The sequence below is a fragment of the Vicia villosa genome, linkage group LG3 (genome assembly GCF_029867415.1).
Source record: "Vicia villosa cultivar HV-30 ecotype Madison, WI linkage group LG3, Vvil1.0, whole genome shotgun sequence".
NCBI lineage: Eukaryota > Viridiplantae > Streptophyta > Magnoliopsida > Fabales > Fabaceae > Vicia > Vicia villosa.
The window spans coordinates 217738301-217810389 of NC_081182.1; the positions used below are offsets into that span (position 1 = coordinate 217738301).

General features: G+C 35.8%; 8 protein-coding genes and 1 pseudogene across 10 annotated transcripts in view; 5 read left to right on the forward strand and 4 right to left on the reverse strand.

Annotated features, from left to right (window-relative positions):
• Positions 1-396, forward strand: part of LOC131659958 (uncharacterized) — a 690-nt gene extending 294 nt beyond the window's left edge. The window contains exon 1 of the mRNA XM_058929067.1: positions 1-396. This exon is cut by the window's left edge and continues 294 nt beyond it. Within this exon, the coding sequence (XP_058785050.1) occupies positions 1-396 (396 nt within the window).
• Positions 397-4504: 4108 nt separating this feature from the next.
• Positions 4505-6579, forward strand: LOC131657409 (uncharacterized). 2 transcript variants are annotated; one of them, XM_058926821.1, is made up of 5 exons: positions 4505-4800; positions 4907-4958; positions 5688-5813; positions 5903-6086; positions 6189-6579. In XM_058926821.1, the coding sequence occupies exons 3-5, from the start codon at positions 5712-5714 to the stop codon at positions 6425-6427; spliced, it is 525 nt and encodes a 174-aa protein (XP_058782804.1). In that variant the 5' UTR covers positions 4505-4800; positions 4907-4958; positions 5688-5711; the 3' UTR covers positions 6428-6579. The 2 variants fall into 2 exon arrangements, with proteins under 2 accessions (XP_058782804.1, XP_058782806.1); XM_058926823.1 differs by having other exon boundaries at positions 4505-4958.
• Positions 6580-31385: 24806 nt separating this feature from the next.
• Positions 31386-32835, forward strand: LOC131659959 (uncharacterized). Its single transcript, XM_058929068.1, has 4 exons — positions 31386-31478; positions 31661-31966; positions 32080-32367; positions 32481-32835. Exons 1-4 carry the CDS (start codon positions 31462-31464, stop codon positions 32833-32835), a joined length of 966 nt encoding a protein of 321 aa, XP_058785051.1. The 5' UTR covers positions 31386-31461.
• A 62-nt stretch (positions 32836-32897) lies between these two features.
• LOC131657410 (uncharacterized) lies at positions 32898-33599 on the forward strand. Its single transcript, XM_058926824.1, has 2 exons — positions 32898-33020; positions 33109-33599. The coding sequence occupies exons 1-2, from the start codon at positions 32910-32912 to the stop codon at positions 33367-33369; spliced, it is 372 nt and encodes a 123-aa protein (XP_058782807.1). The 5' UTR covers positions 32898-32909; the 3' UTR covers positions 33370-33599.
• A 447-nt stretch (positions 33600-34046) lies between these two features.
• Positions 34047-34674, reverse strand: LOC131657411 (uncharacterized). The gene is made up of 2 exons (XM_058926825.1): positions 34549-34674; positions 34047-34449 (listed from the first exon to the last, which is right to left on the reverse strand). The coding sequence occupies exons 1-2, from the start codon at positions 34642-34644 to the stop codon at positions 34207-34209; spliced, it is 339 nt and encodes a 112-aa protein (XP_058782808.1). The 5' UTR covers positions 34645-34674; the 3' UTR covers positions 34047-34206.
• A 24-nt stretch (positions 34675-34698) lies between these two features.
• On the reverse strand, positions 34699-35752 carry LOC131657412 (uncharacterized). 2 transcript variants are annotated; one of them, XR_009300645.1, is made up of 3 exons: positions 35677-35752; positions 35230-35581; positions 34699-34747 (listed from the first exon to the last, which is right to left on the reverse strand). XR_009300645.1 is itself a non-coding variant. In XM_058926826.1 (2 exons), the coding sequence occupies exons 1-2, from the start codon at positions 35719-35721 to the stop codon at positions 35288-35290; spliced, it is 339 nt and encodes a 112-aa protein (XP_058782809.1). In that variant the 5' UTR covers positions 35722-35746; the 3' UTR covers positions 34941-35287. The 2 variants fall into 2 exon arrangements, 1 of the variants encoding a protein (XP_058782809.1); XM_058926826.1 differs by lacking the exon at positions 34699-34747 and having other exon boundaries at positions 34941-35581; positions 35677-35746.
• A 565-nt stretch (positions 35753-36317) lies between these two features.
• Positions 36318-38619, reverse strand: LOC131659961 (protein FAR1-RELATED SEQUENCE 5-like). The gene is made up of 2 exons (XM_058929069.1): positions 38473-38619; positions 36318-38088 (listed from the first exon to the last, which is right to left on the reverse strand). The coding sequence occupies exon 2, from the start codon at positions 38079-38081 to the stop codon at positions 36318-36320; it is 1764 nt and encodes a 587-aa protein (XP_058785052.1). The 5' UTR covers positions 38082-38088; positions 38473-38619.
• Positions 38620-38931: 312 nt separating this feature from the next.
• Positions 38932-40287, forward strand: LOC131659962 (F-box protein At1g60400-like). The gene is made up of 2 exons (XM_058929070.1): positions 38932-39900; positions 40000-40287. The coding sequence occupies exons 1-2, from the start codon at positions 38932-38934 to the stop codon at positions 40285-40287; spliced, it is 1257 nt and encodes a 418-aa protein (XP_058785053.1).
• A 27768-nt stretch (positions 40288-68055) lies between these two features.
• On the reverse strand, positions 68056-70407 carry LOC131659963 (protein argonaute MEL1-like; annotated as a pseudogene).
• Between the last annotated feature and the right edge of the window lie 1682 nt (positions 70408-72089).

Sequence of the window (72089 nt, forward strand, 5' to 3'; positions counted from 1 at the left end):
TATTCATCTTCTCATCGTCCCAACCGCAACTACAGCAACAACAATGGAGGTCGCGGTGGTCGTGGAGGTTCTAGACATAATCGTGGTAGTCGAGGTCGCGGACGAGGAGGAGGTCGAGGTGGACGATTTCATAACTATCAACAAGGATCATGGCAGCAAACACAGATATCACAGCATCAATGGGCCACTCCTTGGAATGCACAGTGGCAGTCGTGGGCTATTCCCCCTTGCCCTTATCCTACAACCGGCAATTGGCAAAGACCATTAGCTCCAACTCGTCAGTCTAGTATATTGGGAGCAATACCACAACAAGCACATGTTGCTGCAACTCAGTCATCATATGCACACACGTGGTATAAGGCGCCTTGGGCCGAAGGTTTGGATTGGCCCAATTAGAATGATTGGGTCGGTCTAGAACACTAATATTGTGCAAATACAAGTTACGGAACGTCAAGTCAAAGAAAGAAGCTGTCAGGATTCAAAAAGCTTTTGATTTAGGATTGGAGCCGTCTCCGCTTGTACCTAATGGAATTGTGGATTTCTTGCTTCAAAATTCACCATTGGCTGAAGTTGACTTAGTTGATTGCAGAAAAAAAAAAAGACCTCTTGGAAAGAGACATTTATAATTGGTTTGTTTTATTTTTTCTTTCGTTCTAAGGTTTTATTTAACACTATCTCCTTGGTTATAACCAGTAACTACAATTTATCAACTAGTTACTAGTTATAACCAAGGAGATAGTTACTAGTTATAACCAAGGAGATAGTGTTAACTAGTTGATAAAGAGAGAAATTTATAAGATTAAAGGTTATTGTTATTGTGAGTAAAATACAATCTGTCAAACCACCCCGTCACACTAGAACTTGTCCAATGTGTTGATTATTGTTGTTGATAGAACATTCTCACAGGATATTTGGTAGTGTCTGGATTGGACTCGTGATAGAGCTTATATGTTGCAAATTTTCCCTCTAATTTGTAATCAATAAAAATATCATATCCCAAATGTATTGTTCCTGTGTTTGAATTGTTTTGAGTGAAGATGGATTTAAGGCTCTTTTAATCTATTTAAGTCCTATCTAATTCATAAATATTGTATAAACATAAAATTTGCAATGACAAACACATTACAATTTTTTATATAATATAAAGTTTGTATGACCGGCATGTTTTAGGAAAAAAATTTATCTTTCATTAGTACAATCAATTAATCGTTCTAAAATATTACCTACATCATTTCTCATACAATATATTTTTATAAAGTAGTATGCATGACCTGCATGTTTTAGTAAAAGAAATTTTTTTTATAGACCTCCCAACCTTCTAGCTCACCTCTGGTGAAAAACTCAAACTACCTCTGACTTTGGAAATGCATCTTCGAAATGTAAGAAAAAGGTGTTTTCGGAGATGCATCTCCGAAAGCATCTTTTTTTTTTAAAAAAACATTGTCTTATTTCGAAAGTTCATTTCCGAAAACAGCATTTCGGAAGTTCATTTCCGAAATACTGCACGTTTTGCAGATTAAGCAAAACAGCCTCCTCCCCCAATTCATTTACCCTAAATAAACTTCAAACTCAACCCCAAAGAGTTTTTTCTGCAAACCACTTCCAAGGCTACATTATATTCCACATCTAGTTGCTCTACTACATTCAAAAGTCCTCCAATCTATTCAATCGGTAAGCATTTTGATTTTAAGATCTATGATTAAAATTTATATTAGGGTGTTTACAAATAGCAAAAAATGTATTAGGTTAGGTTTGTAGTGATATTTAGGATGTTTAGAATGTGTAAACATAGGTTTGAAGTTTGATTTTAGGGTTTGCCATGGAAGTTGCAGAAAACTTCTGCGTAGGGGTGTTTCGGAAGTTCATTTCCGAAAACACCTCCATTCCCAGTTTCGGAAATGAACTTGCGAATTGTATCAGAAGTGCAATTTTTTTTAGTTCTTTATGTTGTCTCGCATATTAATCGATTTCAATTGTTTTCAGGAACATGTCAGACAACCTAGCACGCATCAGACAGGGTAGAGAGACTCAGACTGCGTCGGCTAGACGCGAGCGGGCGGCGCAGCTGGCGTCGACACGGTGACGGGGACAGGGTCGGGGACGACGTATGCGAGTTCCCATGGAGATGGACGAGGGTACCTCTACATCTGGATCGAGGAGTCGTCTGGCTCGGGTATCTTCCTCCCGCCAGTAAGAGGAGGAGGAGAAGGAGGTACCGGAGGTGGCAGTATCATACCACGAGGCGGAGGATGTACCAGATGTTGACCCTCCACTCGGGGAGGAGGATGAGCAGGAGGAGGGCTTCTCGGGAGGGCCTAGTGACACTTCAGTGCTGATATCCTACCGCGATCACGTCGCTCGGCGTATCTGGGAGGGAGAGGTATTTTTTATAATTTACCCGACTACATTATTTAACCGTTTATAATTTAGACGTTTATTCAATATTTTATTAACTGTCTATTTAACATACTTTTTATTTGTTTTTTTGTAACAGGAGAGAGAGACGTTGAAAATGGTGAACCATGCCCGAAAGATTTTCAGTCTGTTTAAACCGACTACCGAGTGGTTTAACGACGCTGTGAGAGGTTCAGGGCTCAGTGGGCTTTGCATGCGGGTCACCCAGGACTGGCACAATGTGGAGGGGTACGTCACATGGTTCTATCGGTGTCACATCCTCTGCTGACACCCGACGCTCCCGGCGCTCCTAGGCCAGCACACGAGGAGATCCTAGAGAACCAGCAGGGCAAGGATGACCACGCCATTGATCTCCTGCCGATCTGCCAGCGGATAGAGATGCTTGGGCGGGACGCGTTGGATCGAGGTGTCGTTCATCAGGGCGGTCCAGAGGCAGTCGCTGTGATGGAGATGATCGTCACTGATGTGGGCCGTGCGGCGGCATACAGGCGGCAGAGGAGGGCCCAGGGGTAGAGGGTTAGGCATACCCAGTAGTGGTTGGGTTTTTTTTTTTTTGTTTTCGGATTGTATCTTTCGTACACTATTATTATTTGGATCGGATCGGTTTGTATATATTACTATTCTTATCATATTAGTATATTAGTATTTTCTGTTTATATATCGCTTATTTTATTTGTCGTCCTCCTTTAATTAAAAATACGAGGCTGTTTCCGAAACCCCCCAAAATCTGAAAAAAGGTGTTTTCGGAAGTGCATCTCCGAAAACACCCCCCATTTGGTGTTTTCGGAGATGAACTTTCGAAGTCTGAGAAAATTAAAAAAAAAAACTTTGAAAGTTCATTTCCGAAGCAGGAGTAAACTGGGGTTTTCGCTGGGGGTGACCCCCATGGGGAGATGGATAAAGAAAAAACCTAGTAAAAATACTTTATCTCTTTCATTATAAATATTTTTTTAACAAAGGTGTATTCTTTGTACTTAATTGCAAAGACTAATTTTTCGAACAGAAGAAAATATAATAAATAATAAAGCTCTCTCTTAAAAAATTAATATTATTATGTGCCAAATGAATTTAAACTTAAAATTTATAGTTAAACCGAAAGAAATTCCTAATCATCTCATTCAAATGTTATTTAATTATTGTTTATATATTTGAGATTAAAGAGTGCATTCCTCCTTTTAAAATTTCATCTGATGTTCTCTATTAAATTTCCTTGAAGACTTTATAGGAAAATTGTATTTTTTTTATAAGATAGGAAATGGTAATGTTCCTACCATAATACTACGTTTTCAAATCACTTAATTAAAATAAAGTTTCTTCAGAGTTAAGTGTCTTGTTTAATTTTGAGATGAATATTATAATATTAATTGTCATATTTTATTTTAAGATAAATATTTTGAAATTAGTTGTCTCATTTAATTTTGAAATGAATAAGAGAAAACTGTGGATATTATAAATTCAGTGGGGGTATAACGTGCCAATAAATTAAGTGAAAAATGGTATAATATATTATAATAAACTTTTTTAATTTTATTTAATCACTTAATAATTAAAATTCTTAATTTTATAAATAACTAATATAATTAATATAAATATCTGTGCATGCATAATTAACAATTATTGAAATATAATAACTAACCCATCAAAAAGGTTTATAAACCCTAGAGAGCTTATTTTCTGGTTTGAGTTCAGCATTCCAAATTCATCGTGCAGCTTCTGCAACTCAAATCAACAAATTCCGTTGGTATCCACTTTTCTAGTTTCCATTGCAGTTTTTCAAGAGATATTGATTCACGATTTTTCATCTTCTGCTTAGGTAATGTCTAATGGGAGATTCTACGGTGCATTCGCCCGTTTGACTTCAGTGGTGAAGTCACTGCAATTGACCAATAGAATTAAAGCTCTAATCAACCCTAATTAATTCTAAGTTAATTTAAGCCACATCAGCTCTATGGTAAAAATAACTTTACTGTGGGACCCATTTTTAAAAAAAACTTTTGATTATTGCATATAAGTCCCCATTCATTTAATAATATCTTACAAATTAAAATTAACTTTTATTAGATTACAATTTTTTTTAAACTCATATTATCGTTCTTCTTCTTCATCCTTCACCCTTCTCCCAACTTTCCTTCAAAACCCTAAATCCCTAAATTCCATCCATATGTTCTTCTTCTGCAACCTTCTCCCAAATTGGACATACTCCGTAATTCTTCAAATCATATGTTCTTCTATCTTCTTCCACTTTCGATTTTTGTTTACTCTCTCTGCGAACCTGCGAACAGATGAACATGACTTCGACCTCTTCGGCGCCAACGAAATCATATTCTCAAGGTTGGTGAAGACAATGAGATCGATAAATATGGACGAAAGATGAAGCTGCTCAAGGTGAAGGATGGGACACTCCCACCCATTTTTTAACCGTGTTCATGTTTGATGTTGAGCTTTCAGAGTAAATTTGCGTGTAATTCAGATCTGGTTCTTTTTTCAGCAGATCATCTATGGTACAAAGCACAATGATTCCATGTTGTAGCCTCCTTTGACAGGTTCATATCGATCCAATATGTATATTTTCCAATTCTATGTGATTGTGGATTAGATTTGTATTTATGTAATTAATGAATTCTGAAATGGAATTGAATTATCCAGAAATTGTGTAGTTGTGGATTAGGGATTGTATTTTATCATATGCATGAATTCTGAATTTGCATTTGAATTGAATTTTGAGGTAGTTAAATAAGATTTCACATATCTGATACATATGTTTATCTTATGGTTTGAGGACACATTTAAATGGATATGCTCCTCCATTGGGCTGTTGATTTTTTTGTTATTTGTTACCCTGTTTGATGCAGGTTTTATTAGCCTTATTGGTTTTGTGGTGAGCTTCTGTCTATGATGGTTAAGCATGTTGTGTGTGTCTTGGATGGTTAAGCATGCTGCTTCTGTCATAGATGGTTAAGAATTACGTGGATTCTGACCTATGGTGGTTAAGCATTATGCCCTTTGTTGGCTTTATTGATCTTTGCTTCTGTTAAATAGTTAAGCCTCGAATTATTGCCTTATGGCTTTAATTAGGCGGCAAAGTAATTTTCAACTTCCTGTAATGGAATCGTACAAGACATATTTGTCAATCTGAATGTAAAGAAGAATAAATTATCCATAATATAAAACATTATTACAGCATGAGTTAACCATTCAAAACATATATTGATAACCAAAAATATAATTGCCTAAAACTTGCTCTGAAATATTAACTCTTTTCTTGCTTTCAGGGGTTTGTTTCGACTGTAAGACATATGCGCTCATTCGTTCCTGCCATTTATGACATAACAGTGGCTGACCCTAAAAGTACTCCTGCTCCTACAATGCTAAGACTCTTAAATAGGAAACCTTCTGTGGTAAGCTCATTTAATTAAAGTTTCAGTAATACATTTATTTTCATAATCCTAATCATCTAATTGAAATCCTCTGTATGCCATGACATTAGAAAATGATAAAACAGAAAATGATAAAAAACATTGGAGAAGGCAAAGTATCCGAATCAAACAATGGTGATACAGTTATTGATATTCCACCAGACCTGTTGATTACAGAATTTGAGGACCCAATCGTAGCAATAGTTAATTCTACATATCCGGAATTTACGAGCAATTCTTGCTTCTACATTGGAGGTTGTTGACAAAATATCTAAATCATATTCTTGATTTAATGGCAGGTATACATGATTCAATTTTTATATTCATTTGAACTAACTATTTAAATTCCCAATACAGGAGACGTGCGTGATTATTTCAGTGCAAATTCTATTGATAAGTCGGAATTCCACGATGTAACATTGGTTGACATCCTCACCCCAGAATTTCTCAGTTCACTGCAAACATCAGGATTACCTAACCATCATATAAAACTAAAGGTTGGGACACCAATTATGGTCATGAGAAACATCAACCAGTATGAAGGCTTATGTAATGGAACAAGGTTGATAATAACAAAGTTGGGTGGTGTGATTTAAACTATGTGATTTTTATTCTGGTGGTAAAATTACTCTTGGTTGGGTGGAGATAGAAGTTGAGTGTTGAGCCTTTGTTGCCTTTTATATGTACCAGTATGTAAACTTGTAACAGGATCATGGCATGTCTTATGCTGTGTTATTATTAATATATTTCTTTAGCCTTTACAATAAAAAAAAAGTTCATGATGAACATGCAAAGTTCAAATCAATAACTACAAATGTAGTTGACAAGGAAATCTTCACCAATATAAATGTAGTCTGATATTAATGAAAATAATTTCAGCCACAAACACTTTATTTGAAAAATATTATGTTGATTTCTTTTATACTTTTAAACCAATCCTTAAATGTTTACTTATAACTGACCATTCAAAACATAACACCCAACTACAATGACTATTGTGAATCAAACCTCAAAATAACAACACTGACATACTTAATACCATAATTTAAAACAAAAGCATCATATAACATAAAAACATTTATATTACACAAAATAACATAAAAACAAAAACACTCATTGTCAAGAGAAACTGTTTTCAACATGTTCACACACACAAATACAACTGATATTTTGATATACATTCATGTCTTTGACTTAAATAAAAACACAATCATCAAGCTCTTGATCTGTTGACGACTGACACAGCAACCAATTGTGTTCCAGATGTAATAGCCGGGCTTGGTTTGTCACACATTACAAATCTAAGACGATCACCATCCTGAATGCGGCATTCCTTCACAAAATCAGACCACCCATCGTAAATGAACCTCTCAACAAAATTCTTTCTCTTAGCATAATGGAGTTCACATTTGAAGACCTTTTTCAAATCTGAATCCCTGAACAAAACACGCGTATAATGCTTGTCCAAGCAACCGCGGATAACTTTTTGCGGGAATTGCTGCACATAAACATAAAACACCACAAACTATAATTACAACTGTCAAAATAAAAACAACAAAAATATCCAACATTCAATGCGTATATTTTTATAATTAAGCTAAATAACTTAATATACTTACAAGAACATTTCTCCCAGCTACCTTAGCACATTCTATAACCTTACACCACGAAAAGTACCTGTGTCCATCAACATCCTTCGTTTGAACGGGTTCTACAATCCCGCAACTCTTTCTCTTTTTATTCACGCGTTCTGACGACCTCATTTCAAATCCAGCTCTTGCACCCAAACTGACACCAACTCCCCCATCAATCGTTGTTTCTCCCGCTGCACCTTTGCCCTTCGTTTTACTATATATTCGATCACTTCTTCTACGCCCTACTTGAACCACACCCTTCACATAACCTTCCTTCAACACTGCTTTACCTTTCCGATCACTCTTAGTTTCATCACCGATCATCATTTCAGACCGACATCCACTACTTTCCCCGGTGACAACGACCTCCCGCACAGCATTCTTCCCTGCACGACTTTTCTGCCATAGATCCTTAACCTTCCGGTTTTCTGACAAGCTGTTGACCAACATCTCCCTATTCAACCTATCCCATGTTGATTCAACCTCCATCTTAGAAGTGTTCCTGCCAAAAGAAAACCCTTTTACTGGAAAATACCACATTTTATCAAAATTCTACAAACTATAAAAGCAACATACAAAAACAAACTACACACACATTCGCCTCAAATAATGATTCAATGAACATAAAACAAAAACTTTTTAAAAAAAAAACAAATCACAAACATATAACATGTTGGTGCAACCTCCATCTTCGATAAGTTGATGATAACATAAACCAATTTTAATCACCAATACATGATTTGATCAAAATATTACAAACTATAAAAAATAACATGCAAAAACTATAACACACACAATCGACTCTAAAACTAATTCAGTAAACTAAAGACTCATCTGAACCTGAGTCAGCCTTTCAAACAGCCCATCATAAGACTCATCTGAGCTATAATCACTGCAAAGTACTATTCAACATTACATACTGTGTTTAGAAAACATATTACTACATGAACTTAAAAATCATACTTACGCATTTTCCAATTTGTTTGCAGTTCCATCAATACCATCTACCCCGACACCAGCAATACTTGACTCCCCAACTAAAGACTTTGAACAACTGCAAACACAAGAACAATATATATATCAGAAAAACATCCCAAAATACAAAACTAACAATATTAAAATACCATTTCTGTAAAACATCTGTCACACAACAATGTCTTTTATACTCAAACACAATAAATTAAATGTTTACCCTTTTACACATTCTGATACCAAGTCTTCACACTGATCAGGAATGACAGATGTATCAACCCTAACTATTTCAGGGACAGTAACAGATACTTCTTGCTTCACAATCACTTCATCATCCCAACCATCCTTCAAACTCTCCAAACACAAAGGATCAACATCATGACAAAAATCTTCAAATGATGTCAATTTAAGCTTCTTGCCGGTACTTTCCTCATATTCCTCCGCAGCTTCAAGATACTCAAAGTAAAGTTCTTTGATCTTTGCATCAAACGGGAAGACAGGATTCTTCGATCGGCACCTACACGTATTCAGAACACTTAGATGACTGTCGATTAATAACATTATCCTACAAACAACAAAAACAAGCATGCATCTAACCCAGACAATAAAACCCAGAAATCGGTACCCACATAATAACATGCAAGACGAAATATAATGCCCATACACAAAATATGAACCTACAAAACTGAACATGAACAAAAACGTCGGTGTTTACCTGTCATCTTCAACTTTCCGGTTGAGGCTTGACATTTTCGACTAAGATGGCGAAAGGTTCGTTTCGTACTAAAGAAAAAAGGAAAAAAATAGAAACCTTGCTTTTCCCAAGGGATCCGAATGGTACTACCTCTTTGTAAAAACTCTTTCCAAACTGTTAGGATTTCTTAAATTTATTATTCCAACAATAACTAATACACACGTGAATTAATCTATTGATTTTTTTTATGTATCTGTTAAATAATATAATAATAATAATAATAATAATAATAATAATAATAATAATAATAATAATAACAATAATAATAATAATAATAATAATAATAATAATAATAATAATAATAATAATAATAATAATAATAATAGTTCAACCATAAATACACACAATACACAAAATTATAATAACCAGTATTCATTATTAATATTTAAAAAATAGCCCTATTACAATTTTATAATAAATTTTTTTAATTCATAAATATTAATGTTTATTATAAAAAATTGATTATAATATCAAATTATTTAATTAATCAACTATTTGGATTTTTATTTTGAAAGCAAAATAATAATAATTCATAATATATTTCATAGACACTAAAATACCGATATTCGTCAAACTTCGTGCAAAGTTATAATTAAGAGATTACAATCTATAATTAAGAGAATAAATGATATGCTTCCTTGATTCTTAGTTATGGTCTTTCTTGGTTGGTGTCATCATTCTTTCTTCAACGCCAACTAAATTCTCTGAGTAAATTCTTCAAAGGAGCTGTCATTTGCATTTTCAATTTCATTGTTGTCCCCACGTACATCCCTAAAACTGTACTTGATTCAAATCAAGTTCATGTAATATCATAATTCAGACCAACATGTATATCCAGAGAATAATTTAAAGGAAACAATATTGTTTCAAAATGTGTTTGCAAACATATATTATAATATTAACCGGCAATGTTTCCAAAGTATCATTGTTTTCAACCCATAATTTAAAGCATCACCGCAAACAAAAAAGGAAAAAACAGCCAATTTAGTTTCTTCTACGCTTTTCCACGGTCAAATACACATAAGGCGAAAAGCGCAGCATGCTCCAAATTAAAGTATCGCCATTACAAAGTTTGATACTCTTGGCTAATTCGTACCAGCCCTGAGCCATGTACCTTTCATACGTGTTTGGGACTCCCTTCCTTGACGCCTTATGAAGGCTGCAATTGAACACCTCTCGAGTCTCCACGTCTACAACTTTAATTTCATCCTGATATACCCGAAGACATTTCTTAGCTATTTCCCTTGGAAAATGCTGCATAAATACACAAGTATTTCAGTATACCATTTCATAAGGTTTTTCTATGAAAAGAATACGAATCACATACAAAATTATGATCTTACCATAACATTTTTTGAACTCTTTTTTCCGTTTGTAATGCGATTCTTCCAGGTGAATTTCTTTGCCCCATTCGACATCTCCCATGTAATTTCAGCCGACTGCTTTCCTTTCCCTTTCTTTGGCTGCTTTCCTTTTCTCAAGACAGGATTCTTAACTGGTCCACGTGAAGAACCTGCTCCTCCAAACTCTTTTCGCTTTTCTTTAATTCCTACACCTGTTTCCTTAACACTCTTTTTCTTTGAAACCCGCCTTGGCTCCACATCGACACTCTCAATAGGTTGGTCCTCAGCCATCGCTTCAATCGGTTCCTCCTTTACATCATGAATCACAACATTGACATTGTTTGACGGTCGAGGAACTGGCGTGCCGGATGTCGTAGCAATTTGACCAACCCGATCTTTCTTCCCATGTTCTTTTCCTCTTCTGTTTGCTGTAGCAGTCCTCTCATCGAAACGTACTTTCTTTGCAGCTTTCTTTGCCTCATCTGCATTGTACCCTGTTTCAGCAACCAATCCATCTATCACCCTCTTTGCTCCGTCGTCGCTAACAACCAAAAAATCAGAACACATATTAAATATTTGTGTTATAGATAAAAAAATTCATTAGCCACAGCGACAGATACCCTAACAATTTAAAAATGGAAGAATCGATAATCCCAATTGTCGTACTCTGTTTGTGTGAATCCTTGAAATTCATCAACCTAAACCCTAATCGCTCTTAGTTCGTTTTTATTAAACCTATATACATATATTCATATTCTCTACATATTCTTTCAAAGGAAAAACACAACACATTGTCAATATTTTCATTACCCATAAATACCTAATAGCCATAAGAGCGCCAATCAAAGTTAAAGTTTAGAAAGCTGATATAGAAAAATATTTACTTCAAGAAAAATACTCGCCTTTATCGAATACATGCATCTCTACCCTTCTAAAAACAACACTTCGACTAAGAATTTTGAAAGTTTAACAAACCGATATGTAATCATAAGCAAACGGGGAAAGAAAGTACCTGATTTCCATGTCGTCGTCGGATATCCATCCGTTGCAGGGTTTTCTACCTCCGGTCATCTTCTTTGGCATGCAGCAAAACTCAAGTGATTGTGCTGTTCAACCCACTCGTGCGTTTTGTTTGACAAATGTGCTTTTCGTTTCAAGAAAGCATAACTCAAAGTGTAGTCGTTTTACTTCCCCGTACTGATTGGAGGTTACACCTGTTAATTACCACTTGGGCCAAACCTAATTGTTGGGTTCCTACAATAATAATAATAATAATAATAATAATAATAATAATAATAATAATAATAATAATAATAATAATAATAATAATAATAATAATAATAATAATAATAATAATAATAATAATAATAATAATAATAAGAGAAAAAGGGTGATGCACTGACAGTGTAAAAAAGGTTTACACTGTCAACCAATCACGACCATGTATCATACCAAGTCATACTGTTATTTTTAAATTAATGAGATGACATAATAATAATAATAATAATAATAATAATAATAATAATAATAATAATAATAAACATTAATAAAACTATTATATATAAAAAAATAAGTGAGAGAAAATATTAGAGAGATAGTGATAGGATCATGAAATTATTAAAGTTAGTAGAATAATTTATCTTAGTTGGGCTTTTGTTATTAGTTGGGCTTTTTACTCATTAGACCTTTATTCTACTATCCATTAGTAATGTTATATATGTACTCTCACTAAGAGATGAAAAGATTATCAAATCAATGAAAACAAGTTTATCTTTATCTTTTATTTTAAGTCCTTTAATTTTAGTGTTCTTCCCCTTTTCTACTACAAACCCTAGATTATAGTTTTGATAGGATTAACTTCCTATCAGATAGAGACAAATTTATGAAGGAGAAAATTGGAGAAAAATAATAGGAGAGGATCCAATCCCTCCCTCATTACTGTCCAAAACTTTCAGGCAACCAAATCCCATGCAATCCTCATGGTCTTCCATTACAGCCTACTGTAAAATAAGAAAGGTTGCGGATTCGATCCATGTCGACATAACATAACAAAACACATTCAAAACCAAACAGATTAATGCCATAATATTCAAACCAAACAGATTAATGCCATCATATGATGAACCAAGCAGATTACTGCCATAATATCCAAAACAACCAAATTAATGCCATAATATCCAAAAAAAACATTCAAAATATCCTAAATATTACATCAAAACCAGCATAGTTCATATATCGGCCCGATACTTCAATAATGGCTAAACAATTCCTTCATCAATAAACTCCTTTTCTTCACCTGATCATCCCAATAAGCTGAAGCTTTTCCCAGGACTTCGTTCAACAAAACATTATTTGATGATTGAAGTAGGTAGAGTGCAAGTTTCATCCTGGTTGCACTGATAACCTGCACATAATTTTAAACATTTAGGTTAATACGAAAGCTAATTAGAGTGACAAGGTTTGAGAAATAATATTCACATTAAGGCAACTTACAGATACGGTATCATAAGAACAGCTGAATGTACATTCAATCATCCACTTACATACCCACACTCCAGAGTCATTCCTATGGTCATTCATTTAAATGCATTAGTCTCACATTATCAGGAAGTTTTGATTAAATAGGCAAACATGGTAAGGGTTGAGAATGCTTACGAATGCGGGCGCTGCCTTGGGAGGCGCATCACTTGAACAATGTTGAAGGCTGTGACTATATTTTCATCCGAAAATGGAAAGAGTCGACCAAGAGAATCATGAAGAAACATTTCTTCAAGAAATAGTGCCTACCACAATAGTAAATACTATATTTGAATCGATCAAAAACAAAAGATAGTTCGGAAAAGTAAATCAAACTATATAACATGCATACCAATTTAAGAATTGCTTGTCGTCTCCAATGATACCTATCCTCCGAAGGCGAAGAGTCCAACCAAACCAGTTTCCTTTCTAAAAAATCAACTACCAGTAGATACCAGTGATTCCCTTCGTCGTTAATAGGAATAAAAATCTATAAAAAATAAAACTAAATTAAGTGGTAGGTATGAACAGAATTAACAAATTCGAATGTAACAACTATTTTTGTAAAGTAGCCGGAAATGACCTTTGACATATGTCGAGCGGTTGAAGTCATGTATTTGTCTTTATAAATACTCCTCACATACTCAGCCGAATGAGTGTTGTCCAAAGCATATTGCTAAAAGAAAATGTAGTTTACGTCAATAATTAATTCTTAATGAATGTAAATGTAATAGTTGGATTAGTAGTGGTAAAGGTAATCACCGCAAAGTCTGTAGGCAAATACCAAACCGATTGTGTTTTTCCCAACGTCCTTATCAAAAAGTTCTGGGTGTCAACAACCAGATTAATAATCTGTAAAGTTGAATGAAAATGGTATTAGTTCAACATTTTACATCAACAGGAATTTTTTGTATTTCAAATCATGTAGATATAACCTCTTGGTAAACAGGAGACATAGGAATCAGAGACTTCAGTGCCTTCCTATCCCCATATACATCTGATTTGGTTTTAACCAGAACCTCATGACTACAAAGAATATATTTATGCAGTGTCATTACTCAGCTGCTATCAAAATAAATGTGATCAAGAAAATTTACAATTAGGTTTTAGCATGGGAATTATAAAGACATACTCAACTGTGTTCCCATCATCAGGCGTAAAGAGGTACACGGTTAGATACGCACACATGGAATCCAACATCATTTCTGAGTTGGGTCTGAAACTCATCGGCATCCACTGTCATCAAATAAAAATGAGACTGTTGTTACTAATAAATGGATATAATGTTATATTAAGTTTGATTTAAAAAAAATGGTCAATACTTACCGAAGGAATCTCGAGAGGACTATGGGTTCCATCATAACCAAGCAAACATCCGGGTTGATTGTTAAGGTAGTAATCAAGGTCATCCAAATCATCAGGCGTACAGAACAGATTCCTATTAATCCTTGAATATTGTTCTGCATGCAGCATTCCAGTCACCTCTTTTTTACTCTTGAACTTCGGAGGGGCTGATGTTGTGCCCAAACACAGTGTACGTTTCGACTGGCAACATTTCCTCTCCGTGGCTGATTTTTTTTTAGGCAGCTTGTTACGATCCACCTTGGGTGTTGAAGCGGTGGAATCGTAATCTGTTGTGTTGGGGTCGTCATGAAACTCGGAGTTAGTAGTACGGTGACTACAAAAACCGTTTAAGAAACCAGATTAGTAATGGTAAGAAAAAGATTAATAAAGTAATGGGAAGGTTTTATAACCAGTTTGTGATCTTTGAAGAAAGATTTAGAAATAGTTTTAAAAAATTAACTGCTTCCTTATGTAACAGTAACTGATTCAGGTTTATCTACTTATTAACAGTTTCTTTAAAGCAAGTTTACAGGATAATGATGGACTTAGTAGAAAATTAAAAACAAAACAAGAGTTACTATTTACCTTGATGAAATCACGATAATCTCAGATTTGTAGTTTTTTCTTCTGGTCTCAGAGAACTCCTCTGTCATTTGAATGGAATGAGTAGAAGTTGTTGTTGTATTCCTTCTACTCCTTCTACGTGGGGTGCCCATTGTTAATGGAGAACTTTGAGTCATCTTGTCAGATTGCTTTTGATTGTTTTGTATAATAGTTCAAGAGGCACACAGTAGTTGTGAAGTTGTAAGTTTTTAATAGAGTGCATGCTTAACTTATAGGGATATTAGTACTAAGCAGCCTGTACATGTAGGTAATCATGATTGTGCCTAAAATACCATGCCTAACCAATAGCATTTATTTCAACTTTTCTGTTTTTGCATGCACTTGAAAAACCAACCTTTCGGTTCACAAGAAAAGTTGTAAAAAAGTTTAAATTTGTCTTTTCTACGCTTTCAGTTTTAAAAACGCAGTTGAAAATATAAAATGAACAAAAGGTCTGGGAGGGATCGAACCCCAGACCTTGGAGAAGAGAGGAGACTAAGTGCAGGTGCTGGACCACTAGGGCAAACGATGTATTCATTTGTTCACACGCATTCCACTTATAATATATAAACAATGCATTGTTTTTTATATGCAGCAAAGAGTAACACCTCTCAATTAAAAAATCACTAACCCACTAGCAATAGAAACTAACTCAAAAGCCAAAGCCACTATCCCACTAACAAATAATAAAACTACCTCATACAATGTTTTAAAATGTTGTTCTATTGCACATTTTGCTACACCTAAACTCACATGTGTGCTCATGTTATTTAAGAACTTTTACTTCGCCTTTCATTTATAACAATATTGCTATTTCTATATTTTTTCATTCTACATCTATTTTGTTTTTTTTTCCCACTTTTAGAAGTTTGTTTTTTCCTTCATCCTTCTTATGGTTTTTCTTTTCTTTCACAATCTTTGCAATATTATATCATACTAAATTATACTCTTATAAAGTTATTTTTCAATTCTTATTTTCTTATTTTTTTAATTTATTATCGTTTGCTAATTTTGTACTATATTGATTTTTGTAGGTTTAAACTTTGAATCATCACAAAATGTATTTTATTGACAAACAAATTATTGAAAAGGATGTATTGTAATAAAGGTTTGATCTTATATTATACTAAATTATACTTTTATAAAGTTGTTTTTCGATTCTTATTTTCTTAATTTTTTAATGTATTATTGTTTGCTAATTTTTTTTTATATTGATTTTTGAAGGTTTAAACTTTAAATAATCCCAACATGTATTTTGTTGACAAACAAATGGTTGAAAAGGATGGGTCATAATAGAGATTTGGTTAAAAGATTTATTGAATGATTTATTATCATATGCGATGATTCTTAACTTTATTTTTTAATTATGTTTATTATTCATACATCTAAATTTTAACAATTTCCAATAATTCCCTTAAAAATGTGTCCATGTTTTCAAATAATTTTTTGATAGTTTGTTTAAATTTTATTTTAAAAGATGGTAATTATTAATTGGTGAGTTAAAGAATAGAAATTATTTTAAAATTGAAAAATATGTACTTGAACGAATGATTCTATATGAAAAATTAATTATTGGTAATAAGGTGTATATAAGTTTGTCATTGACACCTTCTCATTCATTATTTTCTTTTAAATTTTAAGGGAGACAATTTCTTTTACTCATTTTATTTGCAATGATTATTAACAAAAGTTAAAGATAAATTTTGAAGTAGGTTGGAGTTTATATTACACATTATATTTTCTCACATCAACAATCATATGTTGTCATTTCAAGAGTCGTATCATAGAATAGTATGAAGTTAATGATATCTATCTATAAAAGTAAAGATACTATTACCTTTAAATATCGTTTACAAAGAAGTGTTTCAAAGTTTAAAATAAATTTTCTTAATCTTAATTTATTGATCTTTAACCTTACATCAAATGTGGTTGACCTATTATTTTTATTCTATTTTATATATTTATTTACTTCTCTTTTATTTTATTTATTTTTAAATTGAAATAATGTTAAATATTTTATGTAACAAATCTATTAAATTTATAAATAAATTATTTTTATAATATTTTTATCATTAATAATTATTTAATAAAACATTTCTTTGCATCGAACCCCAGACCTTGGAAAGAGAGGAGACTAAGTGCAAGAGCTGAACCACTAGGGCAAACGATGTATTCATTTATTCACACGCATTCCACTTATAATATATAAATAAGGCTTCGTTTTTAATAGAGTGAAGAACAAATTTCTTTATCTGATCTTTTTTAGGATTTAATTCATTCAGTAGAGTGCATGCTTAACTTATAGGGATATTACTGAGCAGCCTGTACATGTAGGTAATCATGATTGTATCTAAAAAACCATGCCTAACTAATAGCATTTATTTTACCTTTTCTGTTTTTGCATGCACTTGAAAAAACAATTTTTTGTATGCAACCAAAAATAACACCAACACCCCCATGATTCCTTATAAATAGAACTTCTTGTTGACCCACCAATAATATTAAGACAAGTATGATTTTTTTGCAATTCTTTAAATAAATTTTTCGTATCATTTACCATTGATGTATTTAACAACATATTTTTAATTGAAATGCTTTATAAAGTATTCTGATAAATTGATTTCCAGAACATTATGAGTCCATAAACTCCATTGTTATAACAAAACAAAATACAAACTATGAAAACAATATTTTCCTAATGCCCTAAACCCTAATCACCAAAACGAAGCCGCCTGGCTGAAATGAAATTGCTCCAATCGTATGGTGCCTCGTCTTCATCCGAAGAACCGAAGATTTCCATCTTGATTACTCTCCTTGTTCGTCTTCTTCTCCTCCTCTTCCTCTTGTTTCTTCTTCTTCTTTGAGCAGACACCTCGACTGCATGTAACTGAGTCACTACTGCTCCGTGACCACCTTGTGGAACACCTGCATCTCCTGTTTGAACCAAATGAACTTCAGTTTGAACAACTTCATCGGTCTGTTTTTCTCCAGCTTGTTGGGTTTGATCCATATTGCTTCTTATTCCGCTACTTTCAAATGTACGCAACTTGCTGCTTCTTCTTCTTCTGTGTGAAGATTGTGGAAAATATAAGATGGTGAAAAACTATTTATAATAGTTCTTACACTTAATGATTGTACATTGGAATGAATGAGAATTTGGAAAGTTGAAAGCTCTTTAATGACACACGTTCTCTTGGAAGCTGAAACATCCTTAGCAGCTATTGGCATAACATAATCACGTTGGAGAAGTAAATGTGTTATGGGAAACGTTTCATCAAGGAAGCATGTGCTAATATTGGTTGTTTTGCATCTGTTACTGTTTTCCATCATAAATTTAATTAAACTTAAATTCTATAACAATAATTAAAGTAAACTTTTATTAATTATCAAAGTAAAATTAACATTTTTAAAATTTAAATTATTTATAAAAATTATGTATAAGTAAATAAATTGTTAAAAGAAAAAGTTGCAAAAAAAAAGCATCATAATATTGTTGACCAGAATACAAAACAACTAAAACTAAAAATAAAATGAACAAAAGGTCTGGGAGGGGATCGAACCCCAAACCTTGTAGTAGAGAGGAGACTAAGTGCAAGAGCTGAGCCACTAGGGCAAACGATGTATTCATTTATTGACACGCATTCCACTTATAATATATAAACAATGCTTCGTTTTTTATATGCAGCCAAGAGTAACACCAACACCCCGTTGATGTATTTGAAAAATAAAATGAACAAAAGGTCTGGGAGGGAATCGAACCCCAGACCTTGGAGAAGAGAGGAGACTAAGTGCAAGAGGTGAACCACTAGGGCAAACGATGTATTCATTTATTCACACGCATTCCACTTATAATATATAAATAAGGCTTCGTTTTTTATATGCAACCAAGAGTAACACCAACACCCCCAATGATTCCTAATAAATAGAACTTGACTTGTTGACCCACCAATAATATTGAGACAAGTATCATTAGTTTTGGTCATAAGTATCATTAGTTTTGGTCATATAATTCATCTAAAACTTTAAAATGGACCCCACAAAAAATAAGTGTTTTTCAAAAATAGATAGATTTAGTCATTTGGTATATACTTGTTGAATTAGATGGTAGATGTTGGTCTAAAGTTCAACCTTCAATATTAGAGTTTTTTTTGTATTTTTAAAAAATACAAATTGTAAGCAAGGAGATGATATTTATAGATTAAAACTTGTATTAAAATAAAAAATATACATATATTTTCAAATTAATAGATATATTTATTTTTTATTTATTTTTTAAATAAATCCAAATTAATATCATGAAATTTTTTGAAATATGAAAAATTAAAATTAACTATACACATAAAACAAATTTTAGATATATTAATAGATAAAATAGACAAATAAACTACATTACAAGTATTCTTTTAAAACCTGAAATATTCAATATGAGTGCTTATGTTTTACAAGTATTTCAGCACCCAACATAACATTCAGTTTACAAAAAAAAACTGAGTATTCTGCAGCAATTCATTCACGACGGATCCTTTCAATGTCCTCCTGCGGTATCACCCCTACGCTCAACATAAACCATGATTTGTTCAACAGGTGGGTAACGGATGGCAAAGCGAAGTTTGTCACCAACCTGCACTTCAGCATGCCTTATATAGTCAAACCAAGCCCCACACAAATAACACTCCTTCTTCTTCGAACTCTTCTTAATCTCACAGTCATAGGGTTCATTATTGTCACAGTCATAGAGCTCAATATTTGAAAAGTTTCGCAGCTGGCAGCTGTCGATGACGTTTGCTGGAAGTTGCTGCAAATTAAGTAGAAATCATTATCAGCTTCAATACAATTCAAACACAATTGAAATAATACAACAGATCAAATTTTTTCATTTCCTACCATAACATTACTCCGCGTCCTCTTCACATCAACTACTTCTCGCGTCCACATCTCTTCGTCCTGATCCACAATTATAGGGCTATACACCCTGACACTGAAACAAAATCACAATTAACATGAATCCCGGACTCCGACACGGGACATATCATCGGACACGAGGACTCCGCTAATACAGAAAACATAGGACACAGACACGGCAAGAACATATTTTATATATTAATATAACAATGCAATGTACGTGTCATACGCGTGTCGTGCGAGTATCCATGTCCGACGCGGCGACACGCCTTCTGAATGGCGTGTCGGCGCTTCATACGAACACAATGTATAAAAAGGTCAAACAATTGCTTATGCAGTTACTTCAACACAATTCCAGTACACATATGATTTACCTCTCGCTATCCGATGATATAGTTGTGTATTCATGCTCATCTCTTTGAATGTCGTGGAGGTCCGGAGACTCCATGTTCTTACCCTTATGTTTGTGGCTGCAACCAACACCACCTTCAGCGCATCCTTCTCTTTTAAGATTCCCTTTCTCTACCTCACCACTTACCTCACATTTCCTTTTTCCTTTCTCCATGGTGCCTTTTTCCTTCCTAATGTTGGAAGTATCCTCATGCAGACTATGTTTCCTGGTAGTGAGTTCATCATATCAGGGTCCAATAAAACACTTAATGGTTACAATCATACCAGCATCCTACTCAACAAGTAATGGCAAGGAGAAATTGGTTTTCATGTTATTAAAAATCATAAGTTAAGTACCTTTGGGATGCAGATGATGGCATCTCTCCTTGACCGTCTTTACCTTTAACTTTGCTTTCTTTCTTGTTCCTGGCGACCTCCTCCAACATTTGCTTCAAAACAAAGCTCCTTGTGCGTTTCCCAGGTATTTTCCTTTCCTGGGAATCATCCTCATCGCAGCTTCCTTCTTTCACCCTGCATTTTAACAAACAACCACTTCAATATCCGGTATCACATTATAGAAACACATTACATGAAAACCCGATATTGGAGAAGAGGAAGAACAGTTTAAGATCAAGGAATTAAACAAATTTTTGGAACAAACCTTCCCCATCCAACCATGGTCGTGTGTGTCCGTGAATCTCGCGCAATGCCGTTGGCAGTAGCAGTATCGATTGAAGATGCAAATAAACCCTAATTTCACCCTTACTTTTTATGCAAACTGACTTTCCTCTGTTTTTATTTTTTTAATTTTCATTGTTTTGATGTTCCAAAACACACAAACAGGAAAAATAGTTTTTCATTAATGGCAAAGTGGATTTATTTTCTAAATTATTATCTTATTAATTTTTAATTAATTTTATTCACAAAGTTATTTTCTTATTAATTATTAATTTTCTAAATTATTAATTATTAATTATTGATTATTTTCAAAAAGTTATTTTCTTATTAATTTTTTTCACACAAATAACCATCATCAGTTGATTCCCTGACATGGTTAACACCCAGTTGACCATCACCTGCTCATCCGTAACATGGTTAACACACAGTTGACCATCATATGTTGAATCCCTGACATGGTTAACACACAGTCGACCATCATTTATTCATCTGTAACATGGTTAACACACAGTCGACCATCATCAGTTCATCTGTAACATGGTTAACACCCAGTCGACCATCATCAGTTCATATGTAACATGGTTAACACAAAGTCGACCATCATATGTTGAATCCCTGACATGGTTAACACACAGTGAACCATCATCAGTTCATCTGTAACATGGTTAACACACAGTGAACCATCATCAGTTCATCTGTAACATGCTTAACACACAGTCGACCATCATCTGTTCATTTATAACATGGTTAACACACAGTCGACCATCATCTGTTCATTTATAAAATGGTTAACACACAGTCGACCATCATCGGTTCATCTGTAACATGGTTAACATACAGTCGACCATCATTTATTCATCTTTTACATGGTTAACACACAGTCGACCATCATCTGTTCATTTATAACATGGTTAACACACAGTCGACCATCATCTGTTCATCTGTAACATGGTTAACACCCAGTCGACCATCATCAGTTCATCTGTAACATGGTTAACACACAGTTGACCATCATCAGTTGATTCCCTGACATGGTTAAAACACAGTTGACCATCATCTGTTGAATCCCCGACATGGTTAACACACAGTCGACCATCATCTGTTCGTTTATAACATGGTTAACACACAGTCGACCATCATCTGTTCATTTATAACATGGTTAACACACAGTCGACCATCATCGGTTCATCTGTAACATGGTTAACATACAGTCGACCATCATTTATTCATCTTTTACATGGTTAACACACAGTCGACCATCATCAGTTCATCTGTAACATGCTTAACACACAGTCGACCATCATCTGTTCATCTGTAACATGGTTAACACCCAGTCGACCATCATCAGTTCATCTGTAACATGGTTAACACACAATCGACCATCATCAGTTGATTCCCTGACATGGTTAACACACAGTTGACCATCATCTGTTGAATCCCCGACATGGTTAACACCCAGTCGACCATCATCTGTTCATCTGTAACATGGTTAACACACATTCGACCATCATCAGTTGATTCCCTGACATGGTTAACACACAGTTGACCATCATCAGTTGATTCCCTAACATGGTTAACACACAGTCGACTATCATCTGTTCGTTTATAACATGGTTAACAAACAGTCGACCATCATCGGTTCATCTGTAACATGGTTAACACCCAGTCGACCATCATCAGTTCATCTGTAACATGGTTAACACAAAGTCGACCATCATATGTTGAATCCCTGACATGGTTAACACACAGTGAACCATCATCAGTTCATCTGTAACATGGTTAACACACAGTGAACCATCATCAGTTCATCTGTAACATGCTTAACACACAGTCGACCATCATCTGTTCATTTATAACATGGTTAACACACAGTCGACCATCATCTGTTCATTTATAACATGGTTAACACACAGTCGATCATCATCGGTTCATCTGTAACATGGTTAACATACAGTCGACCATCATTTATTCATCTTTTACATGGTTAACACACAGTTGACCATCATCTGTTCATTTATAACATGGTTAACACACAGTCGACCATCATCTGTTCATCTGTAACATGGTTAACACCCAGTCGACCATCATCAGTTCATCTGTAACATGGTTAACACAAAGTCGACCATCATATGTTGAATCCCTGACATGGTTAACACACAGTGAACCATCATCAGTTCATCTGTAACATGGTTAACACACAGTGAACCATCATCAGTTCATCTGTAACATGCTTAACACACAGTCGACCATCATCTGTTCATTTATAACATGGTTAACACACAGTCGACCATCATCTGTTCATTTATAACATGGTTAACACACAGTCGACCATCATCTGTTGAATCCCTGACATGGTTAACACACAGTGAACCATCATCAGTTCATCTGTAACATGGTTAACACACAGTTGACCATCATCAGTTGATTCCCTGACATGGTTAACACACAGTTGACCATCATCTGTTGAATCCCCGACATGGTTAACACACAGTCGACCATCATCTGTTCATCTGTAACATGGTTAACAAATAGTCGACCATCATCTGTTCATCTGTAACATGGTTAACACACAGTCGACCATCATCTGTTCAATCCCCGACATGGTTAACATACAGTCGACCATCATTTATTCATCTGTAACATGGTTAACACACAGTTGACCATCATCAGTTGATTCCCTGACATGGTTAACACCCAGTTGACCATCATCAGTTCATCTTTAACGTGGTTAACACACAGTCGACCATCATCTGTTCAATCCCCGACATGGTTAACACCCAGTTGACCATCATCAGTTCATCTGTAACATGGTTAACACACAGTCGACCATCATCTGTTCAATCCCCGACATGGTTAACATACAGTCGACCATCATTTATTCATCTGTAACATGGTTAACACACAGTTGACCATCATCAGTTGATTCCCTGACATGGTTAACACACAGTTGACCATCATCAGTTGATTCCCTGACATGGTTAACACACAGTTGACCATCATCTGTTGAATCCCCGACATGGTTAACACACAGTCGACCATCATCTGTTCATCTGTAACATGGTTAACAAACAGTCGACCATCATCTGTTCATCTGTAACATGGTTAACACACAGTCGACCATCATCTGTTCAATCCCCGACATGGTTAACATACAGTCGACCATCATTTATTCATCTGTAACATGGTTAACACACAGTTGACCATCATCAGTTGATTCCCTGACATGGTTAACACCCAGTTGACCATCATCAGTTCATCTTTAACGTGGTTAACACACAGTCGACCATCATCTGTTCAATCCCCGACATGGTTAACACCCAGTTGACCATCATCAGTTCATCTGTAACATGGTTAACACACAGTCGACCATCATCTGTTCAATCCCCGACATGGTTAACATACAGTCGACCATCATTTATTCATCTGTAACATGGTTAACACACAGTTGACCATCATCAGTTGATTCCCTGACATGGTTAACACACAGTTGACCATCATCTGTTGAATCCCCGACATGGTTAACACACAGTCGACCATCATCTGTTCATCTGTAACATGGTTAACAAACAGTCGACCATCATCTGTTCATCTGTAACATGGTTAACACACAGTCGACCATCATCTGTTCAATCCCCGACATGGTTAACATACAGTCGACCATCATTTATTCATCTGTAACATGGTTAACACACAGTTGACCATCATCAGTTGATTCCCTCACATGGTTAACACCCAGTTGACCATCATCAGTTCATCTTTAACGTGGTTAACACACAGTCGACCATCATCTGTTCAATCCCCGACATGGTTAACACCCAGTTGACCATCATCAGTTCATCTGTAACATGGTTAACACACAGTCGACCATCATCTGTTCAATCCCCGACATGGTTAACATACAGTCGACCATCATTTATTCATCTGTAACATGGTTAACACACAGTTGACCATCATCAGTTGATTCCCTGACATGGTTAACACACAGTTGACCATCATCAGTTGATTCCCTGACATGGTTAACACAAAGTCGACCATCATCAGTTGATTCCCTGACCTGACACACAGTGAACCATCATCAGTTCATTTGTAACATGGTTAACAAACAGTCGACCATCATCAGTTCATCTGTAACATGGTTAACACACAGTCGACCATCATCTGTTCAATCCCCGACATGGTTAACATACAGTCGACCATCATTTATTCATCTGTAACATGGTTAACACACAGTTGACCATCATCAGTTGATTCCCTGACATGGTTAACACACAGTTGACCATCATCTGTTGAATCCCCGACATGGTTAACACACAGTCGACCATCATCTGTTCATCTGCAACATGGTTAACAAACAGTCGACCAGCATTTGTTCAATCCCCGACATGGTTAACACACAGTCGACCATCATCAGTTCATCTGTAACATGGCTAACACACAGTTGACCATCATCAGTTGATTCCCTGACATGGTTAACACAAAGTCGACCATCATCTGTTGAATCCCTGACATGGTTAACACAAAGTCGACCATCATATGTTGAATCCCTGACATGGTTAACACACAGTGAACCATCATCAGTTCATCTGTAACATGGTTAACACACAGTGAACCATCATCAGTTCATCTGTAACATGCTTAACACACAGTCGACCATCATCTGTTCATTTATAACATGGTTAACACACAGTCGACCATCATCTGTTCATTTATAAAATGGTTAACACACAGTCGACCATCATCGGTTCATCTGTAACATGGTTAACATACAGTCGACCATCATTTATTCATCTTTTACATGGTTAACACACAGTCGACCATCATCTGTTCATTTATAACATGGTTAACACACAGTCGACCATCATCTGTTCATCTGTAACATGGTTAACACCCAGTCGACCATCATCAGTTCATCTGTAACATGGTTAACACACAGTTGACCATCATCAGTTGATTCCCTGACATGGTTAAAACACAGTTGACCATCATCTGTTGAATCCCCGACATGGTTAACACACAGTCGACCATCATCTGTTCGTTTATAACATGGTTAACACACAGTCGACCATCATCTGTTCATTTATAACATGGTTAACACACAGTCGACCATCATCGGTTCATCTGTAACATGGTTAACATACAGTCGACCATCATTTATTCATCTTTTACATGGTTAACACACAGTCGACCATCATCAGTTCATCTGTAACATGCTTAACACACAGTCGACCATCATCTGTTCATCTGTAACATGGTTAACACCCAGTCGACCATCATCAGTTCATCTGTAACATGGTTAACACACAATCGACCATCATCAGTTGATTCCCTGACATGGTTAACACACAGTTGACCATCATCTGTTGAATCCCCGACATGGTTAACACCCAGTCGACCATCATCTGTTCATCTGTAACATGGTTAACACACATTCGACCATCATCAGTTGATTCCCTGACATGGTTAACACACAGTTGACCATCATCAGTTGATTCCCTAACATGGTTAACACACAGTCGACTATCATCTGTTCGTTTATAACATGGTTAACAAACAGTCGACCATCATCGGTTCATCTGTAACATGGTTAACACCCAGTCGACCATCATCAGTTCATCTGTAACATGGTTAACACAAAGTCGACCATCATATGTTGAATCCCTGACATGGTTAACACACAGTGAACCATCATCAGTTCATCTGTAACATGGTTAACACACAGTGAACCATCATCAGTTCATCTGTAACATGCTTAACACACAGTCGACCATCATCTGTTCATTTATAACATGGTTAACACACAGTCGACCATCATCTGTTCATTTATAACATGGTTAACACACAGTCGATCATCATCGGTTCATCTGTAACATGGTTAACATACAGTCGACCATCATTTATTCATCTTTTACATGGTTAACACACAGTTGACCATCATCTGTTCATTTATAACATGGTTAACACACAGTCGACCATCATCTGTTCATCTGTAACATGGTTAACACCCAGTCGACCATCATCAGTTCATCTGTAACATGGTTAACACAAAGTCGACCATCATATGTTGAATCCCTGACATGGTTAACACACAGTGAACCATCATCAGTTCATCTGTAACATGGTTAACACACAGTGAACCATCATCAGTTCATCTGTAACATGCTTAACACACAGTCGACCATCATCTGTTCATTTATAACATGGTTAACACACAGTCGACCATCATCTGTTCATTTATAACATGGTTAACACACAGTCGACCATCATCTGTTGAATCCCTGACATGGTTAACACACAGTGAACCATCATCAGTTCATCTGTAACATGGTTAACACACAGTTGACCATCATCAGTTGATTCCCTGACATGGTTAACACACAGTTGACCATCATCTGTTGAATCCCCGACATGGTTAACACACAGTCGACCATCATCTGTTCATCTGTAACATGGTTAACAAATAGTCGACCATCATCTGTTCATCTGTAACATGGTTAACACACAGTCGACCATCATCTGTTCAATCCCCGACATGGTTAACATACAGTCGACCATCATTTATTCATCTGTAACATGGTTAACACACAGTTGACCATCATCAGTTGATTCCCTGACATGGTTAACACCCAGTTGACCATCATCAGTTCATCTTTAACGTGGTTAACACACAGTCGACCATCATCTGTTCAATCCCCGACATGGTTAACACCCAGTTGACCATCATCAGTTCATCTGTAACATGGTTAACACACAGTCGACCATCATCTGTTCAATCCCCGACATGGTTAACATACAGTCGACCATCATTTATTCATCTGTAACATGGTTAACACACAGTTGACCATCATCAGTTGATTCCCTGACATGGTTAACACACAGTTGACCATCATCAGTTGATTCCCTGACATGGTTAACACACAGTTGACCATCATCTGTTGAATCCCCGACATGGTTAACACACAGTCGACCATCATCTGTTCATCTGTAACATGGTTAACAAACAGTCGACCATCATCTGTTCATCTGTAACATGGTTAACACACAGTCGACCATCATCTGTTCAATCCCCGACATGGTTAACATACAGTCGACCATCATTTATTCATCTGTAACATGGTTAACACACAGTTGACCATCATCAGTTGATTCCCTGACATGGTTAACACCCAGTTGACCATCATCAGTTCATCTTTAACGTGGTTAACACACAGTCGACCATCATCTGTTCAATCCCCGACATGGTTAACACCCAGTTGACCATCATCAGTTCATCTGTAACATGGTTAACACACAGTCGACCATCATCTGTTCAATCCCCGACATGGTTAACATACAGTCGACCATCATTTATTCATCTGTAACATGGTTAACACACAGTTGACCATCATCAGTTGATTCCCTGACATGGTTAACACACAGTTGACCATCATCTGTTGAATCCCCGACATGGTTAACACACAGTCGACCATCATCTGTTCATCTGTAACATGGTTAACAAACAGTCGACCATCATCTGTTCATCTGTAACATGGTTAACACACAGTCGACCATCATCTGTTCAATCCCCGACATGGTTAACATACAGTCGACCATCATTTATTCATCTGTAACATGGTTAACACACAGTTGACCATCATCAGTTGATTCCCTCACATGGTTAACACCCAGTTGACCATCATCAGTTCATCTTTAACGTGGTTAACACACAGTCGACCATCATCTGTTCAATCCCCGACATGGTTAACACCCAGTTGACCATCATCAGTTCATCTGTAACATGGTTAACACACAGTCGACCATCATCTGTTCAATCCCCGACATGGTTAACATACAGTCGACCATCATTTATTCATCTGTAACATGGTTAACACACAGTTGACCATCATCAGTTGATTCCCTGACATGGTTAACACACAGTTGACCATCATCAGTTAATTCCCTGACATGGTTAACACAAAGTCGACCATCATCTGTTGAATCCCTGACATGGTTAACACACAGTGAACCATCATCAGTTCATTTGTAACATGGTTAACAAACAGTCGACCATCATCAGTTCATCTGTAACATGGTTAACACACAGTCGACCATCATCTGTTCAATCCCCGACATGGTTAACATACAGTCGACCATCATTTATTCATCTGTAACATGGTTAACACACAGTTGACCATCATCAGTTGATTCCCTGACATGGTTAACACACAGTTGACCATCATCTGTTGAATCCCCGACATGGTTAACACACAGTCGACCATCATCTGTTCATCTGCAACATGGTTAACAAACAGTCGACCAGCATTTGTTCAATCCCCGACATGGTTAACACACAGTCGACCATCATCAGTTCATCTGTAACATGGCTAACACACAGTTGACCATCATCAGTTGATTCCCTGACATGGTTAACACAAAGTCGACCATCATCTGTTGAATCCCTGACATGGTTAACACACAGTGAACCATCATCAGTTCATTTGTAACATGGTTAACAAACAGTCGACCATCATCAGTTCATCTGTAACATGGTTAACACACAGTCGACCATCATCTGTTCAATCCCCGACATGGTTAACATACAGTCGACCATCATTTATTCATCTGTAACATGGTTAACACACAGTTGACCATCATCAGTTGATTCCCTGACATGGTTAACACACAGTTGACCATCATCTGTTGAATCCCCGACATGGTTAACACACAGTCGACCATCATCTGTTCATCTGCAACATGGTTAACAAACAGTCGACCAGCATTTGTTCAATCCCCGACATGGTTAACACACAGTCGACCATCATCAGTTCATCTGTAACATGGCTAACACACAGTTGACCATCATCAGTTGATTCCCTGACATAGTTAACACAAAGTCGACCATCATCTGTTGAATCCCTGACATGGTTAACACACAGTGAACCATCATCAGTTCATTTGTAACATGGTTAACAAACAGTCGGCCATCATCAGTTCATCTGTAACATGGTTAACACACAATCGACCATCATCAGTTCATCTGTAACATGGTTAACACACAGTCGACCATCATCTGTTCATCTGTAAAATTAGTCCCTATTCCTGACTTTTTTTCAATAGAAAACTAAAAAGGGGGACCAAAATCGTTGTTTTAAAAACAGGGGGACTAAAATCGAAAAAAATACAAAATAGGGGGACCAAAGTTACAATTAAAGCATCGAATCCACAGTACTTAAAAACTTCTCAATAGATTGGATTTATTTATGTGGTCCAATTCTCTCAATATAAAGTGGATGGCTTTGATCAATTTGGGTAAAATATAGATCTCATGCACGGTTGTGATCATTTTGTCACTAATAGATATCAACCGGTGATTTAATTTGGACGGCTGATTATATACTCCCTCAACATCCATCGCTGGACCCTATTATACCACTTTAATGTTGGCCACTTTAAATGGAGTTCGAGAATGTTACGTTTTGAAACCCTCTCATCCCAAATCCCTTTTCCATTAAACCATGTCATCTTCATATGTTGCAAACTCCGAAGTGTCCCAAATCCCCCAAATCCCTGAATGTGGTTGCAATAAACCAATGAAGTTGTTTATATCCAACTCAAGAAATAACCCTAAAAGGAGATATTGGAAATGTGCAAATGTGGAGGTGAGTTTGATTGGAAAATATGCTATACGATTTCGTCTTTTATAATCTGTATTATAAAATGGACTTGGTTAATTTATTAGTGAATATGGTTAATTATGATGTTTTTTAGGCAAGGCGATGTTGTAGTTTGTTCATTTGGGATGATGAACTTGATGGTCGACCTCCATATGATCGGAAAATAACCATGGATGCAAGAAATGTAATTCTGGATTCGCACGACGACGCAACAACACACAGTGGGTCAATATGTTGCAGCTGCTCAGAGCTTTTGAAGGATTTGCATTGCTTTGTTAAAGAACTTCGAGACAGGAGAGGAGAGCAGATGGAGATGAAACTGCAAAATGAAGGGAAAATGTCCAAGATTTTTAAGACTTTGTTTTTTTTTCTTGGATTATTATTGTCATTGCATATTTTAAAATGTCTGATTAATTTATCTAATGTAATTTCTGGAACAATAACCTAATCTATGGTTTTTAATTTCTAGGTTTATGTTTAAGTTACCAATGATCTAACTTATTTATTATTTTTTTAAGAAAAGAAAACTGATAATGGAAAATGAATACCTGTGTTTGTTTTTAATAAGAAAATGATAATCTTGATTAATTTTAAGTATTTAATATATTGAAAAAACATATCACGCCTATGACAAAGGATTCGATATATCATTACTTGGTAAACGTAACATTGCAACTTTTCATCTGACCGAAGATTTGGTATATCATTAGTTGGTAAAGGTAACATTGCATGCTTACTGTTCGGTTTTTAATCTCTCTTTCTTTTGCATTCTCTCTCACCGTTTAGCTGTCGTTCTTTGCGTAACATCCACTCCAACAACAACACTCGATTTCAGACAACATCATGTCTTCTTCAGATAGGTTAGTATCTGTTCTCTTCATTTTTAATTCATCTCTGCTTTTCTGATATCCAAATCGACAGGGTTTTTGAATACCGCGCAAATTTGCTGATTTAAATATCATAGATTTTACATACTTTAGGGCTTTTGATACAATCTTCAGGATTTTATAAACAATGTGTGTTGCATGTTATAATGTTGCAGAGCTGATAAACTCAATCTTCAACATTTTGATGAAAAGAAACTTCAACAGATGTACCTATGTCATAAGTTGTATTTGAAAAAACGATTGCTCCAGAAAAAAAAGATCAGGAAATTTTATAGCTACGAAGAATTTTGTAAACAGTTGGTAGAAGTGTGTAATCTTCGAGCAAAATACGGACTTGATCCACCAAAGGAACCTGCCAAGGAGCTCATTCAAAGTGCTCCAGTCAATACTGGTGTTGATGCAAGAAAAAGTTACCATGCATCTGTTTACAGAGCCTCTCTCCAAAATGATGCATCCAGGAGGTAACTCTGAAGTGTGTTTTATGAATATGAACATGTATTTTACCATAAAAACCTGTATGATTAGAGAGCAAGTAAGATAATAACGTTTCTTTACTTCATTGGACCATTTGTAGGAGTAATAAACACAGTAAGGTGTCGGGAATAGCGAAGGGAAAGGGTGAAGCTGGCGAGGGTGGTTCCAGACAACATTGTGTGCAAGAGGTTACCAGTTCTACGATCAACGACAGGCTCTCCGTGGAGGTGGAAGTGTGTAATCTTCGAGCAAAATACAGACTTGATCCACTAAAGGAACCTGCCAAGGAGCTCATTCAAAGTGCTCCAGTCAATACTGGTGTCGATTCAAGAAAAAGCTACCATGCATCTGTTTACAGGGCCTCTCTCCAATCATCTGCATCCAGGAGGTAAATCTGAAGTGTGTTTTATGAATATGAACACGTATTTTACCATAAAAACCTATATGATTAGGGAGCAAGTATGATACTAACGTTTCTTTACTTGATTGGACCATGGGTAGGAGTAATAAACATAGTAAGGTGTCGGGAAAAGCGAAGGGAAATGGTGTAGCTGGCGAGGGGGTTTCCAGACAACGTTGTGTGCAAGAGGTTACCAGGTCTACGATCAACGACAGGCTCTCCGTGGAGAAAGGAAAGAATAAACTTTGGCAGAACGAAGATAGGTTAATTCGTCCGACCCAAGGTGTGGTGATCAATGAGGGCATGGAAGGCAAACGCAAGAGAGGAGGTCATCGCGAAGTTGATGCCGGAGGTAACGGGAAACTAAAGGGTAAGGCTATAGGTTCTTCGGAAGCCCCCGATGCTCAAAGCGTCGACTATGAATTCACAAGTATATCATCCAACAACAATAGGTAAATCTATTTTGAACGTATATTATATTGAAATAAGTTGCTTCGATGTTGAGTTGGAAGTTTCTAAACAAAGTTTATATGATGTTTTGGCTTTGGTACAGGGTGTACACTACGATCATTGTGAATCAGGATGAAGAGTATTGGGTTAGAGAAGTGTTTGATGCAAAGAAGATGCGCAAGAATGTGATGGTATGTCTTGTTTTTATTTGATTTCCTATAACAGCAGAAGTCAGTTGTTTATTTTAAAGAATCTGACATTCTGTGAAAACCTTTGCAGCAATTTCCAGCAAATGTGATTGATAGTTGCCTTCTCCGCCAAATTTCAAACATTGTTTTACTTGACTGTGATAAGGGTGAACCATACTACTGTGAGATAAAGAAGAGGGAAGAGAAGAAGGAAACATATCTGTGTGGGGCGTGGTTTGATTACGTAAGGAAAGCTGATTTGAAGGTCGGTGACAAACTCCATTTTGTCATCCGATACCCACCGGTGGAGGAAATATTGGTATATGTTGAGCGTAGGGCTGCAACCCCATAGGGGCACCGAGGAGGATCATAGTTGCAATGGTTTTTTTGAAAGTTACTATTTGTAATATTATAATTTTATATTGTAAACAATTATGGAAGTTTATTAAGTTTTATTTATAATGTTCCAGATACAATGTTAGTTGTGATGTGAAGTGAAGTATATTGGGTATTTTGTATGTGTTTGTTAAGTTTTAATGTAAGTGATTGTTATTGCTGGGAAATTTTATGGTTGACCCCAGTTTATTAAGATTGGGCCCTTTTTGTGGTTGTATTAATCATAGCACATTCTGTTGTTTATCTGCATGATTTATATACTTTTTATATCAAAAAGTATTTGTACGGAGTAAGGATCCATGCAAAAACCCATGCAATGCTCAAAATTCAGGGGGTGCAAAAATGAAAAAGCATGAATATGCAAAGTATTTTCCGGATTAAGGTTTCTGTTACTAATGACCTAATTTATGGTTGTTGTTGTTCACGTTTCTGTTCCTAATGACCTAATTTATGGTTGTTGTTGTTGTTTATGCTTTTGTTACTAATGCCTTGATTTATCAGAAAACAAATTATTCATTTATAGAAAAAAGAAACTTCTCATCTGAAATATTTGTAGTGAGTAAACTGCTAACTGAATGATGCAAAATGCTAAGATTTAATTTAATATTATACACAAGAGATACAATACTTCATTACACTGCAAACGTACATAATGAAACTCAACATTTGATTCATTTCAACACCAAAACAGACAACATCAAAACAAACTACATACCAACTACTTAACAAAACATCAAAGAAAATTACTTTCCATCTTCAACCAAGTTTAATTATACGCCTAAAATTATTCGTATTACATCATAAAACGAACAAACATTCTTGTAGGAGGATCTGCCACAGTGCACTCAAGAACATCACCAGCCCTCAGACGAGTTGCTTTAACATACTCATACCAACCTAAGCAAAGATATCTCTCCCCTGGCCTCCTACCAGTCTTCAACACACATGGGTAAACAGCATCGGTATGAACATCGACAATGTCTATCTCAGTTTGCAACGGCAATAACCAATTGGCAGCAACATTAGATGGAAAGTGCTGCATTTTATATATGTTTCATAGCACAAAATCATTATCAATACATGCATATCTAACATACCAACATGTCGATTAAAATAACCGGTCCAGATTACTTACGAAAACATTCTTTCCTCTTACACAAGCAGCAGTGACACGATAATTGAATGAAATGCCATTTTCTTCAACCACGGGATCACCGAAATTTTCATCCATCTCTTCTTCACCTTCATCACTTTCAATGTCACTGAGATCAACATTCTGTTCAACCTCATCGTAAACGTAATTACCTAAATACTCAGCCCATTGTTCATCCATCCTTCAAAAAGATAAACATGCAACTATTAAAATTACAAAGAAAACAATGAAATTATACGTAAACGCAAATATGTAAGCAAATGATAAACATAATTACGTATCACTTGAAGTCACTGAGTGGGATTCACCACTGGACATTTCTCAAGAGCAAGAACACTTAACAATTCACTTTTATAACAAGATTTTTTTCCTTATGTTATTTTTTCCTCTCTTGGTGGTACTACTACTATATATATTGGAAAAATTATATAGGTATAGTTACACCTAACCTAAACCTCATTCAATGGCATTAACTTTAGGTGAAAAAAAATATTAATGCATGATGGTAATATAACCACTACTGCACTCATAGAATTAGGTGACTGACAGTAGAACATATAAACTGTATCAGTGTTGATTTGACTCCACTGAACTTACAAACTATATGCTATGACACAAAAAACCTATATAGATGCATGTATTCTAACCTAAACCTTGTCATACCACTAAAAATCACCTCCAAAGTCATGCCTGGTCAAATTACAGCTACTTATTTGCTCGTTCAAGTACCACCATTGTTCATCAGTCGTTGTGGCCTACCGAAACACGAACCCGAATTTTCCGCAACTGTCGTTGGATATAGTGGGATTAACGGTTGTACATGCATTGGATGCAACATCGGTTGTACCGCTGGCAACACGGGTTGCAATCCATACATTGCAGGCATGGGTATGCTTGTGCTTCCAACTTCCGCACGAGAAGTCGCTGTCACATTCGCGCCACGAGAGTTCGGTGGTTCTGTACATTTATTTTGCACACTACTTCCACCAATGCGACCTCTTTTTCCATTCTTGTTCTGTTTTAACAAACAAATTATTCTTGTGATACAAATAATAACACGTTATAATTAATACAGCATATCAGAGCTTGTATTAAAAAAAAACATAATACCTTCACAACCTGGCTGAATGAATCAGTTACTGGCCGCGACGTCATACCAACATTTTGTTCAGATGGCGCGTTTTCCGCAACCTGCAAATTATACAACAGAAACTACTATGTTTATCAAAAGAGCAACAGATTGACTCAAACGAACAGAATATAGCTTTCGAAATTACCAAACAACTCCTTGCATTATGAGTTCTACTGTTGCATTTAGAACATCGCCTAATAGATTTTATGTCATTCTTTCTTTTCTTTGGAGCACCTTTGCTATTCACAATATTTGGATCACCTACAACTGAGTTCGATGCCAAAATAGGATCGTCCGTACTGCAATACTTTTTGTGTAACTTCAAAATGTCACCCATTATTTCCCCATAAACACCTTCCCTTTTTGAAGCTTCATTGCAAAAGGCAGTAAATGCAGAATAATATGCACCAAACCGAGCTAGCTCAATCATTTTAGAATCATCAGAACCATTACAATTCATGTTCAAGTACTGAATTTTTGCATCCTTCGTCCATCTCGACAAAATCAAACCGGTGGGAATGAGACTAACATGTTCTTCCTTCATGACACCAAACATATGAGAACATGGAATCCCATGAGAATCCCATAACCTACACTCACATTGAAGTGTTTCACCATCTTACACAACCTCTACGTCATAGTTATCACAACAATATTTTGTAAATCGATAAGTCTTAAATCCGTTGCGAATTAACTTTTCCTTAACAATCAATGATCCAGCCTTCACTATTTCATCTCTGACTTCCTTGAAAATCTCCATAGTATAAACATTCGCAGCATGGCTCTCAAGGGCACGCAGTTGAGTAGTCATCACAGGTTCTGAAAACTTTGATTTATAATCGGCAATCAGTTCATTGTTTCTATAAGATCTCATAGCCTGATCAAAATTGTGCATAAATTCAAAAATGCAGCCTTTCTTCCTGACATAACTCTTGATGACTGCATTGACGGCTTCACATTGAGACGTAGTTCTTATACGTCCAAAAAACTTCTTACGTAGATATGCAGTTGCCCATAGTGACCTGTTCTCGTACGTTTTTGCAACCCAAGGATTTCCTTCAAGTCCGTTTTCTTTAATTATTTTTGACCAAAACTCTTCAAATTGATCCTTTGTAAAATTAGAGTACATGGCTTTTTGAAAATCTTTCAAAAATGCCGAGTTCTTTACATTCTCAGACGCATTCTTGTTCAAATGCCAAGCGCATAAACGATGTGTCGCATCCGGAAACACCTGTTTTATAGATTCCCTCATCGCCCCATCTCCGTCTGTTACAACTGCTGCTGGGTATCTATTTTCCATGCACTCTAAAAAACACTCCAACAACCACTTATACGTCTCTGTCGTTTCATCTGACACCAACGCAGCACCAAAAATAACTGTCTGAGAGTGGTGGTTACACCCTGAAAATATAACCAATGGGTAGTTGTATTTGTTCTTCTTGTAAGTCGTGTCGAACGCAATCACATCGCCAAAACAAAAATAGTCAGATCTACTGCTTCCATCAGCCCAAAAAAGAGACTTCATTCGTCCATCCATGTCTACGGCATATTTACCATATAACATGGGATCAGTAGATGACTTCACAGTTAGATAATTTATAGCAGCGGCAACGTCACCATCTTTAATATTAGCACGCATTTTACTATCAAAATAATTGTACAGATCCTTCTTTGTAAACCCAACACGATCGTGTCCACCCTTCTGAGCAACCATGTACCCCATTATATGACAAGTTCTAATTCCATTTGACTGTAGACCGTCAATTTGAGCTCTATCTGCTGCAGTAATCTCACGATAAATGGGGTGTAAGTGGACAAACCTAGATGGTGTTAATTCATGGTTGTGAGCCTCTTCAAAACATGTCACTACATAAATATCCTTCTGGGGGTTGTAATGCACACGAAGCCTAGCGGGACAATTAGTGCGGGTCGTAGGTCTGTGTTCTCTTTTTCTATCAAGCCTCCTTAAGTGTTTTGTATCTCTTAGACCGTGTTTATTGCATACAAACTGCCTCATTATAATTGTTTGTCCATCCTCAGTCGATCTTGTCCTAACATCACTTTTCCTAATGGCAAACCCTTTACATTTAGCATACTTGAAATAAAACACATTAGCTTCATCAACTGTACCGAATTCCATAGCACGAATTTCATCAGCAGTAAGGGCATTAATTTTCACTGTTCTATCACCTACAACTGCATCAAATTCAACAAATTTTTCACCGTGACTATCACCATCGCCATCGCCATCACCATCACTTGAACCTTGGTACGCACTGGACACCGAATTACTGTCATCCCGACCATTGTCGGATTCAGAATCAGATGTACCACTGTCACGGCATCGATAGTCGTACGAATCATAATGGTCGGTGTTTTTCATGGTAAACCTGAATTAACACATTTGTTAACACACCAAAAATCAACATAAATCACAGTACCTAATTTCCTATTCAAATCAAAGATACTTAACATAATTGAAATTTCCAAATCATCAAATAGGAAACCCATGTACAGAAAACAATTTCAAGCATCAATCACAATTCCTTATTACGTTATTAAATCAATCGACCTGATTCAAAGGTACCCACCAAAATTAAAATTTCGTAATCATCAAATATAAATCCCATGTAAATAAAACAAATTCAATCATAAACCCTAATTCCCAATCCTAAACCCTAATTCCCAATTTGAAATCAGTAAATCTTAACTATTCAAACAAATATAACAACCATTTTATCATTTACATTTGCAGCAGCGTGCTCAATACGAACCTGTGAATGGGACGCTTACTGTTGTGTTGAGTTTGCAGTGTTTGGAAAAAATGCCAAGATGAGACGATAACTGTTGCGTTGAGTTTGTAGTTGGGAAAAAATGCCAAGATGAGATGATGGATGAAGAATTTTTATTTTCAATTTCTGTTCACGATGATGAAGTGAGGGAGATGGACATGAGTTGATTAATTTGTTGAGTTGATTAATTTGTTGAGTTGATTAATTTGTTTTAATTTAATTGATTTTGTCTATAAAAATATTACATTTTAAAAACAATATTAATATGTTAGGGACTAAGTTGCAATATATAAACTATAAAATTACCACAGTAAGTGTCAATAAGGTCATTTAATGCTTCAGTCCACTGTGGCACTATTAGGGCTTAGGGCTTAATTCTGATTGGTCAGACAGTGACTTCACCACTGAAGTCAAACGGGCGAATGCACCGTAGAATTTCCCATGTCTAATTCCGCGACGAAGAAAGTTAAAGTTAGCGATAATGCACGCAAAGACATGCTCAACGATTTACCAGATTGTATTATCCTTCACATACTCTCTTTTTTGAATACCAAACACGCAGTTACAACCTGCATTTTATCCTCAAGATGGAAGAACCTCTGGAAATCTCTTCCTGCTCTAATTTTCCGTAGATCCGATTTTCTAACTAACAAGATATTCACCGAATTCGTGTCTAAGGTTTTCTCTCTTCGCGATTCATCAGTCTCATTACACACTCTCGACTTTGAGAATATATCTATTCTCTTGGAGCCTCACATGCTTACATGGATTGTCAATTATGCTATTTTGCACAATGTTCAACGCTTACAACTTAGTGGAACTAGCGGCATTGCACAAATTCCTCTTGCCTTATTTTCATCTAATACTCTAACACATCTCACCCTTTCTATTTCCAATCACGACATTCAACAATTTTCTCTCAATTTGCCGTCGTTAACGTATCTTAAGCTTTCTACTTATCACGATGGGGAAAACCTGTTTCCGAAATCTCTCAATTTGCCGGCATTATCTACGTTGGAACTAGATAATTTTACATTTTCTGTTGGCGATAATGGTTGCGCCAAACCATTTTCGACCTTTAATATGTTGAAGCGTTTGCTCATTTCTGATTGTTCAGTGAAAGGCTTGGGAACCCTCTGCATATCAAACGCGACTCTCGTCAATTTTACTATGTTCAATGACTTAAACCGCTACTATAAAATTGATCTTTGCACTCCAAGTCTTTCTACATTTGCTTTTCGTGGTATTCCTTATCAGGATATCTTTGGGAGCAATATTTCTTTACTTAAACATGTAGATATTGATGCAGGAGTATTTCCATATAGTTCTGGGCCTCCTTTGTTTCTTTTCAAGTGGCTCTCTGAGTTTGCTAATATAAAATCATTGACCGTCACTGCAACTACTCTTCAGGTACATTATCTTAACATATTTTTACTTTCTTCTTCTAAATCTCATAAAATATTATCTGACTTGCATTTGACTAATCTGCTTGCATCCCTCATTGTGTAGGCTATCTCCTTAATTCCTGGTCTGTTGAAGTTTAAGATTCCTCCATTGGGTAAATTGAAGTCATTGAAAGTGAAAATTGATGAAATTCAATATGGACTCCGCATGATGTTGTGTCATTACAAGTTACATAATGTCAAGTCAAAGGAAGAAGCTTCCAGGATAAAGAAAGCATTTGATTTAGGATTGGAACCGTCTCCGCTCGTACCTGATGGAATTGTGGACTTCTTGCTTCAAAATTCACCCTCGGCTGAAGTTGACATAGCTGATTGCAGAAAAAAAACCTCTTAGACCAAGACATTTATAATTGGTTTGTTTTAATTTTTCATTCCTTCTATGTTTATTAATGGTCCCCTTGTTTTCTGATTGTCATCTGCATTGCCTATATACTGCAGCTGTTCTAAAAGAAAACTTGTTAGAATTTTTTAAGCTACCTTCGAGTTTCCTAAAAAATGTTATTATAATTATTGATTGTATGCTATATTCCCTTAGCTAACTATTGACTATTATTATTAGGTGACAATATAATAAATTTTTTGTCTTACTCCTCTCATTTTTAGAAAAAGGGCTCCAGGTAATTTGGAGATTAGAGTGTTGGAAGGTAGGTAAAATTTGTAGGTTAAGCTATACTTGTTCTTTTGATATAAGATAAAAAAGATTTTAAAAGATCATAAGCTAGAAAAGTGATGTTAATTTAATAAAATTTAGAATGATTTTATTAGATTTAAATGAAAGGTTATTGTTATTATGGGTGATATGCAATATGTCAAACCATCTCATCACACTAGAACTTGTCTTATATGTTTGTTATTATTGTTGATATAACGTTCCTGCAGGATATTCGGTAGTGTTAAGATTGGAGTGTGATCATACTAGATGTATTGTTCATGTGTTTGTATGAATATGTTGCAACAAATTGAATGATGAGCCTGTTACCCAATATATACTAGATGTATTGTGCCTGTGATCATATGTATTGTGCCTGTGTTTGTATGAGTTTGTTGCAACAAGTGGGTTTGGTGGCTAGAGATGGCCATAAAAGATTCATGATAAAAGCTTATGTTGCAATGTTTTCCCTCTCTGATTTGTAATCAATAATGATATCATATTGCAAGATTTTGTGCAACCAAATGTATTGTTCCTGCTTTTGAATTGTTTGATTGATGTCAAATTTAGTGGATTATTCTTCCCATCTTTAAGTCATATGTAGGAAATTCCAAGGTCATATGTAGGAAATTCAAAAATTACCTTGGAATAATACGGAAGTTAACCCTCAAACGTCCTTCGTACACACCAAAACACTTCGTAAGTGAGTCATTCCATTTTGTCGGAAGTTAATATGGAGGTTAACCTACGTATTGAAGAAAGGGCGAGTTTGTAGGTTAGGTTTCGGACTAACCCATATGACTTTTTGACTCAAGAATAGTTTCTGGTTTATCCGCTCTCTTCTAATCTCCATACCCAATATTTTCTTTGCAGCGCCCAAATTCTTCGTCTCAAACTCTTTACCAAGTTTAAATTTTAACTTATTTATCTCCACCTTGCTTTTTGAAGCAATAAGCATGTCATCGACATACAATAATAGATAGATATAATCACCTTCAAGAAGCTTCTAAATATAGACACAATTGTCATAACTACTTCTAGCGTAACCTTGTTTTATCATAAAAGAATCAAATCGCTTGTACCACTGTCTAGGAGATTGTTTCAACCCATAAAGTGATTTCCTCAAGCGACATACCTGACCCTCTTTACCCTCAACCTTGTATCCCTCAGGTTGATACATATATATATCTCCTCATCTAAGTCTCCATGCAAGAAGGCTGTCTTCACATCTAGTTGTTCCAGCTCAAGACCACCATGAGCTACTAAACTTAATAGCACCCGGATAGAAGTATGTTTCACCACCTGAGAAAATATCTCATTGTAATCAACTCCTTCCTTTTGTGCAAACCCCTTGGCCACTAGTTTAGCCTTATATCTTGTACCACCCGACTTAGTATGATCTTCTTTTCTTTTATACACCCACCTACAACCGATAGCAGATTTTCCTACAGGCAACGGGACCACCTCCCATGTCTTGTTCTTATGAAGAGATTGCATCTCTTCCTCCATAGCAACCAACCAACTCTCTCTATCTTTGTCTTTGATAGCTTTCTTGAAGGTGACCGGCTCATCATCTTCAACTGAGAGTGCATATTCCACCAAGTTAACCTGTTCATAATGCCTAAGAGGTTTGTCTGACCCAAACTTCTGAACTGGTTTATAATTTCTCTTTGGCCTAATGGCATCCAAAGATTCTTGTTGTTGTTGTAACACATGTGTATTTTCCTGCTGAACCTCCTCATGATCATGTTCATCCTCTTCCTCGTCTTCACTAGCGATAGGATTCTCCACCTGACCATGACTAGAATCTGGTTGGTCTTCAGATTCTATCTCAATAACTTGCTTATTTGACATCGTCACATCACCATCAATAGGTTTAATAGCTTTTGACAAAGCTACCAAAGATTTTTCGTCAAATGTAACATCCCTGCTGATCACAAACTTATAATCTTCTACACTCCAAAGACGATAGCCTTTGACCCCTTTTGTATATCCTAGAAAGGTAGCTTTCTTGGCTCTGTTATCAAGTTTGTTATCCTCAACGTGATAATAGGCTGTGCATCCGAAAATTTTCAGTCTTTCATAATCCACATGTTCACCTGACCATACCCTATAGGGCGTGTCTCCACCTAAACTAGAATGTGGGGATCTGTTTACTACATAACAAGCTGTAGCAACCGACTCTGCCCATCATTCTCGATCTAGCCCAGAATTAGAGCGCATACACCTTGCTTTTTCAAGAAGTGTACGGTTCAGTCTTTCCGCAACTCCATTCTGTTGCGGTGTACCTCTTACCGTCCAATGTCTAACAATGCCTTCTTGATCACAAAACCTCTTGAAAGCTCCATCTGTATACTCTGTACCATTATCCGATCGTAGAGTTTTCAACTTTTTACCTGTTCTGTTCTCAACCATTGCTCTCCAACATTTAAAAACATCAAATACCTCATTTTTATGCTTAAGAAAATATATCCAAGCATACCTTGAATGATCATCAACATATGTAACAAAGTACCTGGAACCACCCTTAGAAGTAATCGGAGCCGGACCCCAAACGTCAGTATACACATAGTCTAATATCCCCCTGCTTTTATGTTTGCTTGTAGAAAACCGCAACCTATGTGCTTTACCAAACACACAATGTTCACAAAATTCCATGCATGGCTTTTCCATGTTCTTCAGCAAACCTTTCTCACCAAGCAGTGATAGACCCTTTTCAAACATATGCCCAAGGCGCATATTCCACATCCTCGTACTTTCCGTCTGGTCTTTACTTTTATTGATTCCAACTGCCAAATCACCCGTGACAGTTTCCCTCACAAGAGTATAAAGATTCCTGTGACGAACCCCCTTCATCACAACCAACAAACCACGAACAACCTTTAAGACTCCATTTTCTAAGATTATTTTGCAACCATTTTCCTCTAATACACCAAGAGAAATAAGGTTTTTCCGCAAATTAGGGACATGTCTCACGTTCCTCAAAGTCCTTACTGCTCCATCATGCATCTTTATTTGAATTGTACCACACCCTATAATTTTACAGGCATGGTTATTCCCCATTAAAACTGTACCACCATCTGCGCTTTGGTATGTAGTAAACCACTTCCTATTTGGGCACATATGGTGTGAAGCTCCTGAGTCAAGCATCCATATTTTGGAGATATCATGGTCTTTCTCTGAAACTGAGAAGCAATCATCCTCGCCATTTGAGACATAACTCGCCTCCTGCAAATCTTGTTGTTTACCTCTGGAGTTATTTTCGTTGTTGGTATACTTCTTGAATAATACTCTCTTATTTGGACAATTTGCTTTAAATTGCCCAAGCTCGCCACATTTAAAGCATGTTCTTTTCGCAGGAGCTCTAGATTTTGATCTAGACTTCCCGCCCTTTCCCTTTCCTTTTTCATTGTTCCGCCCCTACTAGCAAACATTCCTTGTGCCTGCTCGTTATTTTCTCCACCATTACCAGACATTCCACTAGTAGCATCCTTTTGAAGATCATCCGCTAATAGTGATGTTCTAGTCCCATCCATGGTTAGAGTATCACCCATAAGCATCAATGTTTGAACTAGATTTTCATACTTCTTGGTCAATGAAAGAAGCAACATAAGTGCTTGGTCTTCATCATCAATCTTCACTCCTATATCTTTCAAGTCTGATATAATCCTATCAAACTTATTGACATAATCCCGGATTGAGGTGTCTTCCTCCATTTTGCATGTATATAATCTAGATTTTAAATAGATCCGATTTGTTAGAGTTTTCACCATAAAGTTATTCTCTAACTTTGCCCACACGCCAGCAGCCGTTGATTCTTCATTTACCAAGAATGCAACATCCCTCTTAAGACATAAGATTATGGCTGCCCGTGCTTCAAGATCTAACTCTTCCCAATCCTCATCCTTCATACTCACAGGTTTTTGTTCTTTCCCCGCTAACGCCTTATGTAACTTTTGCGATATAAGCAAATTTTTCATTTGCATCATCAAATAGGAAAAATCATTTTTTTTTCATTGAACTTTTCAATTTCATATTTGCCGACCTTGACCGATCCACTAGAAGAAGCCATTATAGGCTCTGATGCCAATTGTTAGAGTTACAGCGGAACTTTGACTTCTAATAGTGATATGAAATACAACTCTCTTAAAGTTAAATAAGAAATTAGTATAACATGAACAAAGAATTTGAAGGAAGAGATATAAGTGTCTAAAGAAGAAAGATTGAATTTGTATATGTTGTTGATATTATTACAAACTAATGATTCATCTTATATAGTAATCCACATACTATAAAATGAATGAAGCATATTACAAAACACATATAAGCCATAAGCTATGTTATTCCTATTATTGTTCCTTACTAATGTTGTATCTTGCCATAATTAGATTTGACTAATTATTCTCACAGTTGATTATTGTTATTGATATAACATTCCTGAAGGATATTTGGTAGTGTTAAGATTGGAGTGTGATCATACTAGATGTATTGTGCATGTGTTTGTATGAATATGTTGCAACAAATTGAATGATGAACCGGTTACCCAATATATACTAGATGTATTATGCCTGTGATCATATGTATTGTGCCTGTATTTGTATGAATCTGTTGCAACAAGTGGGATTGGTGGCTAGAGATGGCCATAAAAGATTCATGATAAAGCTTATGTTGCAATGTTTTCCCTCTGATTTGTAATCAATAATGATATCATATTGCAAGATTTTGTGCAACCAAATGTATTGTTCCTGCTTTTGAATTGTTTGATTGATGACAAATTTAGTGGATTATTCTTCCCATCTTTAAGTCATATGTAGGAATTTCCAAGGTCATATGTAGGAAATTCAAAAATTACCTTGGAATAATACGAAAGTTAACCCTCAAACGTCCTTCGTACACACCAAAACACTTCGTAAGTGAGTCATTCCATTTTGTCGGAAGTTAATATGGAGGTTAACCTACGTATTGAAGAAAGGGCGAGTTTGTAGGTTAGGTTTCGGACTAACCCATATGACTTTTTGAACTCATGATAGTGTGTCTATTTTACAACTCAAAGGATAATACGGAAATTAATTTAAGTATTAACACTTAGGAGACAGTAAATTTCCTTCTCGAATAATAGTTTTGTTATAAATTTGACATATTTTAATAAATTTATATAATTCAATCAAACAATTCATTGTTATAAAATACAATAAATACGATATATTAAGTCTAAATGCAACCATACATTGTTCACAAAATCCCACTTAAAATACGAAGTATCAAAATACAAAGAAAAAGTTAAGTATTATGTATATCTAATTCCGATTTTTCTTTTGCCTCTTGTACTGCAAGGCATTTCGTGCCATGACTATCATAACCTCTACACTGTCCCTCCCAATAGTGCCTTCTTGAAACCCTCCTCTCTTTATACTCGCTTACACAATAGTCACAATACGTTGACATGTAGGCAACACATCAACGACATGAGTTGTCCTAACTTGTTCATCCTCTAATATCTATTGATGAAATAACTTAGGTGGCTTTTCCCTGCATCCAGTTTCATGTAAGGATGTGACACTCTGAAAAACCATTGGAAGTAACCTAATGGGGAACTCTATGGCTGAGGAGCTGACACACTACGTACATCCTTCGGGACAGATGATCATGGTACTCAACAAATATCTCATTAACATCTCTGTGGAGGACTGCGGGAGGAGCAACAATGGTGGGGACTCTAGGAATACCCTACAGATTCTTGAATTGTTCAATCCCTCACTCAGGTGGATGTTGATACATCATTTGTGACCAACAAGTCAACCATCACGGGTAGAAGAATATCTCATTGAAGAGGCATTTCTCATGGTGGAAAAGCCTTGCATAGTCATCCACATATGCCCAGCCGAAGATCCGTAAAAAGTACTAGAGGATCCATGCCTAAAATTTATTCAAATGAAATATTAGTAACGACGTAGCACAAGTGTAATGAAATAAATATTTTTTTTGATAAGAAAGTGTAATGAAATATCAGTAACAATAAAGATGCAAATATATTACAATAAATAAGGTGTTATTTGCTGTCATTTGTATAATCTTATATGAACAAGCTTCAACTAACTTGGAATAGAGGTAAACCAAATAAGAGCTCTCCTAATTATACTCATGCATCATCTTAAAGCCAGTGAAGTATCTCAGGTAGACGACATTAATATGGTATGCACTTTTGTCCACAAATATGGACGTGTCAACCTAGTACAAGAGGTATTCCATCAACGCACATACTCTATTATGTGTTACTTGTGCATTATCACCATCATCCTTAAGTGTCACATCTAGATGGTATCTTTACAACCTCTTAAGAAATATAAACCTAGCATGACATCATTTGGTGTCATCCATCTCTTATCGAGCATCACTAAGGCCAACTTTAAATATTAAACTGAAATATCAAATGCGCAAGGTCTAGTGAGTCTGCAGTAATTTAAAAATATTCCCCTAACCGGAAGATGTATGAGGGATAACACATCATCTAGAGTGATGAACATCTCATCGAGCAGAAGATGGAAGAAGAAGTCTTTGAGTGTCATATCTCGATGAAAGCAAAAAACAAACCATGGTTAATAAACATATACCTAGTCCTAGATAAATCTTGAAACCCAGATAACTGCATGACATCTTGAAATCATTGTTCATCAGGCTACTACTGCTTCGCAATCTTCCTACCATGGTTGATACATTTCAACAGCTCACGATACTATAAAAAAATACATCAACGTTAGAAAGTTCAAATCTTATAACACGTCTTTACAAGAGTAAATACAAATTTATTTTACCTTTCCATGCCACTCATGCCTGGCAACATGTTGTGCATATAGACAAAGCAATGAGGTACCTGAGGGGCCTCTTGGATAAACATCAGGAACGAAAGCAACAGGTTAGACTTTGGGGAATCAAGGGCAGCAATAAGGGACACATGTTTCCAGGAGGACGACGCCAGAGACACGTGAACTTCGAAAGACGATGCTTCATCACACCAACAACTTGACGAGAGAGTCTAGCTCTTCCCTCATAACAGAAGCATGCTTGGCCACTCTACCATACATCAATATGTTTACGTTGTTAAACATTTTTCCTGTAATTACACAAGAAAAATCATATCATAATAAAAAAAACCAAACTCATGAGACAAAACAGGAAAAAATCATAAAAGCAATGCAAAACAACAAAATTCTGAAGTTAACTTCCGCATTGCATGACAACAAAATATGGAAGTTAACTTCCGAATCCTCTTGAAACTAGAAAATGAAATAACAGAGTATGCCCAAATGCTCTAACTTCAAACTTCAAAGAATCTACATGTTTCACTAAACAACTTATTATGCGTCCTAATGTACCATAAACAATCTATGATGCATTTAACTTCAAACTAATGCATCAATAACCAACAAAAGAAAGAAAATGAAAAACTTATCGAATGTGAAATATCGACGATTTGTTATTGAATGGAGTAAACTAGAGGTTGATTGATGTCCTAGCCTTTAATGCAGTGCAATAGAAGTAACGAGAAAGCTTGAAAATGGAGGAATTGGAGGTTCCTCACCAGCGCTATTTTGGGTTATGAATAAACCTTGTGAAATAAAATGAAGAAGGAAGCGAAAAGCTCTGACGCGTTATATGAACAAATGCGTACAGAAATTAAACTTCGTAAAAAATGCAGAACTTAGCCTTCGTATTTTTTCATCTATGTTTTGGCCTGGGTCTGAGACTTGAATTTAGTTGCATTTTACGTGCCTTTGGAGGTTAAGTTTTAGTTTTTATGGGCATTATTGGGTTTTCACTAGGGTGCACGAGCTCCACTAAGGATGCCAAAAATAATCCCCCAAATTTAAGGTTCTTTTGATCAATTTGGATGACGAGCTTATAGGCCAATATACAATGTAGAAATATAATCATTTCATATACCAAAAACATGACATTTTAATGTATAAACAAGTGACATGGCAAAAATATATGTCGACATACACAGCTAAAATACGTTGTGATAGAGACCGTTTTTACTGACCAAATTTTAACTTTGGTCTCTAATTCCTTGGTCGCAGATCTTGGCGACGAACATTTTTATATTCATTTAAATCTCTTAACTTTGCTTTTATAAAATCTAATTTGTTTTCATTTTCTAAAAGGTGTCTAGTAGTTCTTTCAATTTCAAAATCAACTCCTCTTATTAAATAATAATCTAGTCTATCATATAATATTTTAATTTGACCTCTTGTTCTTTTAATTAGATTATTAAGTTGTATAATTCGAAATCTTTCGTTAACTATACTCATTTTCTAGTTTTGAATTTTTTTTAAATAAATGTCTAATTTTATTTTATTTGAATCTTAGTGCTCTGATACCAAAAATGATACATCATTATTTATTGAAATAATTTTATAATTTATTTTTATTAGCTTAATCATCACCAAAATAATTTCATCATTTTCAATTAAAGCCAAATATATTATAAAATCATAATCATAAAATGTGAAAAGGGTGCCTTCGAATATGAATATCCGAAGGGTGTTTTTCACCCTATATGGGTGTAATGAGAAATTTCCTTTCTTTATTCCCTCCACTCTCACACGGTTACCTTCTTGAGTTAACACTTTCCTGCTTAAAATTAGTCCAAAAGAACGGTCGAAACCGCGGGGGGAAATTGCCCACCAATTGGAACCTAACTTAAGTACAACAATTAGTTTTTGTCAAACTCATAAAAGTTACAATTGGCTTAGAAATATTCCCAATAAAAGTCCATCTCCATAACAAAGCTTTCACACCCCATGCCACATCCCGAAAATTTCACACAAAATCCTTGAAAATAATGCCGTTTCTAAAAACATATAAACTCCATAGAGTTGTCAACCACACACACCCCACCTTCCCTTTTTTCAAATGACAATGTCCATATTTCTTTTTTTTTTTACAAATTTTGTACATAACAAAGATAAAAAACTTTTGGTGAGACTTAATTAATAGTGATATAACAATAATATATCTAATAGATGGAACAGAAAAAGATGGAGCAACACTCTAATTTCTAATCTCCTATTGATTATTTTCTCCAAATATAATTGCAATTATTGGACTACTTCTAACCAAGATTGAACTGGCCAGTTAAGAATTCGAAGCACACCACCTACAAATTGTTGAATAAACTTTAATGTTATTAAATGGGCTTTTATTAATAAGTTAGTGGAAAAACAAAGAGTCTCTTGTAGTTGAAAACCAAGAGATAATGGCATATTAAAAGTATTTATTTGCTTTAATTTCCTAGTATAGCAGAAGTCTTTTAGGTCTATATAAAGACTTGTTTGTATTCTCATTTTTCAACAAGAAAGTAAAAAGTGCAGTTTTAAAGCAAGTTTTCCACCAATGGAAGTATAGTGTTAAAAGTATCCAAAATTGTTACAACTACAGTATAGAAGTAGCAGTCAGTTTTTTTACAAATTGGCATCAGGGCTAATGGCGAATACGATGAGTCAAATGCCGCTACCACGATTAACGAAGGTGAATTACGAAAATTGGAGTATCCAAATGAAAGCTCTTCCTGGATTTCTAGATTCGTGGGAGACAGTCGAAACTGGTTTCATAGAACCAGATAATACCGCAGGGTATACAGCGGCTCAAACCAAGGCGTTGAAAGAGATGCGTTCGAAGGATAAGACGGCACTGTACTTCTTGTTCCGAGCTGTTGATGAATCAGGCTTTAAAAAGATTGCAGGTGCAACGACTTCGAAACAAGCATGGGACACGTTGGAAAAAGTATACAAAGGAGATGACCGAGTCAAGCAAGTTCGTCTTCAAACTCTTCGAGGAGAAATGGAGAGAATGAAGATAAAGGAGTCGGAAACTGTATCAGAATACATCACGCATTTGCAAACAGTGGTGAATAAACTCAATCGAAATGGAGAAACGATGACTGATGCTCGTATTGTCGAAAAGATTCTCAGATCTTTAACTGATAACTTTGAGAATGTTGTGTGCGCAATAGAAGAGTCGAAGGACCTTGCAACGCTCACAGTCGAAGAGCTAGCTGGTTCTCTCGAGGCACACGAACAACGTAAGATAAAAAAGAAGGAGGATACAAGTGACGAAGCAGTTCAGACCAAGGAGTCCACCAAAGACAAAAATGTACTCTTTTCTCAAAACTTTCGAGGAAGAGGAAGTGGCCGTAGAGGTCGTGATAGTGGTTGAAGTGGTCGAGGCAGCAACTTCGAGAGAGGACAATCAAGCCTGCAAAATTGGCGTGGCAGAGGACGTGGTCAAAGAGGTGGTCGGTCGAACTACTCAAACATCAAATGTTACAAGTGTAACAAACATGGTCATTATGCAAAGGATTGCAACTCCTACAAATGCTATAACTGTGATAAAATGGGACATCTTGCAAAAGATTGTTGAGTCGAAAAGAAGGTAGAAGAAACAACCAATCTAGCTTTGGAAGCCGAAGCGAATGAAGGCTTTCTGCTGATGACTCAAAAAGAAGTAGACGCGAATAATGATAATATGTGGTATCTTAACTCAGGGGCAAGTGACCATATGTGTGGTCACAAACACCTATTTAAAGAAATGAAAAAGATTGAAGATGGTCATGTGTCTTTCGGAGATGCATCGAAAGTGAAAGTCGAAGGCAAAGGTACGATTTATTACTTGCAGAAGGATGACTTGACTGGGTCAATCCAAGATGTGTACTATGTACCAGATCTCAAGACAAATATTTTGAGTTTGGGGAAGCTCATGGAAAAGGGTTATTCGATATTCATGAAAGATCAGATATTACACTTGAAGGACAAGCTAGGGCATCTGGTTGCTCAAGTCGAAAAGGGGAAAAATCGAATGTACAAACTGAACTTGAGAAGCGTTCAAGGAAAATGTTTGCAAGTCAATGTACAAGACAAAGCGTCGTTGTGGCATCTACGTTTTGTTCATCTACATCATGCTGGTCTGAGAAGGTTAGCAAAGAGGAACATGGTGCACGGGCTATGTCATACCCCAAAATTTGCCCCCCTAATTGTATTTCTACGGGTTTATGCTTTGCCTATTATTTGCGTAATTGTGCATTTATTCACACATACTAATTATCGTGGTTTATGGGTTTAATATTTAATTCAATCTTAATTTAAATTGAATTTTAAATTAAAACTATTAAACCATTTTAATTCATTACACTAATATTTTATCTTTTTAAATGTATTGTTTGTTTGCTCTTACTAATGTGTTTAGGTACAAAAAGAAGAAGCCCAATCTTAACCTCACATAAGGCCCATAAGTTCATTCCTTTAAATTTATATTATTTTATTTATTTTATTTTATTTTGAAATTTATTCACTAAAATTCAATCTAAGAATAAATAAATAATAAGGAAATATCTAAGGGATGCTTGCATTTATTTTTGAAACAAATCTTGAGCACACAATTAACCTTGCATCTAAAAATTTCGTATGACTTGAGATTGAGAAGATTTAGGCCAAAAATAGAAAAATTGGAACTTGATTTTCAATCAAATAATTATTATTCCAATCATTGATTCTGTTCTTTTTTGTTAACCTAGACAGGCTCCTATATAAGCATAATCATTCAGCAAGCCAAGGATTTTTTTTAAGGATTATTGGCAGCCTCAAAAACCAAGAACAAGCTTCAAGAAAACCGTATGCTCAAAGTGCCATGGCGTACAATTCTTGAGGCCGATTCAAGCTCTCACAAGCATAAAACAACAATTCTCGAAGCACTCTGGAGCGAACTACATCATCACTTTCGATCACCAAGTCCAGAATCGTCTCCCTTGGAGCCACGGTTTGTGTCAAATTTTTGAGTCCGATTATGTCTATATGAGCATCATACATAATATATTACCGCATATTATTGATCGTGATGGTGTCTCGAAACTCCTTGTGCCATTAATTCGAAGTTTAGATGCAGGTATTATGATACACCATTTTTAGGGTTTACAGTTTCCTCGGTTGGGGATTTTGGCCACCGGGACGAATTGGGAGAAATTAACAGCGTCATCGTATTCAGAAGGTGCCCTTTGGTTAATCTGAGTATTCAATTGAGATTTATCTCTGTTGTATGATGGATTGAATGGTCGCAAGCCTACTGCTACACACAAATAACCGTAGCCATAGACCTGTTTTTTTTTGTTTCTGTATCTTTTCAATGAAGAGGATGACGTAGGGTCTTTGGCGCGAGTTCATTTGAATTTTAGGCTTGTTGTTTGTTTATTAGCAACATGTGGAAAGTGCTTCAGTGGAGAAAGACGCGTCTTTAGTCTCTACAAACGCGAGGGGAGCGGTTCGATTCCACCCTCAGGCAATTGCTTGTTTTATTTTCATGTTAACTCTCATTTACAGATCGTGTGCGCGCTGCTTCAAGAAGTTCCATGATGCGCCTTCGGATTAGGACCTTCAGATTCTCCCAAAGCAAGATCCAACGCCCATCAAGATGATTGATCAGCATGTACCCTCAAGGACATACCACACCAGATCCAGCTGAGTTTCTCTTTTATTTTTATTTCCTTTTTCTTTTATTACATAACTTGCTTTTATATATTCATTAAAAGTCTTTTAAAAGAAAAAAACAAACAAATTTGTTTTCTTAACCTTTTTAAAATACATAATAAAAGAATATATTTATTTTACTTTTATTATTATTATTATTATCATTTAATAATTTTATTTTAAGTATTTAAAATCAATTTAATGTATTTAATTCATTTGCTTAAATTGTTAATTAATTTTTATTATTTGATTAAAATATGTGTTAGGGTTTGGTAATTTACTCGAAACCTAATTTTTGCCGATTTAAGTAATTGGGTTGAAAACCAACAATTAATTTGTCTCGTTCTATTAACCATGGTTAACTTGCGCCCCAATTAGGGTTTGTGAAGTTTATTACGAGATCATTCCTACACTGAAAATTTTTTCTTTGTGTATTTGTCTCAGGGTTAGCAACAGGGTTTCCTCCGACTATGCGCCACGTCGAATTCAAAGCTAAGTTCTAACCTTTTCTTATTTAAATATCTTTGCTTGTTATTTTATTTTAGGGTTTAATTCCCGCTGTCAATGAACTCCTCCTACACTCACTTCTTCCTTTTATTCTTTTGCCAATTCTTTAATGGTCAGAGTCAATGCTTAATGCTCGAGGCAAACTTCTGCCCATCAACCTTCATCAATCGAAGCTAAGTGTTTCTACCCTTTTTCTTGTATTTTTTATTTTTATTGATTAGGGTTAACCGTATCTGAGGTCTGAACTGATAATGCACTCACCCTACTTTTGTTTGCCATTTTTCCCACCTTTTCAGGGTTTGATGATTGCCAAAGCTACGAATGTGTGGTAACCCTAAACTCTAATCTTTTATTCTTTCTGTTTAATTATTACTTATGTCAAACCCTATTAAGGGATCCGCTGGTTTCATTGTCCCCTCCCCCATATTACTGTTTCTTGCCTTATATTATCTGCGTGATTAGTAAAATAGGGAGTGACAACTATTAAATTGAATTAGCCTCATTAATTTACAAGATAATATAATTGAATATAATCACATGATTGGTGCACACACGCACGCTTTTGGGTAATCCTCTCTGTTGCCTGTTGCCTGTTGCCTGCCTGCTGCCTATTGCCTTTGTGTTTTGTGCAGAATAAGCCACGTCCCTCGAATATGAGGATACCTCAGCCATGTTGCCTCGATAAAAAGGTCACGACCCTAATGATGCTGCCTTCGATACACAAATGACCTCGACCCTCGGAAGTTGCCTACGAAAAAGGCTGAGGTATCTTCTGGCTGCCTACTAAATGGCTTATTCTGATCCTTGCCTTAGACTACCTGCCCTTCTATGGCATGGGACAGTCTTATGGCAAAGGATGCTTCGATGACCCTTCAACCTCCAAACGAAAGGCTTCCTGCCCTCTTATGGCAAGGATAGACCCTTTCATTCTGAAAGGCAAAAAGAGACCTATCATCTGAGTTTAAGGTAATTGCCCCTAATTGCCTTGCAATGCTCAAACTTTCATTATATTCTTTCTCATAATTTTTCAAAAGGGCTACGCTCATTTACGAGCTAAAGTCCCTATCTCTTTCATCTACATTTGCTGAAAACGAGCAAGCAAAGCAATTAAGAGCCCATGGAAAACCATGGATGCAAAGGGTGCCTTACACCTTCCCTTTGCATAAATTACCCCCCGAACTCAGTTTTCTTAAAAGGTTTTTTTCTGTTTCTTTTTGCCTTTCTGATTTGGTTTGGATAAAATAAAAGTCGGTGGCGACTCATGCTTAACCGCGACATTTCGATCAAATAAAAGTCAGTTCACCGTATTACAGAACTGGCGACTCTGCTGGGGTAATTTCGATTAAGAGGGGTTACCTTAAAGGTTTAGGATTCATTTTAAAATGTTTCCTATTGTTTGCTTTGTTTGTTTTATTTTTTCAGGGGCGTTTTGGGAAAACTGAAGGACGAATCCTATTCCCGGATTCAAGAACACTTAAGATTAGGAGTGGCATAGTCATGGAGACCCCCTTGTGCATGTTTGGGGTTGGTCAAAATGAAGTTCACACTTGAGTTAGGCCTCCACTGGTTATTGTGTACCTCTTTTGCATGAGAGAGGTTTATGCATGTATCTTTGGGTGCGTCGGAGCTCAAGGACCTTTAGTAACCCATAACCCATCTTAACTTTTAGGAACGTAGTGGGGGGGCTATTCTTGGTGCATGCCAAGTTATGGTCGCTACCCGATACTACAGCTCAGATAGGTTTCTTCCTAAAGTATCATTGCGTGGTATGCATGTACCATGTTCGAGGGTGCTTTAGAGGGGGCTGACAATTCTGAGTCACTTGGTAGAACCCGTTGCTGAAATCTCCTTATCCATAGAAATACCCTTGGGAAGGACACTTGATCAGACTCCATGCAAGCCTTAAGCCAAAAATTGTGTGACTTGTGTGACTTGCGTGACTTGCTTGTGTTTGCTACTAACCTTCGTTTCCTCGCAGGTTTTGTTGAAAGGACTTGTTTGTCCTTACTATCTCACACTATGCCTAATGAAATGCATTCTCATGACATCATGGCATCATGACATCATAAGCATAACATGATTTAACTAACCCTTTCAAGGATCTTAGGGATTTAGGGCGCACAATTTCAGGGATTCCTATCAAGGACTGATTTCCTAATCAAGGGGCAAGAGGATTTATTTTCCTCTGGTCACACACCTTCCAATTCAAGGACTCAGTACCTAGCAAGGGGCAAGAGGATTTACTTTCCTCTGGCCATGTATCTTGAAATTCAGAAGTATCCCAAATCAGAGGCTATGACCCACTGGATATGGTGAGCTTGATTCCCATAGAAGAACATCCAAAAATCAGATTTCTTCAAACGAAGAAGCGACCAAATCATTTTTTACGTTGCTAACTAAATTTCCAGAGATCCTTGAAAATAATTGCATCTGCATTCATAACATTGCATCACAGGTTTCCACCACAGGTTTCTCACCTCCTCGCTGTTTATTTCAGCATCATGAATCTCGAGCAATCAGTCAAAGACCTTCAAGCTCGGAATGCCCAGTTTCAAGATTTGATCTTGAACTTGTCCAGGGGCAAGAAGAATTAAAGGCACTCCTGTTCTTGGGGTACAATTACAATGCGAGATGCGCTTATTATTCGAACAATCCTGGTTATGGTGTAAAGGATGGTAGACCATTGAAGCGTGCCATTAAAAATTTAATCATGACACTCAAATCAGAAAAGACCACGACAATGAAGTCACGACAACTGAGTCACGATAATGGAATCACGACAACTGAGTCACGACAACAAAGTCACGACAACTGAGTCACGATAATGGAATCACGACAACTGAGTCACGATAATGGAATCATGACAACTGAGTCACGACAACAAAGTCACGACAACTGAGTCACGATAATGGAATCACGACAACTGAGTCACGATAATGGAATCATGACAACTGAGTCACGACAACTGAGTCACGATAATGGAATCACGACAACTGAGTCACAAAAATCAATTCACTCATATGATCCAGACGCTCAGGGCAATCGAGCCAACAAATTCTAACACCCCCACTATAAGCTCAATGCGAAGTGCGCATACCATTCCAACAGTCCTGGACATTACACAAACAATTGCTGGACATTGAAGAATAAGATTCAAGATTTGATTAATGAGGGAGAAATCAAATTCAACCCTTCTGAAACTCCTGGGGTGATCACCGCTCCTATGCCTAGTCATGACAATACTGATTGACGCCTAGACGGATGAACTTTTGGATCATTAGATTTACTTTCATTTGCAATTTCTATTCTGTTTGTTTAAACATTCAAATTATGATAGTATTATCTGTTTTAATAATCATTATCAGTGCATTGCATATGTTTGTCTTGAATAAATTATTTCGTTATCACTCATTTTAAATTATGTCTTTATTCTGCATATGTTTTTGTGATACTCAACTCCTGCTAAAGTTGTATACCTTTTGAGGGAGGATGACGGAAATGATACCACAACCTCATACAATATGCTTTTGAGCGGACTATGCTGACGATGTACAGGCATTGTTTCAATTCCTAAACAGTGGAGATATAAGGATGTTAATCCCTCGTTAACCCTTTTGAGCCTAAGAAGTAGAAGTTTCTTTCTTGTACTAAATTAAAACCCTTGATCATAACCTGGGGCAGGGTAGTCCTCAGTTAATTTGGCGATGCATTCTATTTCAAGAGAATCACTCAATACACCTTTCAACAAAGATTTTAATCACAAGCGTTCATCCGCACACATCAAAGAAGTGTTGGAGATGTTAATCAAAACCAATAATGGTTCATCAAACATTAAGCAAGGCAGTCAATATCTTTCACAAAAAAAAAATGATGGAAAAAACATATACAAAGAAAAGCCTGCTAAGTCAAAAATCAAAAAGGTGACTTAGGCAAAAATCAAGGCATCCCGCTGACTGTAAGCTCAAAAAAGACAGTTCAGGCAAAAGTTAGGGATATCAAGAAGATGAAAAAAGAAGTCAACAAATTCCTGAACAACACAATGCTGTGACTACCAAAAGGAAGAAGCGACTGTCATCTCAAAAGTTCTCTTTGCTTGTGAACCATCGTCATTATCAAAGGTGCAAATCCAAAAGTCTCTTGGAACCTGAATGCATAAGTTGAATTAACTGAGCTTAGGACTGAAGAACATCACGAAGAAGGGGATGGGTATAAATAAATTTTGAGCCATTATCCTTTGTTTCTTAAACCGTGAACCAAACCACGTTACAACCCTTGAAAGTCCTAATTGAAGCATGGTTAGTTCGAAAGCATACTGTTACCAAAAAGATATCCTGACTCCTTAAGGTTTACCACAAATGTCGAGTTAATATCACGTTTTTACAAACATCACATTGTTAAAAATACCACGTTTGTACAAACATCACATTGTTACAAATATCATGTTTTTACAAATATCACGCTTTTTATATCTCCTGTTTTAAATATTTTCAAAAACTCAAGACAAACGTATGCATTGCATCTCATGAATTCATTATTAAACATATTCTGCTACATAATTTCAAATGTTAGCATCAGAAAGAACTTGCACAGGGTACAACTAATGACTGAAAGTTATCCCGACAGATAAGATTACGCCGAGAAGCAATGTATCCTACGTATACAAGGGGCATGGCATGCTTTGCCCAACCAATCTGGGGCAATCCAGTCAAGATTATAAGAATCTCTCAAAAGCCAAACAATCAAAGGCATACACCTCAAGTGGGTTTCAAACTATTTGTCCAAACAATCTGGGGCAATCAAGTCAAGATTCCGAGAACCTCTCAAGGATGCCAAAATAATCAGGGGCACGCATCCAAGAAAATCTGAAGCTACTTCTCAACCAACATAGGACATTGTCATGGGCCTATGATTACTAGGGGCATGTCGCCCATAGTGCACATCTCATAAAGTCCTCGCGAGGCAAATCTTTCCAAAAGTTCCTACTAACTGGGGCAAATCTATGCAAGTCCAGTTCAACATCTTGATCAATACTCAGTTGCGTATCCTAAATCAAGCAGTAGTTACTATAATACTGGGGGCAACTTTCACCCATGTCTCCCCACAAAGCCGGGTTCACAAGATCATATCCCCACAGAATAATCATTAAGAAGATATCTTCAAACGCTCCCGATAGAGACATGGCTGCCCAACAGAGTTTACATCTTCAACACTGTCGCTCTCCTCCAACATGATTTATCAATATCTTTATCACCAATCAGGGAACATCAAGTCACTGATCATCTCCAAGCAGAAATCATAAATTCCCAGCTGAGCACCTTCAAGACAAGATCAGACAGTACAATTACAAGGACATAAAGATCTACTTTCTTAATCAAAGACAACATAAATCATATTCACATATCATATGTCATAAACATATCCATACACTGCATACATTACCTCATAATGAACTCATACATAACATGCAAAAGCTCTCATTTATTTTGAGGGATTCATTACATAACCCATGCATCATGACATTGCATAAAGATTAACCTTACCTTTTTCAGAATACAGGTACCGACAAATGAACGAAATCTCCAACTTTCCAAGATCTAATTCATCTACCACGAACGGTAATGACACGATCATTTTCAAGATCTAATTCAGCTACCACGAACGGTACTGACACGGTCAATGCTCCAAGGTCTAATTCATCTACCACGAACGGTAATGACACGATCATTTTCAAGATCTAATTCAGCTACTACAAACGGTACTGACACGGTCAATGCTCGAGGATCTAATTCGGTTACCACGAACGGTACTGACACGATCAAGCGATCAGAGGTCTAATTCTATCATCACGAACGGTGTGGACACGATCACTGGCCTTCCCAGTCTAATTCAGTCACTACGAACGGTGCTGACACGACAAGAGAATCTAATTCTATCATCACAAACGATGAAGACACGATTATCTCTTCAGATCTAATTCTATCATCACAAATGGTGTAGACACGATCATCTTTCCAAGATCTAATTCAAGTATCACGAACGATACTGACACGATCAATTCCCAAGGATCTAATTCATCTACAACGAACGGTAATGACACGATCAACGCGCAAACAACATCTTCTCAAAATTCAACTACCAGATGGCATCCACAAGCCCATCTCCGATAAAAGTCCCTACTTCAAATAGGGCAAATTTCTTGGTATTCTTATGTTCAATCACCTTCCACCTTCAGATACCGACTGGCGCGCAGACCACTCTACATCTTCAGGTCTAAGAAGATTGAACAGGGGCAGCTGTCATACCCCAAAATTTGCCCCCCTAATTGTATTTCTACGGGTTTATGCTTTGCCTATTATTTGCGTAATTGTGCATTTATTCACACATACTAATTATCGTGGTTTATGGGTTTAATATTTAATTCAATCTTAATTTAAATTGAATTTTAAATTAAAACTATTAAACCATTTTAATTCATTACACTAATATTTTATCTTTTTAAATGTATTGTTTGTTTGCTCTTACTAATGTGTTTAGGTACAAAAAGAAGAAGCCCAATCTTAACCTCACATAAGGCCCATAAGTTCATTCCTTTAAATTTATATTATTTTATTTATTTTATTTTATTTTGAAATTTATTCACTAAAATTCAATCTAAGAATAAATAAATAATAAGGAAATATCTAAGGGATGCTTGCATTTATTTTTGAAACAAATCTTGAGCACACAATTAACCTTGCATCTAAAAATTTCGTATGACTTGAGATTGAGAAGATTTAGGCCAAAAATAGAAAAATTGGAACTTGATTTTCAATCAAATAATTATTATTCCAATCATTGATTCTGTTCTTTTTTGTTAACCTAGACAGGCTCCTATATAAGCATAATCATTCAGCAAGCCAAGGATTTTTTTTAAGGATTATTGGCAGCCTCAAAAACCAAGAACAAGCTTCAAGAAAACCGTATGCTCAAAGTGCCATGGCGTACAATTCTTGAGGCCGATTCAAGCTCTCACAAGCATAAAACAACAATTCTCGAAGCACTCTGGAGCGAACTACATCATCACTTTCGATCACCAAGTCCAGAATCGTCTCCCTTGGAGCCACGGTTTGTGTCAAATTTTTGAGTCCGATTATGTCTATATGAGCATCATACATAATATATTACCGCATATTATTGATCGTGATGGTGTCTCGAAACTCCTTGTGCCATTAATTCGAAGTTTAGATGCAGGTATTATGATACACCATTTTTAGGGTTTACAGTTTCCTCGGTTGGGGATTTTGGCCACCGGGACGAATTGGGAGAAATTAACAGCGTCATCGTATTCAGAAGGTGCCCTTTGGTTAATCTGAGTATTCAATTGAGATTTATCTCTGTTGTATGATGGATTGAATGGTCGCAAGCCTACTGCTACACACAAATAACCGTAGCCATAGACCTGTTTTTTTTTGTTTCTGTATCTTTTCAATGAAGAGGATGACGTAGGGTCTTTGGCGCGAGTTCATTTGAATTTTAGGCTTGTTGTTTGTTTATTAGCAACATGTGGAAAGTGCTTCAGTGGAGAAAGACGCGTCTTTAGTCTCTACAAACGCGAGGGGAGCGGTTCGATTCCACCCTCAGGCAATTGCTTGTTTTATTTTCATGTTAACTCTCATTTACAGATCGTGTGCGCGCTGCTTCAAGAAGTTCCATGATGCGCCTTCGGATTAGGACCTTCAGATTCTCCCAAAGCAAGATCCAACGCCCATCAAGATGATTGATCAGCATGTACCCTCAAGGACATACCACACCAGATCCAGCTGAGTTTCTCTTTTATTTTTATTTCCTTTTTCTTTTATTACATAACTTGCTTTTATATATTCATTAAAAGTCTTTTAAAAGAAAAAAACAAACAAATTTGTTTTCTTAACCTTTTTAAAATACATAATAAAAGAATATATTTATTTTACTTTTATTATTATTATTATTATCATTTAATAATTTTATTTTAAGTATTTAAAATCAATTTAATGTATTTAATTCATTTGCTTAAATTGTTAATTAATTTTTATTATTTGATTAAAATATGTGTTAGGGTTTGGTAATTTACTCGAAACCTAATTTTTGCCGATTTAAGTAATTGGGTTGAAAACCAACAATTAATTTGTCTCGTTCTATTAACCATGGTTAACTTGCGCCCCAATTAGGGTTTGTGAAGTTTATTACGAGATCATTCCTACACTGAAAATTTTTTCTTTGTGTATTTGTCTCAGGGTTAGCAACAGGGTTTCCTCCGACTATGCGCCACGTCGAATTCAAAGCTAAGTTCTAACCTTTTCTTATTTAAATATCTTTGCTTGTTATTTTATTTTAGGGTTTAATTCCCGCTGTCAATGAACTCCTCCTACACTCACTTCTTCCTTTTATTCTTTTGCCAATTCTTTAATGGTCAGAGTCAATGCTTAATGCTCGAGGCAAACTTCTGCCCATCAACCTTCATCAATCGAAGCTAAGTGTTTCTACCCTTTTTCTTGTATTTTTTATTTTTATTGATTAGGGTTAACCGTATCTGAGGTCTGAACTGATAATGCACTCACCCTACTTTTGTTTGCCATTTTTCCCACCTTTTCAGGGTTTGATGATTGCCAAAGCTACGAATGTGTGGTAACCCTAAACTCTAATCTTTTATTCTTTCTGTTTAATTATTACTTATGTCAAACCCTATTAAGGGATCCGCTGGTTTCATTGTCCCCTCCCCCATATTACTGTTTCTTGCCTTATATTATCTGCGTGATTAGTAAAATAGGGAGTGACAACTATTAAATTGAATTAGCCTCATTAATTTACAAGATAATATAATTGAATATAATCACATGATTGGTGCACACACGCACGCTTTTGGGTAATCCTCTCTGTTGCCTGTTGCCTGTTGCCTGCCTGCTGCCTATTGCCTTTGTGTTTTGTGCAGAATAAGCCACGTCCCTCGAATATGAGGATACCTCAGCCATGTTGCCTCGATAAAAAGGTCACGACCCTAATGATGCTGCCTTCGATACACAAATGACCTCGACCCTCGGAAGTTGCCTACGAAAAAGGCTGAGGTATCTTCTGGCTGCCTACTAAATGGCTTATTCTGATCCTTGCCTTAGACTACCTGCCCTTCTATGGCATGGGACAGTCTTATGGCAAAGGATGCTTCGATGACCCTTCAACCTCCAAACGAAAGGCTTCCTGCCCTCTTATGGCAAGGATAGACCCTTTCATTCTGAAAGGCAAAAAGAGACCTATCATCTGAGTTTAAGGTAATTGCCCCTAATTGCCTTGCAATGCTCAAACTTTCATTATATTCTTTCTCATAATTTTTCAAAAGGGCTACGCTCATTTACGAGCTAAAGTCCCTATCTCTTTCATCTACATTTGCTGAAAACGAGCAAGCAAAGCAATTAAGAGCCCATGGAAAACCATGGATGCAAAGGGTGCCTTACACCTTCCCTTTGCATAAATTACCCCCCGAACTCAGTTTTCTTAAAAGGTTTTTTTCTGTTTCTTTTTGCCTTTCTGATTTGGTTTGGATAAAATAAAAGTCGGTGGCGACTCATGCTTAACCGCGACATTTCGATCAAATAAAAGTCAGTTCACCGTATTACAGGCTACCAGACATGGACTATGAAGGAAAGTTTTGTGAAGAATGTGTGCTTAGGAAACAAACAAGAACCTCATTTCAAAAGAAGGCAGAATATCAAGCTAAACATATTCTCGAACTAATTCATACCGACATATGAGGGCCAATCACTCTGGAATCTTTCAGTGGCAAAACGTATTTCATTTCTTTTATCGATGATTTCTCACGAAAGACCTAGGTTTATTTCTTGAAAGAAAAATCTGAATCATTCGAGGTGTTCAAAAAGTTCAAAGTAATGGTGGAGAAGGCAACTGACAGACATATAAAGCCGTTCGATCTGACAGAGGTGGTGAGTATACTTCGACAGCCTTTATGAAGTATTGTGAAGAGCAGGGCATAAGGAGATTTCTAACTGCACCATATTCACCTCAACAAAACGGTGTGGCTGAAAGGAAGAATCGAACAGTTCTCGACATGGTTCGATCAATGCTTAAGAGCAAGAACATGTCAAAGGAATTTTGGGTAGAAGCTATACAATGTGCAATTTATGGTCAGAATCGATGTCCATATTCGAAGTTAGAAGTTCAAACACCACAAGAAGCATGGAGCGGACAGAAGCCAACAGTTTCTCATTTCAAAGTATTTGGTAGTGTGGCTTATGCACATGTACCGGATCAACGAAGAACAAAGCTTGAAGACAAAAGTCAGAAATACATATTCATTGGATATGATGAGAAGACAAAAGGGTACAGGCTGTTTGATCCCATAAGCAAGAAGGTGATAGTGAGTAGAGACGTTCGAGTAAACGAAACGAACAAGTGGGACTAGAACAATTCGACAGAAGTTATCGTCGAAGTTGGAGAAACATCAGTCGCTGTACCGACAAGCACTTCATCTGACCTTGAAGATTCTGACAACGAAGATGAACCTGTACAACCCAGAATGCGAAGTCTGCAGGATTTGTATGATACAACAGAAGAGGTGCATCTTGTATGTCTTTTGGCATATACTGAAAACATTAGCCTCGAAGAGGCGATGCGAGACGAAAAATGGAAAACTGCCATGAACAAAGAGATCAAGACCATTGAACGTAACAACACATAGGAACTAACAGAATTACCAAAAGGAAGTCAACCCATTGGTGTGAAGTGGGTATTCAAGAAAAAGATGAGTGCTCAAGGCAAAATAGAACGGTATAAAGCGGGGCTTGTTGCGAAGGGATACAAACAGAAATCTGGAATTGATTATGACGAAGTATTTGCTCCTGTTGCAAGAATGGAGACAATTCGATTACTTATCTCACAAGCTGCTCAATTCAAATGGCCGGTATTTCAAATGGATGTCAAGACAGTATTTCTAAATGGTGTGCTCGAAGAAGAAGTTTACATCGAACAACCACCCGGATACATGAAAGTTGGAAAAGAAGAAAAGATGCTAATGGTGAAAAAGGCGCTTTATGGGTTGAAGCAAGCACCGCGAGCATGGAATACACGCATCGACACATACTTCAAAGAGAATAGTTTCAAGCAATGTCCTTACGAACATGCTCTGTATTTAAAGAAGAATGGAGGTAGTGTGTTATTTGTTGCACTCTATGTCGATGATCTAATTTTCTTAAGTAACGATAGTGAGATGATAGAAGAATTCAAGGGCACAATGACACATGAATTCGAGATGACAGACTTAGGTCTGATGAGATTCTTTCTTGGTCTGGAGGTTCGACAAGAAGAAACAAGAATTTTCATTTCACATGAGAAATATGCAAAAGAAATCTTAAAAAATATAAGATGGAAAACTGTAATCCGATTTCGACGCCAATGGAACCAGGTGCAAAGTTGTCAAAATTTGATGGAGGAGAACGCATTGAAGCAAGCAGATATCGAAGTTTGGTAGGGAGTCTTTGATATCTCACATGTACAAGGCCAGATCTTTCGCTTAGTGTCGGAATTGTAAGCCGTTTCATGGATGAACCAGTCTATACACATTGGAAGGCATTGAAAAGAATTCTTCGATACATCCAAGAAATTGTGTCACTTAGAATGTTCTACTCAAGAATGGAAGATTATAAGTTGATTGGTTATTACGACAACGATTGGTGCGGAGATGTAGATGATCGGAAAATCACCTCAGGATATGTGTTCTTTATGGGAAACACTGCATTCACCTGGCTTTCTAAGAAGCAACCGATTGTAACACTCTCGACATGTGAAGCTGAATACATAGCAACATCTTGGTGCGTTTGTCATGCAATATGGCTTAAAAGATTGTAAAGCAAAATGGAGCTAAAGCAGGTAGGTTCAACAATAATTCAAGTGGATAACAAGTCAGCAATTGAGTTAGCAAAGAATCCAGTGAATCATGAAAGAAGCAAACACATTGACGTTCGCTTCCACTTCATTCGAGAACATGTGAAGGAAGGAAGTGTCGAATTGAGGCATGTAGCAAGCAAGAATCAAGCAGCAGATATTTTCACAAAATCGTTATCGAAAGAAATTTTCGACAGAGGCAAGAAAATGATAGGCATGATGGATAGAAGAGACATTTAAGTTTACAGGGAAGTTTTGTTGAATAAACTTTAATGTTATTAAGTGGGCTTTTATTAATAAGTTAGTGGAAAAACAAAGAGTCTCTTGTAGTTGAAAAGCCAAGAGATAGTGGCATATTAAGAGTATTTATTTGCTTTAATTTCCTAGTATAGCAGAAGTCTTTTAGGTCTATATAAAGACTTGTTTGTATTCTCATTTTTAACAATAAAGTAGAAAGTGCAGTTTTAAAGCAAGTTTTCCACCAGTAGAAGTATAGTGTTAAAAGTGTCCAAAATTGTTACAACTGCAGTATAGAAGTAGCTGTCAGTTTTTTACACAAATGTCATACCAGCAACATCCACCTGCTGGTCAGGAGCTGCAAAATGATTAAAATAAAAAATATCAGTTCCAAATTCACACTTAAAAGAGTTAATATTTATTACATACATTTAGCTCAATAATGTTTAGCCATTATTATCATTTAAAATGATTTTTATTTGAACAATGCCAAACCAAAAGGTTGAAGTTTTGACTAATGTTACATCATGTCAACTGATTGGATTACTCAATGATAAAATGCCAATTAAAGAGCAAGGCATCAATGGTAGCAAGTTATTAACTACATATACCATTGACATTAATTGAACATAGGATTAAATTACAGATATGACATTTAATTTTAAAATAGTGGCATTATTTAATAATTAGTGTCTGATTTTTTTTAATATTAATTCAGACATGTTTAATTATCAATTAAAAACAAAAGGCAAGAAGTTCATTCTAAAATGTAAATACAGGATAAACTTATACCCTTTATGTACTATTATTAGAAGAAAGTTAATAGCTAGCTCAAATAAAATAACTTATGTCAACATCCTCTATGATTAACCATTTAAGTATTGAGTATTAATAGGTTTGTTTTGAATTAAATATAAAGTTTCTCATCTAATTTAATACTAATAGAATCACAAAGAGGTTTAACAATTTGTTCGCTAAGTAATTTTCATCTTTCTTAATTATTTGTCTACTAAAGTTCAGTTTTGGATTGGAATAATACTTTCTTTGGTACAATGGCTTCTTCATAATAAATTTGCCTAGTACCTAATTGATGCACGAATATTAAATGATTCAAAAATATATTATGGATAAAAAGATAGTTTAAAAACACCAACTTTATCACAGAGGTTTTATGTTTCAACTATTTCAAAAATGAAATACTCAGAGCACATTTTGCATGCGCATATCCAAAACATTTTGCATGTGCACTTTTAAAATGTGAAAAATGCCTTTAAATATGTATATTTAAAGAGTATTTTGGGATTTTCAGAAGTGATTTTCACGTAAAATGAAAAATTCTCTTTCTTTATTCTCTCCACTCTCACACGGTTATCTTCTTTAGTTAACATTTTCCCGCTTAAAAAGCCCACTTTCCCACCCATTTTCCTTTCATAAAAACTTTCTCTCTACTCTAACCTTTTTCATCACAATGTCTCATCGCGGTGGAGGAAACCATCCTGAAAATAGTCAAAATCAACCATCTCCTGCACTTTCTCAACAATCGTCAATGCTGCAGGATCAGGCAATGGTACTGGACGTGGCTCTCGCGGTTGAACAATTTTAAATCATTCAAAACTCTTTGAATCATTTCCTCCCACACATCTTTAGCTTTTCAAATTAAAAAAAAAATTCAAAACCCTTTCCGTTTAAATCTTTCTAGTTTTTCTACTAATTTTTTTAAATATTTTTTCAAAGTTCCTCCTCCAAACTCGTAAAAGATTATTTTAGATGTTTTTTAAGAAAAAAGATAATTGAATATATATATATATATATATATATATATATATATATATATATATATATATATATATATATATATATATATATATATATATATATATATATATATATATATATATATATGGGGACGTATCAAATGAGAACTTTGGTAATTATGAGAACTGAGAATTTTTAATAACAATCATACGATTTAAAATCAATGCCCAATATATATATATATATATATATATATATATATATATATATATATATATATATATATATATATATATATATATATATATATATATATATATATATATTAAAATTATATTTTCAAATTTTACTTGTATCTTAGAAAAAAATATCTGATATCATTAATTTTCATAAGTTTATATTTATTAATTAAATATTTTTATATTATTTTAGAAATTTAAATTTGTTTAACTGTTAATATTTTCAAATACTAATACAGATTCAATATGTTATCTAATTTGTTATTAACAATTTTATCGTCTTAAAACCAAGATTAATAGTAAAACATTTTGTCTTTGACATCATTTTTGATCGGTGGCAGAGCCAACCCATTACGAACTCCGCTCATGTAGGATCTAGCACGGAAAGATAGCAAGTGTGCGTAATAAACAGGAGGAACTGCACACAAGATCATTATTTTAGTTAAATTATAGTTTTGTACGACCTTTAAGAAAACAAGCAAAAGAAATTGAGTAACAAACCTATTGAAACAGATCTAGTACACCTCCCATAACTGAATGGAAGAAAAAATAGTATTAGAAGGGTACTTAAATTAAATGAAAACAGTAGTAGTTTAGAAGATATATTTTATTATTAGAGAAACAAATAATATCATTACGTGTAACATAAATTGTTGGTCAAACTCTGGCATATAGTTTAGAATGTTAACATATACCAGTTCCATGCGGTCTAGAAATAAAATGAAAAAACCTGGCATTATATTTTCACTATTATCCATTTCTTCCTCGTTGATAGGAAACAGATGAGTGTGATGTCTCTTTGTGACAACTACAAAAGTAACGGTAGGTCGATATAGAGGATCTATTGAACGACAAGCCTGACAAAAAAAATTATAAATTAAAACATAAACAGAATTCAGTAGTGCAACAAAAAACCAACTTTGAAAAGTCCTAAATTATGTCTATAAAATATGTCTGCAAAGTAGATGTTCACTGCGTACAACAGTTCTTAAATATTGATAACAAATAAAAAGTATAAAGTTAGTTATGTCATACATCCCGAATTGCATTCATCTCTTGAAGCAAACCTGACTGAATTGTCCCTCACCTACTCCATCTCTGATAGGCAGAAATTAATAATGAAGAATAAATATATATATATATATATATATATATATATATATATATATATATATATATATATATATATATATATATATATATATATATATATATATGAAATTAAAGCAAATGCAATTCAAACCAAATCAAACCTGTAAAATATAATCCTTTGAGGCTCAAGCGTAGTTAATTTCTTGAAAGCAATGAGTGACTCCCTGAAAATTAAAAGAAAAATCAACTATGTCTCATCATGAGGAATCCACAAATCTAACAAGATTACCTTATCATTCCACCATACTTAGGTATCTTCTGAGGATCCTCTGTTTTTATAAAATGATCTTAAATTATCTCCTCGCGAGAATCATGGGCAGAAACAATACCCCTATATTTTGTGACACGTGGCCAATCCATTGATGCAACCACCTTATAATATTCAACAAGCAAACATACCGAGAATATGCAGGTCTCAAATCATCACTACCAACTATGTTCAGAACATTAATTAGATAGAGAAAGTCCAAAGAAAAAAACATCCATTGGAAAATACGCAGGTCTCGAGTCATCACTACCAACTTGGAGTGCGGGAAGAAGTGAATGATTTACCACAATATTGTATTTCTCAGATAAATATGCAATGACATTTTTAGTACTCCTACTGACATCACGGAAGAACCTAAAATGATAATAAATTATAAACTAAAGAGTGAGAGATGTAGAAATAAAACTTGTCTAAGGAGTTTATAACTAGCCCTTAAACACTTCATTAACCCTATCATGCATTACAATAAACCCACTCAGAATCAAGAAATAACTAAAATAGTAAAGAAAAAAATTCAAATTGCTTACGTTAGGTATCCAAGTGGCTCTCTTGAGAGACCGGTCACCTTGCACCTCCTTATTTTCCCACCAAGAGATAGTTTTACCTTAACACCTTTCAAGACTTTCTCAATCCGACTCAATTAAAATATAAACATAGGATGTTAGTCACTGTATTTAATTAAATCATAACATAATTAAAAAAATCACAAATACCTTTACTCGATCTTGATTAGACAGTGCCTTTGGCCTTGACAAATCCAAATTAAAATGTTTGGAAACAAATACAGTGACAAGAATTGGTTCATAAAAAGCTCTTGAAGCTACATCTGAAACAAATTATTTTTTTCATAAGAACTTCTTGAATTAAGAATAGATGTACTAGGGGTACACCAACCCAATTTACAAGAAAAGAAAAAGAAAATTAGTTACAAAAAGTTACAGTAGCATCATGCACACTGTAGAGGGTTTTTATACCACTCATAGTAGTTACAATTTATGTTTGAGGATGCTACAATCCACCACCATGAATACCACAATATCATGTAATACAGTTCTTCAAAATCCTGCTTTGTATTGTTGAATATAATATCATTTCGCACCTTCCAAATACACCAACAGTGGGCTAACCAAATAGCTGCAGAGATGTTTTTCTTCAGCCTTCTCAGTAATTGTTCTACCCAATACAACAAGTATTCACAGCAATCTACAACAGTAGGTTGTTGCATTTCAAGTCAAATAAACAGTATATTCTTCAATGGAGCTAATTTAGTACAATGTAAAAACAAGTGTTAAACATCCTCTTCCTGCATTTCACAAAATACACACCTGGATTGCTGTTGATGTATTATGATATTTCGTCTATGGAGATTGCTCCTCGTTGGCAGCTGTTAGGAGTGAATTAGTAGTGTTTTCATTTGTGAAATTAACTATCTTTTGAGCTGAAAGTGAACATATCTTGTGCTTTTTAAGGATTTTATGGTTAGAATTGAACTTTAGAGGTTCGATGCTAATTGTAGAACAACTTGCGTCACTTTGGGTGTTATTTGTGCAGATATTGAAATTGAGAAGTAAAGACGAAGAAACACGCAGGCGTAGAGCTTCTGGAGAGGAGGAATCACAAAGAAGGAAGGTGAAACAAAGGCCGAGCCGCGCCAATAAGGGGCGAGACACGCCATCCCTTCTGACTTGGGTTTGCGTCGCGCCAATACGTGTCGAGGCGCGGTGGTTACGTTACAAGGATAAATTGTTATAAATAGAAGCCCTAATCCTGATAAGAGGAATATCTTTGGTGAACGAAATTCAGAGAGAAATCCTATTCCAGAGTAAACAATAACTTCCGACGGAGAATTCAACATCAATTGAAGACATTCCCTTGATGAAGATGAATCCTTCAATGAAACCTTGTGTGTTCTTCATGGCTATGGAGAGCTAAACCCCATTGTGTTGAGTTTAAGGTAGTAGTTAACCTATGAAGATGCAATTACTTTGATTAATTCCTGTGAACAATTATTTAAGTTTTATTATCAATGAAAAACCTTGCTTTTATTTTATATCATTGTTGAACTATCAATCGAGAGATAGGATTTATACTTCTGCCCTAGGTTTTTACATTGACTTGTTGATTAATACTCAGAGATGAGATTCTGAAGAAGTTTTCATAAATCATTGCGGTTAATTCCCTTTATCTTTATAGTTATTTTGAGAGATCGAATATCATACCGGTAGAGGTGGTTCTAGATTGATCATTAGACATAATATCAGTTTTGAGGATGAATGAAGATAATAAATTAGATAATGTTCACTTGTGGATTAATTGATTATTGCATGTGAATAGGTTGATGAACCCTAGAACTCAACATATTCATTCACCATTGTTATTCGTCTTTAAGCTTTTTATCATTCAATTATTATTCTGTTATATGCAATTTGAGAACAAGCAATCAAAACCAATACTTTTCACTAACTCATTATAATTCGACTATAGAACGGAAGCAATATTACTCAGTCTCTGTGGATACGATATATTAGAAAATATTTACCCAAAATACTTTCAACAAATTGACGCCGTTGTCGGGGACTGTGTCAATATTGCACGCATTGCAATAGTTTTTATTGTGAGTTTACTTTCATTAATCTTGTTGTTTCACGTGTTTGTTAGTTTTTGCAGATTTAGTGTATGCGCAGCAAAGTTTCCAGCGATCAACTTCTTTTCGATTCCGATATCGAAAGGACCGCTAGGAGATTGAACAGCAAAACACGAAAAAGAGCAAGCATAGCAAAGGCAAGAGACAACGCAACTACGACATCGTCACAATCTTTAGAAACAATTGACGAGTCGTCTGACGGACTTTACTTTCACGAACTATTTGAAGAAGAGCAACAAGCCATCATACAACCCACTGTTGTA

What these genes read in the sequence shown, in the direction of transcription:
- LOC131657409 (XM_058926823.1), top strand. Translation starts at nt 5,712, where the DNA reads ATGCGCTCATTCGTTCCTGCCATTTATGACATAACAGTGGCTGACCCT. An exon ending in TAAATAGGAAACCTTCTGTG is followed by an intron (nt 5,814 to 5,902) that starts GTAAGCTCATTT and finishes CCATGACATTAG; the next exon opens with AAAATGATAAAACAGAAAAT. An exon ending in TTCTTGCTTCTACATTGGAG is followed by an intron (nt 6,087 to 6,188) that starts GTTGTTGACAAA and finishes TTCCCAATACAG; the next exon opens with GAGACGTGCGTGATTATTTC.
- LOC131659959 (XM_058929068.1), top strand. An exon ending in CAAAATGATGCATCCAGGAG is followed by an intron (nt 31,967 to 32,079) that starts GTAACTCTGAAG and finishes GACCATTTGTAG; the next exon opens with GAGTAATAAACACAGTAAGG. An exon ending in CAATCATCTGCATCCAGGAG is followed by an intron (nt 32,368 to 32,480) that starts GTAAATCTGAAG and finishes GACCATGGGTAG; the next exon opens with GAGTAATAAACATAGTAAGG.
- LOC131657410 (XM_058926824.1), top strand. Translation starts at nt 32,910, where the DNA reads ATGATGTTTTGGCTTTGGTACAGGGTGTACACTACGATCATTGTGAAT. An exon ending in AGATGCGCAAGAATGTGATG is followed by an intron (nt 33,021 to 33,108) that starts GTATGTCTTGTT and finishes AAACCTTTGCAG; the next exon opens with CAATTTCCAGCAAATGTGAT.
- LOC131657411 (XM_058926825.1), bottom strand. Translation starts at nt 34,644, where the DNA reads ATGGATGAAAATTTCGGTGATCCCGTGGTTGAAGAAAATGGCATTTCA. An exon ending in TAAGAGGAAAGAATGTTTTC is followed by an intron (nt 34,450 to 34,548) that starts GTAAGTAATCTG and finishes TATAAAATGCAG; the next exon opens with CACTTTCCATCTAATGTTGC.
- LOC131657412 (XM_058926826.1), bottom strand. Translation starts at nt 35,721, where the DNA reads ATGACGTCGCGGCCAGTAACTGATTCATTCAGCCAGGTTGTGAAG. An exon ending in CATTCAGCCAGGTTGTGAAG is followed by an intron (nt 35,582 to 35,676) that starts GTATTATGTTTT and finishes TTGTTAAAACAG; the next exon opens with AACAAGAATGGAAAAAGAGG.
- LOC131659961 (XM_058929069.1), bottom strand. Translation starts at nt 38,081, where the DNA reads ATGAAAAACACCGACCATTATGATTCGTACGACTATCGATGCCGTGAC.
- LOC131659962 (XM_058929070.1), top strand. Translation starts at nt 38,932, where the DNA reads ATGTCTAATTCCGCGACGAAGAAAGTTAAAGTTAGCGATAATGCACGC. An exon ending in TCACTGCAACTACTCTTCAG is followed by an intron (nt 39,901 to 39,999) that starts GTACATTATCTT and finishes CTCATTGTGTAG; the next exon opens with GCTATCTCCTTAATTCCTGG.